Raw genomic sequence first — 72,089 nt, forward strand, 5'->3', positions numbered from 1 at the left:
GAGATTAGCTTTTTTCCAATTCTTTCATTTGTTATATCATACCATATGTAAGTCTGATTCTGGCTCCAGTGTGTGTGCTATGTTGTGCTGGCTCCAGTGTATGTGCTCTGTTCAGAGTGACTCAGTCATGCATACGAGTTTGCCAAACATTAAGGCCCATTCACACCAAGAACGATAACGATAACTATAACTATAACCATAACGATAAAAGCGTTCACACTGAACAACGATAAACAAAGTCTCTCCTTGTGTTAATACATGTGATAGCTAAAATTCGATGGGTTCTGATTAGATATTAGCATTTTATCGTTGTGAAAATCGCTCTGAAAGTGATCCCCAACGATATCGTTCTTAATGTCATTATCGTTATAGTTTATGTGTGAACGTCGTCATTCATATTAACAAGAACGATATTTATTTATAGTTATCGTTATCGTTCTTGGTGTGAATGAGCCTTTAGGCTTAGAGATAATGTTGTCCCCAGGCCCCGGTAAGACACACACTGGGTCATACAGCTATTCATGGAGGAAATTATTTTTGTGATAAATTTTGTGAGGAATTGCAGTAAAAAGTGAAATTCAATTACAAACAAGGTTTGGGTGGAAATAACACAACCAAGGCCACCGAGGCCAATGAGTACGAATTTGAAAAAAATAATAATTAGCACAATTGTTGGTAACACTTTATAATAACTACACACAATTCATCATTTATTAAGCCTTTGTTACTTATTAGTTAATGGTTTGTTAATCATTAGTAATTTCTTGTTCATACATAATTTATCATCAGTAAAGTATTTGTTCACACAATTATAATTTGTTTATAGTAAATAAGCCTATCCAAAAAATATATTTGTAAGTACATGATTTATACTTAATAAGTAATGAAACAACCACTTATAATGAAATCATTTTCTTATTATAAACCAGTTGCATATCTAAAATATGTTTATGAATTATTGTCAATCCTTAATAAATTATGCAATATACACATGCACTAATAATTAATTAGGGTGTGGATACATATTTTATAAACCACTTCCTAATACTATAATTCATGATTAACTCCGGGGTTACAAGTGGTTAGTACAAGTGGTTTGGGGCAGCCGTGGCCCACTGGTTAGCACTCTGGACTTGTAGCCGGAGGGTTGCCGGTTCGAGCCCCGACCAGTGGGCCGCGGTTGAAGTGCCCTTGAACAAGGCACTAAACCCCTCACTGCTCCCCAAACGCCGCCGTTGAAGCAGGCAGCTCACTGCGCCGGGATTAGTGTGTGCTTCACCTCACTGTGTGCTGTTTGTGTTTCACTAATTCACCGATTGGGTTAAATGCAGAGACCAAATTTCCCTCATGGGATCAAAAAAGTGTATTTATACTTAATGATATTTTGTGAGCTTATCTAAAGTGAGGACTTTCTATGCCTTGCAACACATTTTTGAATTACTGATGATAAATTAGAAATTACTAATGATGAACAAACCATTAACTAATAAGTAACAAAGGCTTAATAAATGATGAATTGTGTGTAGTTATTATAAAGTGTTACCCAATTTTTCTTTTAAAGGGACACCTGATGCTTTTTCTCTACGAAACTCCCCCTCGCTCGGTCTGAAGCTCTTTTCCTTTTCTTTGCGTCTTCCGTCAAGGGTTTTCGCTGCTTCTTCGCCGGCTCTGCCATTATACACACGTTCGCAACAATCTCTAGTGTTTCGTTAGCCTGCCTCTGTGTTGTAAACTGATCCTGCTTCGGTCGGCGGGTAGGATACACCGAACTTGCAAGTGGGATATTCTTCCTACAGGCAGTAGGGGCGGACGAGAGAGCCTTCATTCACCCCGTAATGCAGGGGTCTCAAACACCCGGCCCGCGGGCCAAATCCGGCCCGCGTCCGGCCCAATTCCGGCCCGCGACGTATGTCAAAATAATAATGTAATCCGGCCCTTGAGGCTATTTTTAATTGCGACAAACAACGATACTGATTAAAATAGACGATAGTTCCAAGTACGGTGACAAATCTCATTTGTACTCTGCTCCACTATGTGCTAGACATCCAGAGCTTCATTCAAACCCAAAATCGCTGCGCAAAGTTTTCAGGAAATACTTGTATTAGGCTACACGCGAGAAACACAAAGACGTGCATTTGTAATGACGTGGAAGCGATGCAGGCCATAGTGTTGCATAAATTGAAGCAGAAATTAAGCAGAAATAGGCCTACACCAAATGTTGAAAAACGTTTACGTGTGATGAAGTCTAGGTAGGCTATGTTATTCACCTATTCTAAATCTGAAGAAGAATATCCTTTTGGAGATTATGATCCATCGTCTATTGAATGGAGGTGCGTCTGCGTGTAGCCTATACGACGGTGTCCACTAAGCATACCATGCTTATTTCGACCCTCTGCCCAACATAGCTTGGAGGTTGCAGTGGTAATCGTGATGATAGTGTCCGTAATGGACGTGGTACAGACAGCAGGGCTAGTAGAAATAGGGCTCTAAACTACAAAGTCACCCGCAATATGATGCGAACTTCTGGGTACTGAGATTACCCGCGATAGGAACTGATTTGACCAGAATACTTTATTGTAGGCCTTGTGGTTTAGAAACCATATACATCTTAGGTGTTGGTATACATCTTTGATGTTTTCCTGAAAAGGAAAGTAAACCTGCTCAAATATGTTCATCCAGTATTTACTGAAAGGTGCATAATTTGAGGTTGCCATCTCAATGCTTGCCATCCAGTGGCAAATTAGATGGGTAAATTTACCCCCTTCATAAACTTTTGTTTTACTCAAAGATTTTTACATTTACAGTAGGACTTTATCTCTGACCACTTTCAAGCCATGGCCTTTTGAAATTTTGCTATAAAAATCCAATGGTGTTGCTTTCTTATAGTTTGACAGGTTTAAAAATGTTAAAATATTTTTATTTATAAGCTAAGGTTGCTAGCACAGGTGTCTAAAACTAGATAAAAACACTTGCACTTTCTGTTTGCAGTTGTGTGTGGTATTTGAAAAAAAGAACATTGCATTTTCAGAAATAGCCGGCCCTCCAATCAGATGACGTTGGCAGAACTGGCCCCCAGCTCATTTGAGTTTGAGACCCCTGTTTTAAATACATGTTTTATGCATAGTGTTTTCAATGCACATTAGAAATTAATGTGAAAATTCTTGTAAACTTGTATATAAAATTCTGTATATAGACAAATCCTAGATTCACCACTGTCAGGACCGCCTCAAGTTGCTATAGCTATGAAGACACATTAAGAAATGTCCACATTCTCATATCCTATCATGAATATGTTATGTATAAATTGTCCCCAGGGAGCCAACTGGACTCTGTAGGCTGGCTGCATATCAGTTATGACAACCATGCTTCAGTGACGTGTGTTGAAACCATGTCAGTACCCTGGCAAAGAATAAATGTACTCATTACACCCTTTAACCACACGCAATTTTTTCACTCAAGTCATCTTTATCTTGGAATGAATGGTTAAGGTTTTATAAAAAGCATAAAGGAGATTATTGCTGAATCTCCAAAGAGGAGAAGGGAACTTGAGCAGATGGAACCTAGTCTCTCCATTAAGTATCTACTGATCCTCTAAACCACTTGAAATAAATAAATAAAGCCAGTCTAGACTTCCTCTGTAGGCAAGGGCCATTAACTCACCTGAGTCAGGGTAATTAGCGATTGGTTGGAGTCGAATCATTTCTAATAAATGTGCTCATTAGAAAACAAGACCAACGAGACTTTTTCATCTGGGATTGCGTGTGGGACATTCCGTCTGTTCCTGTGATGGATTAAGCGTAGGATTTACCCTCCAGGTGGCTTCGTGGAGCGGTAAAACACCGCACACCTGGGATATGCACAACGCAGCCATTTCACAAGTCCTCCAGGGCCAGCCTCCAGTTTTGTCCAAATGAGCCAACTGCATTGGGCTGCATGTGGACTAAAACTAGGGGAACATGGTGGCTTTGGCTCTGAGATGGCAAAATAAGGCCTTATCAGTGAGCACAACACTGAGTAGACCTTCCGGAGGTTTAGTCACAGTTTGTCATAAAGTGGGCTAAAGCAATGACTGATCCACAGACAGGCTTTCTTATTTTAGGGGTAGGATAAACATATTATGGCCCAATCCCATTTCTACCCCTTGTCCTTTCTCCTTTGTCCTATCCCTCCATTTTGCACGTTGGCCCTCAGGGGTATCCTGATTCTCTTTTGGATGGAGGGGTCACATAGCCTTTCAAACAAAGATGTTTTAGAACCACACTGGGCATACAAGCCACATGACATTGAGAGACTCATAAATGTACAATTTCAGCATTAATAAGGATTTTGACATTAAAACACTCATTGTTTTATGTTACATTCAATCTTGCTGCCATATATGTGCGGCCCAGTTCTTTACAGGAAAGTTTTTGAGAATCATTGAGTTTGCAGATGTTAACATCACATCATTATTGCTGACTTGCACGATAGTCAAGCATGTTTACATACAGTATTTACCAAATTACAGTATATACCAAAGAGATTGTTGTTGACTTCCGGAGAGGTCACACCCAACACCTGCCACTGACCATCGACGGTGCTGTGGTGGAGAGAGCGAGCAGCACCAAATTCCTGGGGGTGCACATCAGTGAAGACCTCTCCTGGACCACCAACACTGCATCACTGGCGAAGAGAGCTCAGCGCCGCCTGTACTTCCTGCGGAAACTCAGGCGAGCAAGTGCTCCACCAGCCATCATGACCACATTCTACCGAGGCACCATTGAGAGCATCCTCTCCAGCTGTATCGCTGTGTGGGGCGGAAGCTGCACTGAATACAACAGGAAAGCCCTGCAGCGCATAGTGAACACAGCTGGAAGGATCATTGGTGCTTCACTCCCCTCCCTGAAGGACATTTACACCACCCACCTCACCCGCAAGGCGACCAAAATTGTGAGTGATTCAAGTCACCCCGCTCACAATCTGTTTGATCTACTGCCCTCTGGGAAGAGGTACAGAAGCCTGCGCTCCCGCACTACCAGACTCACCAACAGCTTCATACACCAAGCTGTAAGGATGCTGAACTCTCTCCCTCCTCTCCCCCCTCCACCCTCAGCTACATAACATCCTGGACATTGGACCCACAATGGCCGCCTGCACTACTCCACTTGCACACTTGCACACTTGCACACTTGTACACTTTACAACTTGGTGTTGTTGTCCTGAAAACACAACACTTCTGCTGCTCTTACATAACTTGCACCACTATGCCACTTTCTTTATTACTTAGGTCAAACAGAACTACCCAAGCCTTTTATTGGCCTGACTTTGCACTAGTATTTTATTGACTGTCCATGCACAATTTCAACCAAATTTTGCTGCTCTTATTTTTTCATATTATATTATATGTGCCCTCTTATTTACTTATTTACTTACTTTTTTGTTTACTTGAATGTTATGTTTGTCTGTGGACTTAAATTGGTAAAATGTCTTGTCTTCACCGTGGGATAGTGAGAAACGTAATTTCGATCTCTTTGTATGTCTGGAACATGTGAAGAAATTGACAATAAAGCTGACTTTGACTTTGATTTCCATGTCTGATATCCCGTGAGTTGACAGTATACCACGTCCAAGATTTATTTGCAGTATAGCAGCAGTGAAATTTGCTGAACTTTTCTTACCACCCCTCTGATATTAATGCATATAGCTGCTGGTGGCATCTTGGAAGTTTCTTGTGATAAACACTTGTCGCATCTATAAGCTAGAGGCGATTTCTGATGACATGTACAGTAACAGTATACGTAGTAGTAGTGTCTAATTTCCGAGGGGAATATTTTCACCCCTACCCCTTTCGTCTCTGTTTCAAGGGGCAAGGTGTAGAGAAGGGGTAAGAATGAGAAATGGGATTGGTCCTGTGTATGACCCCTCATAAGCATACTTTGGAATATCACTCACACCTCATTGTTTCGGTTGATTTCTCAGCCCTTCCTCTCATCAGTGAAGCCGAAGCTCTGATTAGTCCCATGGGAAACATCTGCATGGATGAATGGCACACATCAGGTTGATCCCCTGCAATTAATTATCTCAGACACGCTAATGCCACTTCATATGCTGGCACGGCACAAAGATAATAGAGGAAGATGTCCTGCTGGGTCAGCAGCTAGTCATTAAATATTTGAACTCTCTGTAACTCATGCTTTTGAGAGAGAAGAAGCAACACACGGGTCAAACGACACAAGGGTGATTCTAAATAGCAGTGGAAGTGACAAAATTAAAAAAAAAAAAAAAAAAAAATGATGGAGCAAATACTATAAAGTCTTGTGATTATTATTAGGGCTGTCAATCGATTAAAAATTTTAATCAAATTAATTACATACTCTGTGATTAATTAATCTAAATTAATTGCATATATCATTTTTGCTGTGAAAGTATTTTAAATATTTAAACTGAAATGAATCATTGAATAACCAGCATTAGTGACATTAAAGTTCAAAAACTCTTATTATTATTTTCACTGTTCAAATAATGGCCATAATAATCTATGATATGACCCAATATGCTAAGGAAATAAATTCAAAAGTGCTTCGGGAATATTTTTTTTTTTTACATACAAGGCATTTCAGGCCATGATATAACCTAGGGGACACAATGAAAATAAATTAACACTCCCCTCTATGTCAACACTATTTCTTTGCATTGATGTGCGACTTTAGAGTTGACGAACTCCAGTTACCAAATTTCTTGCTGCAGACATTGCAGAGGACTTTATTTTAATCAACACTTTATTTTTATCAACACCATCAGGCTGTTTTTTAAAAGTAAATGTTCCAATCAATGATCTAGGCAGCGCATTTTCTTCTCTCCTTCATTTTACAGTCTAATGGTTACTGACTAGAACGGCTCGGGGTCAAAGGTCATACGGAATCGATTAATCTGCGTTATTTTTTTTCTCAAATTAATTAATCAAAATTAATCAGTTATTTTCACAGCCCTAATTATTATGTTTTCCCCTATAGCAATTACTTACTTACTCTAAATAAGAAATACAGTCAAAGTCAATGCCACCATTTTGTACATAAATATGGTGCAACACCTTGAAATGGTTTATAATAGTATTTAATGTATTTTAATGTTGATGGGCAATTTTTCCAAGCATGCATTTCAAACCATGACCATTTTGTAAGCCAAACTTTGGCTTCTTTGAATTGATCTTCCTTCACTAGCTATTCCAGACGGAGAGGGGGAAAAAACAAATATTGAACAGACTGAAAATATTGTTCTATGTTGTGTTTACTAAAACAGCAAGGGGGCGAGTATAACTTTTAGTGTTTTTATTTTTGGACAAATTGGTTAAACTCTTCCCTGATCCCTGGGCTCATCCAAAGCTTGGAAGTCACAGCAGAGACATTTCTGTCTCTCTGAATCAAAGCACTGGTAAGTTCTTCAATCTTGCATCAGAGCCCTCAACAGCTGGTCAACCCTGAGAATCTGGCCCACAATCAATATTATAGGCTGCTCAGAGGCATGCTAATAAAAGTGTGTGTGTGTGTGAGAGAGAGAGTGTTTTAGAGAGAGAGCATGCGTGACGTGTGTGTGTGTGTGTGTGTCTACAAGTGTCTGTCTGTCTCTATTTCTCTCTCTCTCTCTCTCTTTCTCTCTGTGGTGGTGAGAGCTAGAAAGGAAGGTACACCATGACCCATTCAAATTCAAGCAAAATGGCAAACTGTATTCATGTCCACTGGGATCACATCAGTGCTTCTCTACTCTTAGCCAACAACGTCAACAGATCAACAACATCACCAGCTCTGCCATGCTGGGTTTCCATAGAAACCTTTCTCTCAGTTTTGCCATGTCTGGGTTTCCCAACAATAACATGTCTTAGTGTTTGACAAACACTAGAAAGGTGTATGTTGTTCATGTTAAGAGGCTCAATCCATGTTTCTAGCAGTTGCGGACCGTGCGTCCAGTGGTTAGGCCTTCAATGATGACTATTTTTAATAAAATAATATAAAAATAAAAAAATAATAATAGGGGGGCGTTACGGGGGAGATTCTTTTTTTACATTTCAGCGTTAAAATGTGTGCAATTTCCCAGCATTCCATGGTGGGGGGAAAAGTTTTCTCTCTCTTACGCGAGTCTGTGTAGCACTAGAATCTTTGTTACACAATTAATGCTCCAATTGCTTATTGGTTAACAGATCATCCTCAGCAGCAAAGTAGGCTGCTAGGCTATTTATTTACCACCCATATTCACAAGTACCTTACAAAACTGCTGCCTACTGCTGTCCAGTGCAAGACGTGCAATTTAGTCCATGTCATATTGAAAGTGAACACCAAGTGTACTCAAGTATGGGTTTTTGCAGACTACTTTGACATATTTAGGCTATCGGTTGCCTAATTTATGTTCATGACTCGCACGCACATATAGCACTGCCACCGGTCTACAATGATGTGTCCAAACCATTTAGTAGTTTAATCTGACATCAGCAAACTTGCTTCATTCTGTGGCTCTCCTATTTAGCTGTAGCTTTAACGTTAACGTTACAGTGCAACTGTTAGGTGCCGCGCTGCTCTGATTACACATGTGGAACTACAGTAGGCTATCCTACAGTGTTTGCCAAGCGTAGGCTATTTCGCGGTAGGCCTACACTATGAGAAAATGTCTCAACAGAAAATTATTTAAAAAAATGTCAGCACACCACCATGCTATTAAACATAAAAGTCATCAGATGTATTGCCTTAATGCTGCTACTGCTTGTTGGCTATTTTAGAATGTCTGATAGCCTGGTCTGATGGTCTGATTTCACCAATAATTTCCACAAAACTCAGAGAGATAAAAAGTCAGACTAAACTAGCAGGGCAGGGAAACAAAGACAAATGACAGTTTTCACATAGATGCCGATCCAGACATCTTCACCAAAGCCACCAACTCAAACACAACTTCAAGCTAGCATACAGTAGAGTAACCAAGCAGACACTGCAGTCTGCAAGCAGCACAAAAAACAAAAAAACAAATAAGATGGATGTTGCTGCTGGCGAACAGTGTGACACGAGTTAAGCTTTTATTATGTTGGCAAACGTTTGAACTAGCCAACTAGCTCCGCTGGTGGGAAACGCATGGGACTCATAGCGCTGCCGCTGTCCTATTGCGTGCAGAGGGAATTTGAAAGACAACTGATTATCCCGCCCCTCGGACTGAGCACTGCGAACGGTGAGTGCCCAGACCCTACATTTTAATGTGGGTCTGGCTCGCCAGGCTAGGTGATACATAACGTAAATGTGTTTTAGGAAGTTTTTGTCAGACTGTAAATGGCTAACTTCAAGCATCTGACTCAAAACAATCTGACCACATGACCTCTTATGTTCAGTGTTAAACACGGCCTTGCTGACCTTGCTGCTCTACTCCAATCCTGCTAGATTGTTCCTATAACCTCTGTCCAAACAGAAAAACAAAACAAATATAATACTTGAAGTGAATACAAAAATCCTCCATAGCTCCACACATCAGTGGAGGGCAGGATGGCGTGACGTGGGCGTGGGGTGGGGAGTAAAATAGTCTGGAGGTGCAGGGCGGTCGGCCAGCCGGACAGCCACCGCGGTCATCTGGCAGCCATCGCCGGGTATCGGCCACAAGAAAGAGCCAGATGGAGCCGTCCTGGCTTTACAAGCTTCATCAGCTCCTTGGCTCTAGCGCCCGCCGTCTGGCAGCCAAGCGCACGCTGTTGTTAGCACTTGCTAAGGGGCCAGCATATGCAGAAGCACCTAATAATAGCCAATGTATTTTGTTAAAAAGGCTCCTGCTGTTGTTTGTGGAGGATAGGGCGTAGGGAGAAGATTAGGGTTTGGATGAGGTGGGGTTGGGTGTGCTGTTTGGTGGGTATGTTTGTTCATCAAATGATGACCGTCAGGGAATAAAGAAGATTATTTGGTGGAATGTTAGACATACTTACATGCTGCAATAGTGACATATGGAGACATACATTCACATGCACACACACACACACACACACAGACATAAGTCTAGACAAACATGCACACCAAACTTTGTAAAGACAAAACAAACTGTGGAACAAACATGGCTGGCATTGTTTATTTTCTCAAGAATTAATTTATTGACATCCCTCTAATCAGCGTGAGTTCATAGTCAACTCAGAGAGAGAGAGAGAGAGAGAGAGAGAGAGATTCTGGAGGCTGCTCCCCTCTATTGACTCATAATTTAAAATGTAATCAGCGTCGGTCTGTTTTGGGGGAACAATGTCTATGATTACGCAGGAGCAAGAGCAGTTACCAAGTTCTAATTATCTCTATGAAACTTTGTTTTTTGTCTATTTAACTCAAAGTTAATTCATCTTTGCATGCTTCAGAAAACACAGCCTAATCCATCAAATTGCATTGTCCTTGGGTTAAGCTGTTCAACCCAGCTAAGCTCAACCATTAGTCATATAAATGCTTCTTGACCGAACAAAGCCCATAGATTACAGTTTCTACTGCATTTCTGGTTTCTTTGAAACTTAAACAAACAACCGACTAACTCACATATCTTATGTCAGTTACAGCTGAAGATTTTACTTTAGATCTTCTTTATTTATGCCTACAAAGCAGTGTAAGGTTCTCATCTTCAGCATTAATCACCGACTTTCATGCTGTGATTCCAGCCTTTCTGAAATGCGGTCTTTTGACTCTTAATTTGTGATTAAGTTGATCTTCCCTGAGCCCCGGTGGAGGAGCAGGAACAGCAGTGGTAGCAGGTGGTCATCAAAGAGGAATGAGGGTCGGCGTGCTGCACCGGAGTGTTTGCTACAAACTGGGTCATTTCCACATGAGCACATCAGGGTCAGGTGTGCATTCACCCCCTTCCAGCCGCTGCGGTCTCCGAGCTTCATAACACACACCTGTGCACCATGAGGAAAGGGTCACAAGCAGCTTCACACTCACTCACACCCACACACACACACACCCACACACACAATCAATGCACTCTAACTCTAACAAAAGTATCCCACACCTGAGAACAATAACAAAGGGTCATTGGCTGCTTGAAGACCTACCACACACACACACACACACACACACACACACACACACACACACACACACACATTCATTGAATGCCTGACTGATCATGTTGAAAAAATAGGTCATAATAGCTCATTTTATGATTATGCTTCTAAAAAATTACATTTGTGCACAGCTAATATTCTATTGAACATAGTTAGATGCTTAGTTTGCTGTTGCTGTAGTTCCATATATTTGTGGGACTTTGTCATTCCTGTGCTCACTTTCAGTAAACAACTATTTATTCCAGACTCAATGCATTTGATATAATGAAATGCATGTTAGATGCTATCTCACCATTAAATCAATACCAACAAATGTGATTCTCAAAACCAAATGAATTCTTTATTTAACTGACCTGCTGGCTATTTGAACAACATCAAACGTTCATGTCCAAAGGGATTCTTATTTCAGGCTATATCGCAGTATTACTTACCAATCAAGATGTCCTTGGCTCTGTAAATAGATTAATTTCATTAGGTCTGTTTAAACACAACCAAAGTCATGTTTATTTGCTTGTTTGTCTCACTTCTCACAGTGGGGCTGTTTTGCTAATGGGGCCTTGATCATATTGGTTCCCTATTAATATGTTAAATACCTCTGTATTGATTCTGGACACAAGGCATTTAGACAAACAGTGGCAGCCTTTAGACACACAATGATATTTACCCAGAGTCGACCTAATCTACTCTATTTTATTTAATATATGGATTCCTACACCCATTAAGGTCTCTTAGAGGGTAGAGAAAGCTTGCTGAAGCACCATATTATCACTGTTTTAACAACAAACATCAACAATATGAAGTCACAAAAGGTGATACATTTGTGGTGCACAGTTTACAGGAATTTGTGAATGGCTTTTACAAGGGCATGCATTTTATATGAGAGCAATGCCACACCCATTGTCAGCTGGTATCACAATGTGTTATGTGATCATGTATTCTATCAATGATGTATAATTTGTTGAATGTGTACCAATATGGACACAATTGTGTCAAGCTGAACAACAATAGTTCACGCTTTACAATAATGTATATGCACTTGAAGGATTCATTAACAGCACAGGGCAGTTCCATGGAAAATTATGTTTTTTGTAACATCCATAACACCAATAAAATGTGATGGCATGGCATGATGTGAATGATTACATGAAACTTGAGCATTTGCTATTTTTGGCTGAAGAATGTACATGAGAAAAAATGCACAAAAAATAAATTTTATCATTCACATCATACAAATGCCAAGGCATTTCACTGGCGTTATGGATGTGACAAAAAGTCAATTTTCCGTGGAATTGCCCCACAGTTTTTTTTATACATTAACAACCAGTTACTAATAGTTTTATAAATGTACACCTGATACTTAAACAAGTCTGTGACAGACATTTCAATAAACAATGTTGGGATACTGTGGTTACAATGACTACAAAGAGGGCATTCATAGGTAGTGTTCCTGAACGGAACTCACCAATGCCAACAGAAAGGGCACACATTTCGTTCCATCATGTTCTGCTTTGGCAAACCAACTTTGCGCCGTTGCCAGTCTCAAGGTCGAACAGGAAAAGAGGTTCTGGCTCTGTTTCAGCTTCGCAACACAACAATACTCGTTTGACGAGTCCTCAGTCGACTCTGGCACCACGGAGACAAGCATTGCCCCTGAAAAACCCCTCGGTGGGACCAAACCTGGCTGTTTGTGTCAGTCCAATCCGGTTAGGAGCCATTCAAGACCAACGCGTTGCCGGCCTATGATACACACCGAACCTTCCGCTCGGTCCCAGACTGGGAGATTAGGCAAGTGTGTGAAGAAACCAGAATAGTTTTGTCACACCTTTGAACCACTACAAATGTGCATGTTGGCATTGCTTTGGTTCACATAAGGTAGACACCCTGAGGATGTCCTTTGTGAAAGTGAGAGAGGAAAAACTGAAGGACACAAACACAGAGAGAGAGAGAGAGAGAGAGAGAGAGAGAGAGTAAATATGGGTAGTAGATCATATTTGCTACAGAGGCTCTGAACAAACGACAGGTCTTTAATGTCCTCTACTGCAATGCAATGAAGACTAGACAGTCTTTCTTTCATCTTCACCAAAGCCATGGCACTGTTTGTTTTCCAAGAATCCTCAACCCTTGTAGAATATTAATGACTACCCACACATACTTTACCATGTTCTGTTGAATAAACTGAAAGATCTTTGCCTTCTGATTTCTATACTCTTTTTTGCATTATACCGCCAGCAACCAAGGAAAATAAACACCGTCTCTTAAAAGTAAAGCAGCTAAATACTGAACCACACAAAGAAGTAAAACCTGCATAACATTGACTTCAGCATTTCCTGAGTTTCCAGGAAAATTCATTAAGTCTTTGTAACAAAAACAATAATCCGTTCTTGAAAGCAACATCAATATAATCCTCTACTGCCTGATCTAAACTTCAGCTATAACAAACTACCTCATAGTCTGTTACAATGAATAATGGAATTCACAAAACTGCTGCCTAATCTAGTGGCATGTCATCAGTTACACAAAAAGTACTGGTGATGGCAAGTGGCTACTGATACTAAAAAGAGTTTGGTTCATGATTTAAAAATGTATATAAGTATTGAAGCAGTACTGCTCTTTAATTTTAAAATACTGGGTCTGCAAAGTATGAATTCATCATTGTTGTCTGTAGGTGCAATATGTGTCTTGGACTTGTGTGCTCTATGTGTTGGGTGACATATTCAGTGTGGGTCATAGTCTGATTTATTGCTTAATTGTATATTTTGACATGATCTTTGTATACAATGTTTAAATCACAATATAATAATTTGATTAATTTCAAATATGTTATTCCAGGCAACACTAGAACCCCAGAAGACTACATTATCTAAAGAAATATAAATAGTAAGATGTGGAAAATATATCGAAAAAAATGTGTACATGGCCTTTTGAGGCTTCTGTTATTAAGTGACATTCGTTTTTTGCCATAACAAGTTAGCGTTAGGGTTAAGATTAGTGTTAAGGTTAGGTGTAGGGGAATGTGAATTTTATATGGCCTTTGGCCATCAGTGCACTGGCCTATTGGTACTACGCACACCCAAAGGTGGTTTATAGCATCTCTGTCCTACTGCTAAAAGGGAATACAAGATCAAAAAAACTAGAGATTATAAGACAAAAATAGGTAATAGCAATGTAATAAGTATATAATAACCATAAAAGTGTAAATGTTTAAAAAACAACATTTCACAAAAAGGTATTTGTGTGATATAGTGTAAAAGTGAATGAGTTAAACTACATGTTTATTAACACAGATAGGTTATATAACATATGGGTTATATATCTAAAAAATGGCTTAACAATAAATAAATAAAAGTGAAAAAAAGTTTAAAAAGGAGCAAGATATAAAGGGGGGACAGGGATGGCTCAAGTTAAGTTAAGCTAAAAGTTAGTCTACAGTTGGGGCCTAGAATAAGTGCTTAAAATAGGGATAAGTGCTAAAAGGTGGAATAAGTGTTGAAACACAACAAAATCAAAACATCAAGTGTGATTAAAAAACACAAATCACGCATAAAAGACAATTCAAACAACAAAGTGAAACAAAGGGGAGGTGGGGGGGGGGGAAAAGACAAGGCTAAATCAACTGGAGGCTAAACGGGGTCATTAAAAGTAGGAAAAATAGATTAATATAGATAAAAGGGAAATTAGGACAAATAAGAGAAGGGTAAAAGAAAATTGAGCTTGTATTCACCATTGTTTGCATTTTATTTAGAAAAGAAGGGACAGAGACAGATAAAAAAAACTTTATTAATAAAATTGTTAAAAATCGTTAAGCCAAGTGGAAAATGAGTTTTGAGTTTATTGATCCAAATCCGTTCAGCTCTCTTTCTTTGTGCTTGTGTCCAGCCAGGATTGCTTTCAAGAGCACAGATATCAAGGTGGGAGATGTCATGCGTCTGAAAATGTGTAACTAAGTGTGTGATAAGCAGTGATGGGCAGTAGCGCCGCTACATGTAGCGAAGCTATTAGTTAAACTACATTTTCCAGTAACTTGACCGTAGCGTCGCTGCTTTATGAATCAAGTAACTTTCCTGGGTAACACTTTATTTTAATGTGTCGCTGTTACAGTGTACCTACCTAATTAGGTACAGTGGTACAACCTGTGTAACAACATGTACTATCAGGTACTATCATTGTACTTGCATTATGTATTTGTGGGTACCTACATATAGTTGTTACATTGTAATACTGAGTGCTTTTACAAAACTTTGCCAATTTGTCTACATTTTCATCAGAGGCAAAGAGCTGACCTGAGACCAGTTATCTAGAAATCTGGTCATGATAGATTTGATATACAAACCATTCTTAGCTCCAACCTGTGCTGCTGCAACCTTGTTACTCTTTGATACAGTGGAATAAACCTATTAAGTGTACCAGTTAATTACTTACATGTACATATGACATGTATGTTGTGTTGTGTCTTCGATGTCTTGGAACAGGTCTACTAATTCACTACATAGTACATATATCAACTGTGTTGGTACACACTTATTGCTCTTTGATACAGTGGCACAAAGCCATTAAAATGAAGTGTACCAATTAAGTACTTACAATTACATATTACATGTATGTTGTGTCATTGGTGTCTTGGAACATGTCTGCCATTACCCTACATACTGTAGTACATGTATCAACTGTGTTGGTACACATTTATTACTATTTTGATACAGTGGAATAAACTAATTAAAATAAAGTGTACCAGTTAAGTACTTACATTACCAGTTAAGTACATACATATTATATACATCCTGTCAATGATGTCATGCATCCTGTAATTGAAGTGTTGAAACATGTCTGCTGTTACACCACACAGAACATGTGAATTAGTAGACCTGTTCCAAGACATCGAAGACATAACATACATGTCATATGTACATGTAAGTAATTAACTGGTACACTTAATAGGTTTATTCCACTGTATCAAAGAGTAACAAGGTTGTAGCAGCACAGCTGTTACATGTACACTGAAGACAATGAGGCCTTGACTGGAGCTAAGAATGATTTGTGTATCAAATCTATCATGACCAGATTTACCCCATCCAGCAGGTCTCAGGTCAGCTCTTTGCCTCTGATGAAAATTTAGACAAATTGGCAAAGTTTTGTAAAAGCACTCAGTATTACAATGTAACAACTATATGTAGGTACCCACAAATACATAATGCAAGTACAATGATAGTACCTGATAGTACATGTTGTTACACAGGTTGTACCACTGTACCTAATTAGGTAGGTACACTGTAACAGCGACACATTAAAATAAAGTGTTACCCTTTCCTGTAGTGACGTTATTTTTTTGATCAAGTAGCGACGTAGCGTCCACAAACTGTTTGCTATTTTGAAACAATCAGAGTGAACAATCAGAGTTGTTGGTTGGACATGTTCATGCACAAGCTTCTACTCTGCCTCTCCTGTCTGTATCTATCGAAACATGCGCATGCGTACGGCAGTGGAACTCGCAGAACGACACACACAGACACAGGATGGAGGATCAGGCTACTTAGCCTACTAAACGAGACCGTAACCGAGGTATAGGCTATGAGTCTATTATCAAAACGGTTGTCTAGGTTCGCGGCAAGTTATTAACCTTGTTTTTAGTGCATGGTAGATGCTTGTGTTCATGGCCATTCATATATCGATGGGGAAGTTCATCACATAGCCTACAAATACACGTCATGTTATCTTTGTAGTTAGAAGGTTAAATGTTAGAGAGGTGAATGTTGCTGGCTTCATACAGTATAGTAGGTTCACGAAGTGACCGCGCGCCAGGCTACTGAAGGAGACCGTAACCGAGGGTATGAGTCTAATCAAACGGGTGTTATCGCAAGTTTGCGTTATCAACTGATCGCAGAAACCTATTTATTTCTCGTGCATCTTAGGTGATTGTGTAGCCTACATAGAGGTTCATAGGCTACATTACCGATGGATATAAAATACAAATACACGTCATGTTATCTTGGTAGTTATGTTAAATGAGATGTTGGTAGGTAGGCTGTCACGAGGACTGTACAGATACCGTAACCGTGCTAATGCATGAGTAATCAAACGGGTGTCTACACTGTAGGTTCTTGGTAAGTTGAGTTATCAACTGATCCCAAAAGCCTTTATGTTTCGTGCATCTTGGAATTGTTCAATGAAATTCATATCCTAAATTACAAAGGGGGGAAATATTATATGACATAGGCTATGTTATCTTGGTAGTTAAGTTAAATGTTAGAAGTGAATAGGCTATTGGTAGGCTCACGAGGAGACCGCGCGCACAGCTGACTACTGAACAAGACCGAATGTAGGCTAACCATGGGCAGTGCTTGAGTCTAGTGTAGGTCAATATGAGTGTGTATGTCAGCTAATTTCAGAGACATGGAGAGCATGACATTTACAGCTTGAGGCTGCATGTCTTGGAGCGATATGGCGGGGAAAGTAACGCGCGATATACCCCCCCCCCCCTCGTCGCGCGAACCAGTGACCGAATCTATTAACTTGGTAGGCCAACCAACGACCGTCCGGTTGAACCGACTTGCGTATAAGAGTCGGTTGTCCCATCACTAGTTTCTCCCGCACCACTCACTTCCTTGTCCTTTGAACTTGAATGTGATTGGCTCATTCACAAAACGTTCAGAAATAAAATAAATTCACAAAACATTTGTGTAACTCTTTCTTCCTATTCTTACAGGCATTTTAAAGCATTTTAACATATTATTAAACAACAAATATTTAACATTTTAAATGCTATTTTCAGTAAACATGAGCATTACCCAATATGCATTTCTCTTATTGAGCAAACTCATAACGGCATTGCTGGTCAATGAATCTTAACTTTTTAACCTTACATTCTATTTAATAAACTATGAAATTATGTATTGAAATCTGTATACATTTTCAACAGGGTTACAAACACATAAATTAGGTCAAACCTGTGGCAGTGCCTTTGTGTCCAGCAGAGAAACTCAGAACAGGTCCATTCTTTTGGGCTACAGATAAACATGTGTAGCCTGGAAACCAGAGTCTGGCCTAGATTCATAGGCATTTGTTTATTTCCGGGTGGGAGGGCACAGTTTGAGGTTTAAAATCATTGGAGTTCCTTAGAACCGCTTTGAACCAATCACTAACAACCGGCGTTTTGTCATACAGAGAAGTTTCTCTGCAGCACGTCCATAACAAGCACGGATGCATCTTATCAGCAAACAATCACACGTTTCATCTGCGTAACTCTCGCCAAAATGCATCATATAGTGTTTTGTGAATGTACCCAAGTCAAACTTTCATATAAATGTATAAGTATGTACAAAGCGCCACTTTTAAGCTTGTATGCGTTGTCGTTTTTGGGTGAAATGACCTTTTGAATGGGATTCCTATAGGGCTACTACTTTTTTGATACAATCGCGCCAAAATCGCTATTTTTCAAATACTATGAAGGCTCGACACACCATGAAACTTTGATCGAAGTATCATCAGTGTCTCTACACATGAACCCGAGCATTGAGAACATTGTTGGTGTACACAGAGTTTACTAAAAGAGAGGTTTTGAACAACTCACTTGTTTTTTCTGCTCGCTGCCATCTTGCCATCTTGCAAGGAGTGAGTTGTCCAAAATCTTTCATTTTAGTAGGGCTGTCAAAATAACTGATTAATTTCGATGAATTAATTTGAGAAAAAATAACTGATTAAAAAAATTAGTGCAGATTAATCGATTCCGTATGACCTTTGACCCCGAGCCGTTCTAATCAGACTGTAAAATGAAGGAGAGAAAAGAAAACGTGCTGCCTGGATCATTGATTGGAACATTTACTTTTAAAAAATGGCCTGATGATGTTGATAAAAAATAAAGTGTTGAAAATAGTCCTCTGCAATGTCTGCAGCAAGGAATTTGCATATCACCGGAGTTCATCAACTTTATAGTTGCACATCAATGCAAAGAAATAAGTGTTGACATTGAGGGGAGTGTGAATTAATTTTCATTGTGTCCCCTAGGTTATATCTGTGGCCTGAAATGCCTTGTATGTGAAAAAAAAACTTTTATTTGAACAGTGAAAATAATAATAAAAGAGTTTTTGAACTTCTGTCACTAATGCTGATTATTCAATGATTCATTTGAATTTAAATATTTAAAATACTTTCACAGCAAAAATTATATATGCGATTAATTTAGATTAATTAATCACAGAGTATGTAATTAATTCGATTAATTTTTTTAATCGATTGATAGCCCTACTTTTTAGTAAACTGTGTACACGAACAATGTTCTTAATGCTCGAGTTCATATGTAGAGACACTGATGATGCTTCGATCAAAGTTTCAAGTTATGTTGAGCCTTCTTAGTGTTAATAGAAAAATAGCGATTTTGACCCGACCATGTAGCCTACTAAACTACAGTTTGACTCGGGTACGTTCGTAGCCTATTTCAAGTGACAAAATCTATGACTAAAGTTTAGCTGACGATATAACATCCTACTCAACTGTGACTTTGTTTATGACACTCCTGTTAATAGGCTAAACTATTATTTACATTTGCTCAAAGATTTCATAAGTATAAGTCCTTTTCGCTCCCTACGTTGATGTATTCCAAGCGATCTGCTTCAGGGGCGGGGACGTAGTAATTGAAACACCATGCCTGGGTAATCGCTCTCAGGGACGCCCTCTGTTCGCTGGTTGGTCGGCTGCCCAACTGCCGAAGTAAACGAGTGTGAATCAACCTATTCCAGACGGAGTACTGTAGGGAGAAGAAATCGACCGGAAGTACGTAGGCAGGCCAAGGCCAGGCTAAAACCATCAGCTGCCATGTGGCCAGAGAACTGTTAAAGCCTATCTGAATGAGGCGATACGTTGAGCTTGTGTGAAAGGTCATCCAGACTTGTGAAGGAAGCAGAAAGTGCTCTTTTGGCCGGCTGCGTTTCCAAAGTGCGGGTGTGACCTTTGCAGGCGTTGCTGTTGAAAGGACAGGTGCCTTGGCTCCGGAAGTACAGATGAAGGTGAACAACTATGGGTGACAAAGGCTCACAGCAATTGTTCAACAATCCAAGCGTGTGTATGTGTGTGTGTGTGTGTGTGTGTGGATCTGTGGATGTGTGTGCATGTGTGTGTGTCTGTGTGTGTGTGTCACACAGGTAGTGAACTCCCAAACCGCTGAAACGCTAGGAACACCTGCTGTCAAGCCAAATGCCAAGGCTGCCTGCCACTGAAGGAGCTTAAAATAAACTCGATCACGCTCTAGCACACCCTCCCACAGCACACTTCCTCATATCTGCAACGGACATAATAGAGTTCTTCTTTCTGGAAACATCTTCTCCGATCATTTAACTGAACTGCAGAGCTTTGCTATAAAGACTAGTTGAGTTTTCATTCATGTTTTTCATTTCATGTATTTTCGTTAAATGAATCTTATCAGTGATTGCTGCTGTCTGTTGTGGCGTGTATGTGCAGAATGTTTTGCTGTTACTGTAAATCTGTTAACCAGTTATATAGTTAACCATATACAGAATTACACCTGGCAAATAATATGCTCTTTTATCCAAAAGGTTATTTTAGACTTATGCTACTGTATAAGTGATCATGATAAAAAAAACAGTGTAGTTATAAACAATTTAATGACTGAAGAACATTATTGTGGCCTAAATAGTTGGCAAAATCTAACATCCTTCTCCCGATTTCCTGGTTTGCTCAACAGCTGCGGACCAAGGAAGGATTTTTTCGATTTACATGTAAATAGAATGAAGTTGGATCATTAACTTGTCTACACCCTATTTGCAAGGGTGACGAAAGGCTCTGACCGACACATACTTCATAAATGGCAGGTCACGTTGGTTGCAAGAATTGCCAGTTATATTAAGGCCAATGCAATGCCTGCCTGTGAGCACTAGCGTTTATTGGCCTAATGATTTTCACAGTTCTATTTAAGCTTGGCATTAACATGCAAAGCTTATGTGGGCTGAGTAAATTAAGTAACATGCAAACAAATTACAGGACCTGTGCATCTCTTATCTAATTATTCAAATGTCAGAGGGGCTATGAATTGCTGTTTGCCAGCTAATGAAACAAGCTGCTAAGAGGCAGAGCTGAACCATACCCATTTGGCTTCATGTTTGAGTAAACCAATCCTTAGGGATTAGAGGGACCATGCTTTTATCTGTTTTTTAACACATTCATTTTTATTGTGATGAAATGTTAAACATAAACAACTAAGGTCTATAATGTACGGTGTACAATGTACTGCACATTGCATCTGACATCAGACATTTTATGTCTGTTTATGTGTGTGTGCGTGTGTGTGTGTGTGTGTGTGTGTGAGAGAGAGAGAGAGACTGCCATTTTGGATTTTGTCTCTGTCTCTTTTGTTCTCTATTTGTTTTGTTGCCCCTGGCTATATATGCTCTCAACAACAGGTTACATGTCTAAAGTGCTATCAGGGTGAGCTATAGGAGCCACACATGATTTGCGGCAGTTCACCTCCACAACCCAATAACCCCACACTCAATTACTTATTTCTCATCACCTGGGGGCTTGCAGTATCAAAGATCTTAGAGGGCGAGGCGGCTAGACATCGCAAAGAACAAACGGAAAAGTTTGACGTAACAAAAACAATTTCTCTCCTCGTAAAAGGACTGGGGTTGCTGTGTCAGATGAGTAGGAGTCTTTGAAGTAAAAAATAAATAAATAAATAACAAACCCACTTTCAAACACAAATGAAGGTCTGATAAAAGCAGGAAACTCGTCTGGGTGGGTTAGGTGAATACCTGCCGCTGCAGCTGAGCCGCGACTTGTTATGTAAGCTGACTGAATGGAGACTTATCAGGAGGATGCGGGGGAGGAAGATATGCAGAAACACAATGTCAACTGTAGTTACCGTGAAAGTGGAGAATAATCTGACTAAGGCCTGTCAATTATGAGGCAGAGAAGACAGTGAATGTAAACCAAAGTGACTGTGCTCTGGTGTGAAGCTGAGGGTATCAGACTTTACTAACCATGCAAACACAAGTGTTTCTGTGTGTAGGACAATAAAGAGCTTTGCCAGATAGAAAGAGGATGATGCAAGTAAAAAAAAATGCTCAACTACAATTCAACTACTATATTGACTCCAATACAATGCCACATTATTCAGTACAGTACAAGACAATATAATACAATGGAGAGACTGACTGAGTAATGTTAGAGTATGTTATTTAAGAAAAAATTATCTCTCCCCCCAAAAAAAAAAACAAAAAACAAAAACAGGATATGAGTGTAGAGATTCCTAAATGTGAGCATACTGTTTTCTCTCTTGTCATGTCAAACCCTTAATGACTTTAAACTTCACTTTAAGTAAGTATATATACTCTTTTGATCCCGTGAGGGAAATTTGGTCTCTGCATTTATCCCAATTCGTGAATTAGTGAAACACACACAGTACACATACAGTGAGGTGAAGCACACACTAATCCCGGCGCAGTGAGTTGCCTGCATCAACAGCGGCGCTCGGGGAGCAGTGAGGGGTTAGGTGCCTTGCTCAAGGGCACTTCAGCCGTGCCTACTGGTCGGGGTTCGAACTGGCAACCCTCTGATTACAGGTCCGAAGTGCTAACCAGTAGGCCACGGTTGCCTCATGAACTGGTGGGAGTGGCTGAAGAGGCTTCGGAGCTAATAACTAAACAAAGTGAACAGCTCCTTCACTATCAAACTAAACATTCAATTATTGCTAAGCGGAAATTTAATTGTTGTTCTGCTCTCACCCCAAAGTCAAATGAAACCTTGTCTAATTCAATCATGTATTTTAATCATAGTCTTGCCGAGCCTTCGCCACCATCTCTGTGTGACTTATTATCTTATGCAAGGAGTCTTGGGGCCCGAAGCAGGGGTCATAGACAGGGCTTATTACTTCAGCTTGAACGTGCCTCCCAGGACCATTACATTACATTACATCACATTTGGCTGACGCATTTTTAACCAAAGCGACTAACAATATGGTAAACAGTTTAAGTTTTAAAGCAATTCTCTCAACAATTTTAGGACAATTTAAAAGTGGTAAAACTGCATCAGTGACCTGGGATAAGATGAGATAAGATGAGATAAGAGATAATATATATATATATATATATATATATATATAGAGAGAGAGAGAGAGAGAGAGAGAGAGAGAGAGATAGATAGATGGATAGAGAGAGAGAGAGAGAGAGAGAGAGAAAGAGAGTTGTCTTTGTAATGCATCCAAGCACATTAAAGACAGGCAGGCAGAAAGGCAGGCAGAAAGTCAAAAATTGGCAAAAAATGATGCCCTCTAAGAAAAAAAGATTACAAGCTAATAGCACTTAACAGTGGTTATGGAGGAAAACTGTATTCAGAAAACTTACAGTGTAGTTAATGTAATTTTTGTCTTAGCCTTTTGTAAATCCCAGAATGTTCAAAGGGATTTAGTAGCAAAACTCCTGGTTTATGTAACGAAACTGGGTTCCCAAATGTTATCATAACCTTCTGTGACATTTGAGAGCAAGTGACTCCTCGGAAGGAGAGTAACTTCTGGCAGAGTTCCGTTCACCTCAGGGAGCCGGGAGATGGTCCACACGGGAGGCTGAAGCTCAGGCATCTCTGGAGATGGGTCTCAGCACACGGTGTCCACTCCCAACGACGGGCAGAGGAATGAGGCAAGAATGAGAAAGCATTTTCAGCACGAGGCCGGCCTTGTTGGCACAGATGAGAGAAGGCGAGAGGGTGTGTTTGTGTTACTGGGGAGATCCACAGGAGTGAAAACAATGGCAATGTAACTGAAGGGTACATGGCTGAGAACCAGAGAGAGAGAGAGAGAGAGGCCCAGAATAGGAAACATTTCTTAATTTATTGTTATCAAATAAAGAGGCATAGCATTAGTGGGTAGTGGTGTGAGCGCTCATTCTTGTGTGTCCACATCTGTGTAAGTTAAACAGTCACCAATGGAGATGGGTAGCACTTGGGTAGCAGCAACAAACAACGTAGCCTTTTTAAAACAACGAACGAAGCGGACTCTTGCTGTCCATGAAAAGATACTGGCTAGATCTTGTTAGGCATGTTTAAGTTAGGCTAATGAACATGTTGTTTTCTATACAACCTGATTATGTCATTCTTTAAGCTACATAGCCTGTCTCCAGTTTTCCTCAATTTGACTAATTAAGAAGCGATAATAGGATATTTGACCGGCATATCATCAAAATGTCCGGAAAACGAAACCTCTGCCGGTCACTTTGACCGGCACCATTTTTGTCTAGCGGAAACTCTGATCTTAGTGCTGCATTTGACACTGTAGACCATGGTACACTACTAGCGCGTCTTGAACAGTGGGTTGGCATTAAGGGTACAGCTCTAAAATGGTTTCACTCCTACCTCCACTAAAGATCTTTTTCAGTATCCATAGGCCAGTACTCTTCATCCCCTGCCCATGTGTCTTATGGTGTCCCCCAGGGATCCATTCTGGGTCCAGTACTTTTCTGACTTTACATGCTCCCCCTAGGTAACATCATCAGAAAATTCAATATTCCATTCCACTTCTATGCTGATGACTCCCAACTGTACATCCCCTTGCCCCCTATGTTAAATCCCATGCACGTAATCTGGGTGTTATTTTAGACTTAAAATATATCTTAACCTGGACAAAGAAATCTCATCTGTTGTAAAGATCAGTTTTTTATCAATTAAGAATAATTTCCAAACTCAAGTCTGTTCTGTCATACAATGATCTGGAAAAAGTCATCCATGCCTTCATAACCTCCCGTCTAGACTATTGTAACTCTCTCTACTTTGGTCTCCCTCTGACACTGGTGGCACGGCTTCAGATGGTCCAAAATGCAGTGGCTAGGCTGCTCACAAACACAAAAAAGTGTTACACAACACAAAACACATTACACTTGTCCTTAACTACTTGCACTGGCTTCCAGTCCGGTCTAGGATAAAATTTAAAATACTGCTGATGTTTTTTAAAGACATCATTTGCTATGACATGCTTGTGGTATGGGGAAAACAGGGTATCGTGCCAACGACTCCAGGCCTGGTGGGTGTTACACGGCCAATGTTCCCGGGTCTGGTGGACCCACCACATTATTATGCTTTTAAATCAATACAGCCATAACAATTTATGTAAAAATACTTAACAGATGTTTACTTTAGTTTAATTACCGATGATATAGACATCAATTATGGTTCATATTTGCCATTTAACCCTGTGAGATCACATTTATGATCGTCGTTTTTTGTGAGAAAACGAGGAAATTCCATTATAAAAAAGGTAAAAAAAAATAGAAACAAGATTTTTGATCATTATTGGTGCTTAAGAACAGGTGAAAGTGCTTGAAATAGGGAATAGCAGGTGCAGAAAGACAACATTGCCACACACAGACACGCACACATACAGACGCACAGACACACAGAGATGCACAGACACACACACAGCAGGCCCAGTTAGGAGGAGGACACAGTTAAGGTACATAGCACTTACAATTATTGCACTTGGGTCCAGTAGACCAGAACACCTCATATGTAAGAGTTAGGTGTGTGTGTGTGTGTGTGTGTGTGTGTGTAGGGGGGGGGTTACCGTGTGCAGTCTTGAAAAAGTATTTTTTTATGTTCTTCACAGAAAATAAGCCAAGGCCAATGAGTTTGAGTTAGAAGAAATAATAAATAGCAGTTTTTATTTTAGCAAACATTGAAAACTGGTCCCACAGACCCCAACACCTTACAAGGGAAGGTGACAGAGCCTTTTCTGTTGCTGGCCCTCAGCTGTGGAACGAACTGCCACCTGACATCAGAAATGCCCCTTCAATTATAGTATTCAAAACCAGGCTGAAAACACACCTATATACATTGGCCTTCCCTGTGCTATAATTGTCTTACCCTGTTATGTCTGTAATTAAGTGTTTGTCTCTTGATGTTGTCTTGGCTTAAATCACTAATCTGTAAGTGTGTTTTATTTTATTTTATTTTTCTTTGGCTAATGTGCTATGTACAGCACTTGGTCAGTGCAAGCTGTGTTTAAATGTGCTATAGAAATAAACTTTACTTACTTACTTACTTACCACTCTGAAGGGGGGAAGATTGATATTGGCCATAATCTTGTAATGACAGGTGTCATATAATGCCACTATATGTCATGTCAGTTCATCCATACTGATACGAGATAATAGTGTGATGTTTGCCACCAATATGAGTAATCTTGACACCTCTCACAATGTTAGACACCTTAACAGCTCATGTCACATCCCAGTAAGTTATCAGCATAGAACATTATAAATGACCATTGATTATGGTCTGAGGGCAGTCAGCAATATGTTATTTGCTATGACATGCTTATGGTATGAGGCAAACAGTCACGCCAACGACTCCAGGCCTGGTGGGTGCATTAGTTCCAATAGCATATCAGTCCTTAAGTCAAGAAAGAACTCGCACACCAATGTTGCCGACCAGCGATAAAAAGTGCAAAGTGCTTCCAAAGTGCAAAACAAAACATTCAGACCATCATCAGCATTTTTTTTATCACTGGTTGGATTAAAATGTGCATTGACAACATTGGTGTGCAAGTTCTTTCTTGATTGAAGCTATGACATGCTTATGACACAGTTACGTCTGTCTGATAGCAGCCTAAAGTAAAATATTAGCAGGAAGTAGGTTCATTAAAAAATAAACCTGTTTCTCTACTGCAGACTAGACCCTAAGGAAGTGCATCAGTAATCTTGCAAGGAAGTTGTTTTATATTGCCTAACCTACTGCTGAAGCTTTGAGTGTTGGTCTAACAAACCAAAGAGGAACTCGATAAGAGGCTCTTAGTGTAAATAATGCAAACAAACACAGAAAGGCTCCTTTGATAATGAGGACACACACATAATACTGTTTTCATGAACAAATCAAGATTCAAGTCAAATCAAGTCAACTTAACAAGACAATGTGCATCCTTTGTGGGATGATTATGGTTTTTGGGTGTGTGTCCTTTTGGTGTTACTGTAAGTAATTTGGTGTCTCCAGCAGCAAAACAATAACTAGAATAGAATAGAGTTCTTTGTTACTTCCAGGGTGTTCATCCTCTCAGGTGAAGCTCTTAAGTAATGCAGTACTTCTCCTCAGAAGTGTTTTCTTCTGACAGAGCATGTGTGCCAGCACTGTCAAATACTGTACTATGCTTTTCCCCCAGCTACATCAAAAGCTAATTTAAAAAGGGGAAAAGGACATTGTACTGTATATGCCTGACCGGTTTTGTGAACCCAACACTGTATAATCTCATCTTTGGAGGCATCAGAGAGTTTTCAAGTAACTTCTGGTTGATTGTTTCATTTTATATGTGAGCACAAAAGCTACAGCTGGTTAACCACAAAAACAGTGTAGGACTTGGGTTGCTTCCAGTAGCAGGAACTGGAATCCATGCATTTCCACTGAATTATTTTTGGAATCTGGTCCTGGTCCTTATCATGGCGGCGAACGGTAAACTTCATGAAGGTACTGTCTGTATAAATCGTCTTGTAAATAAACTACCAGTGCTTTTTCAAAGTTCTCAATGTCTCGTTTTAAATGTCAAGGCCCTTGGAAGTCTACCAATGAAGTAGCTACTTTGAGCCTCGTAAACGGTGTAAAACAGTGATTTATTTGCATGGCTAGGCACCCCCATCGAAAAACTGTTGGTAGCATCGGCTAACTAGCGCCAGATTTCTGAGTGCAGGGGACAAGCCAAGATGAGCTATGAGACATACGTTCACACTCTGTATCATGTTTTAACACACTTTAGGTCAATATCACACCGGAATTCTCCTTTAATGACAAGAGCCAACCCACAATTTTCAGCTCCATCACACTTCCTGCCTCTGTGGTCAACTTCAGTGTTAGCCAACTGATAGGAACACTACTATGAGCATAGCCTGCTTCATTATGAGTGTTATCTAGAGATTTGTGCACCTCCACATCTCACTCTCACATTCTCTATGCAATCTCTAGACATCTGCCATAAAATCAGGTTCCTGTTATGTAGCAGTCCTATAGCAAGGTGCTAATGAGTTGTCATAGGGGACATCCCAGGAGTGCACATACTAATTTAATTTACTGCATGCATATAATGCTGTAGAAACATCTCATTAATAAATGTAATAAAAAGTGTAAATGCACTGGCAGTAGGCTCATTGTTTTGGACTATTACATGTTATACAGTCTGTTTCACTACAAGACTTACGATGTCGAGTTTTGCCACATTTTAATTTAATACTCCCACCCACAACAATGAGTGATTACAGTAGTATCCAGAGCCAAGGACCTCTCCCCCTGAGAATTCGCTGAGTCACTCTGAGCTTGCAGCACTAGAGCAGTTATTTCCTCTTATTTCTTCATCTGGGCTGTTCGCCGGAATTACACACTGCAATCTTTCAAATGATCCATTGTTCAATCACATCTACTAATATCCATGCACTTTAGACCCCTGCTGATCAGTGGGGGATATTGGCATATTGCCATTGGTGTTGCGTCAACAAGCAAAGCTCTCTGTCCCTCTCTCTCCTGGTCTCCTTTTTCTCTCTATCTTTCTGTCTCACTCACTCCATTTGTCTCCCTCATTCTCTTTAATTTTCAACCTGTCTCTGTCTCTCTGTGTCTCGTTGGCAGGATGACATCATGCATCGACCACTTACTATATCTGCCTGAAAGAGCTCTGGGCATGACACAGTTCCAAGGGTCCAGGGTCCATATTACAAGATTACACCACTCACAATAGACAGCCATGGCTGGGAAGTTTGATCGAAACCTTGGATATGCCAGTGTTTTTCAACCTTTTTTGTGCTACGGCACATTCTTCACACTAAAAAAAATCCCATGGCACACCATGAACCCAAATGTTACAAAACGTACCATACCGTGGGCCGTAGCCTAAAATTTCAAGTAATATACAAGTTTAGTGTGCCGCAGCACAGTGGCTGAAAAACAAGACGAAATGGCATCAACATCTCTATAAGATTTTATAAATTAAAGGCATCTAGTCAAGGTCAAATTCAGTGTTGTGTGTTTAATTTTAATACTTCAAAACGTGAAAACTATAATGTTTTAAAAACATATAGCAGCACATTTCCAAAAAAATAAGTTTACAGAGATTTATTGACAAATAACTGCTAGGAAACTAAGAAAGATGTGAGGCTCTGCCGCAGGCAAGGACATCTGTGTCCTCTGCATCCTTTCAATTAGAGACACCAAGGAGAAATAAAGACGAAGGATCGTCATCACACCGTGATTACAGTCAGGGCTCATCACAGACCTCTGAGGCATCACGGTGCGGTTAAACAGGCAATCACCACTCTACCTGCTGGCAATCATGACTATCTTTAGAGCAGAATGTTATTGATCATGAAGAAAAAGAGTGACTGAGAGCCCCATTGCTAGATACATCTCAGAGATGAAAGGCCACTGAGGTATTAGTTAACGGACACCAGCAGCCGAATATAAAGGGCCACTGCGAATATAAAGGGCCACTGCCTCCAGAGACGACCGTTGTGTCAATGGAGAGGGCCTATAGAGAAGACAAACGTTAACCTCTGGCAGATAAAATCATGCCTACCGGTACTCTTGTAGATATGACAGTTATGGTCTGCAGGTAAAAAAAGGTAAAAAACTTCCGTTTGTCTGCAGAGATCCCATCCATAGTAGCATAAATGTGTAATGATTTTTTGGCTGAAAAGAGTGATTTGCTTTGACGTAGTGGAGCAGCCCCAAAGGCAATGTTATATGCTATTTAGTTGTAAATTCATATTCTGGTCTTACTCAAAACTGCACCTACTGTATTAGCATCATTTTGGTCCCCAACAAAAGTTTACTCTCATTATCATCCAAAAATAGACCCTTGGTTGTTCTTAGATCAGAGTGTCCTTTAATACAGGCCTGTTATACTTACTGCTCATATAATTTGGCATATAATACATGTTAATTATGGAATTACATTGTGCAAAGTTACCATTATGTAATTATTTGATGAAAAAGGATACCATTATTATGACCGCATGGAATAGCATGGAACCATCGTTTTTCGTTTTGATCTGTAGCCCCCCCCCCCCCCCCCCCCCCGGACTGGACACCCCGAAAGGAGGGTAGGGCAGACACAGTTTTCTGTGAATATCCCGAGAACCGTAGGGTTTAGGAAGACCACCTTTTTTTTGTATGTTGATCTCAAGGGGCCATGTCAACCCATTCCATAACCACTCATTTCATGTATAGCGCCACCTAGTTAAAAAACAAAAAAGTAAAAATGAGGTGTTGTAATCACGAAATTGGAAGTGTAGTTTCATTATGACACCCTCTGAATGCACGCCAAGTTTCGTGGAATTTCGTACACATGTGCATAAACAGATACACACGCACACACATACACAGTAATCATACATATGACACATACTCTCACACAGTAGACATATGTACGCATGCATGCACATGCACACACACACAGGCACACACACAAGCACGCGCACACACACACACATAAACATAAACATGTACACGCACACAATTCAAGAATTTCTCAAAATTATGAACAGGCAAGATGGGGGTGGGGTTGTATAAAATGTATTTTACATGTGAAATCTATGAACTAATCATGTTTTGGTACTTGTTGTCTAGCAGATACCAGTGAGAACTGAGTGTGCATAATGCAATTCAGTGAGACAGTTAGAATCATATATGCCTTTCAGCGTGACTTATTTTTGTGGAAAACATGTGCTGGACTGGGCGGCGGTCATATTTTGTAACGCTCTGCGGTACATCTAGTTCATGTTACAATCTGTTTCTCAACATTTGTGTGTGTGTATGGTGTGTGTGTAGTGTGTGTGTGTGTGTGTCTGTAACCATCTGTCTTTTTCCATTTTCTTGTCTTCATTTCTCCTCTCTTTTCTTCTCTGACCCTGGATGAGATAATGTGAGAAAAAAACTCCTGTGGAATGGGGTTAGTTCTGGACTTTAACTTCAAAGCCCTGCTCGTCCCCGGACACGGCCGCCCCTGCTACCACTGCTGCTGTAGCCGTCGAGTGGCTCCGCACCCCAGCGTTAAATATTCACAAAGCCCGGGCTATTTTCAGGGACCCCCTGAGTGTCCTGAACACGGGCGGCATTTGCATAACGAAAAAGGGTGAAGGCGTGAAGACATCCCAGTAAATAACACCAGTTGCCAGAGACTCTTTCTCAATTTTTCTTTTCTTTTCATTTTTTTTATCCATCCCTCTCTCGCCCTTGGCCCTTTGTTTCTGCCTTTCTCTCATTCTCCCTCTCTCTCTCTCTCTCTCTCTCTCGCCCGCTTCCCAGTGGTGCATACGAAGATGAGAAGCTGCTGGTCGCACAGATTCATTTCAATCTGAGATTCTTTAAATAGACGGAGAGCACAGCGAGAGGCGCCGGAGTGCTTTTGTAAACATGTCCCCCCTATCTCACGATTGTCTTCATAAATTTCCCGTTGTGTGTTTGCGCCACTTGCTTTGAAAGAGAATTGGAGGAAATGTGGTATATTTCGTCACAGCAGGGTGCAAGGAAGTGAATTTTTTCGTTTTTTTGGGCTTCAGACGGTTGAAATAGATTACAGTGCATTATTCACCAAGTCTGCGATGGGCTTTTCTCTCTGTAGTCTATTTGAAACTTACTGCGGGAATGCTTATTGTATGTTACAGTTTATTCTCTCTCTCTCTCTCACTGATACAAACACACACCTTAGTACATAGTTTGCACATTACTCACAACACGTTTTTTAGTGCCTACTTAAATGTCATGAGAAAGTATCGGTGTGCTTTTAAAAACTGATCATTTTATATTATTCTCTATGTGATGATGTGATTTAAATGTGGTAAGGAATTATAACAAATTCAATTACCAAATGAGTTCAAGTTTCATAGATAGATAGATACTTTATAGATCCCCAAGGGGAAATTCAAGTGTCATAATGTGTTACTGATAAGGTCTGATCTGTAGAGGAATCGATGACATCCCACTCTGCTCATCTGAATAAAAGAAAAATGTGTGATAACCATCATCTAAATTCTAAAACATTCACATTTCTTTAATTCTGTGGTTGTGTGCTGCTGGTGGCTGTAACCTGTAGGATAACCAGAGAATCCTGGAACTCCATGAGATGCCAGCAGGATGGTGAGAAGGCAAGCTTGGCCATGTTCACTGCCAAAACTGAACCCATCTGTCAACCGAGTCTCAGCTGAACTGCCCCTGCCACAGGTGCTTGTGGTCAATCATCACTGGCCCGCTCTGTACTACACATAAAAGGAGATCAAGATGGGAACATCCTATGTCACGTCACATAATCTCAGAAATCCTCACAAGAGCTTATACATGCCTTTTGTAGGACCCATCATGAATTAACCTAGTTTTATCTTGCCGGTGATACAGTGTCCCAGAGCAACAGGGCAAGCCACGTTTTTGACAAGACATGGGTCACCAGTACAATGCCTCAATCCAAATTGCAGTAACTCCAGAACTAGCAAGGTACAGTAGCTTGACTCTCACATTAGGCTTGTTATTACCCATGTCAAGGACATTGCTACCTCGGTGGTCTGATGAAGGTGCTCTGGAAGGTCCACCTTGAGGATTGGTGGCATAAATCTGTCGGAGACAGAGTGTCTTCCCTGCCTGTTTTGTTGTTTGGGGAACAAATGGAAGACAGACTGTACCACACAGGAGGCAGTGGATAATTAGCATTTGGGGCCTTGTCAGGTAATTTGTTCCCTGTCTGCAGAGACTCCACCTCTTACATCAATTTGCGGTGCAGTGTACTGTATGTGCATGACTCCCCAAAAATACCCAACTCCCCAAAAATACACCATCAATTTACAACTCACTAAATGCCATCAACCAAAATAAACACTGACTAAACAAAAAAGTTAGATGTTTATAAAAAATGTTGGTCTACATCAAACTTTCTGCTCTTGAGGCACACTATTTGCTAAGAGAACATTTCATGGCCCATCACCATGACATTTAACATTATTCTATTATTTAATTAGTTTGGTCATGTTAGCTAATGACAATCGGGTGAACAGGAATGTACGTTTTTTTCCCCATTTACCAGATATGTCTTTCATATTCATATGAGATACATAAAAACCGATTGTACACTATTAGGAAACGTTCTACTGAAATCTGCTGGCGTCCCTCAGACGCCTTTTCTCTCCCATCACTCTACCCTGTCTCGAGACTGCCACTGATGTCATGCAGAGTAACATGGAGTGCCTGTCCTAAAAATGCTACCTTCCTATCACCTGTCATCTCCATGGTGACCTTGACTAGGACTGAAAATTAACAAAACATGTTAACATTTTTATTTTTCTAATTGTGATGTTGTTGTTGTCTTTTTCACATCTCTCCTGTAATTATATCTGTCAAATCTAATTTTAGTTTAAAAGGTTAAATGTAAGCTAATGTGCTTTGTCATGTCACTGAATGCTGAAGTATTCACATTCTTTTAAGGCATCTGGGAACAACTGTTAGTTATTTTAGCTTTACCTGCGCTGGAAACTTCTATGTCCTTTCTGCCCTCTACAGCAAACTGCTGGCATTAAATTACTCATGTTTTCTCTTAATGATTAAGTATATGTGTGCATTTACCATCAGAAGATTTGATAACGTTGTCCAGGGTCGGACTGGGAACAAAATTCGGCCCTGGCAATTTTCTCCGGCCGGCCCACTACTGGACTACCCCCCCCCCCCCCCCCCCTGATTCCCCCCATAAATAACAAACACATAGTATTATGCTGTAGCAACACTTCATAAGCTGAACCCAAACATTTAGATTTGGACCTATAGCCTAGGTCGGGTGTCCGGGGGTGTCTCTCTCTGGGATTTTTTTTTTAAATTCTGGTTGCTAATCACACCATTTTTTAAAGTGATTTGAGAGGGACAGGATTCAGGGATAGGCTACTAAAGACAGGCTCATCTTCTGTCTGTCTCACGTCATGTTACTGCATGCATTAAACCACATGACACTGCTTGACTAAATGAAAAATATAGGCTACTGTATGGACCTCGTCATAGTTGACAGAAATTACGTTTTGTAGAAACACAACCACAGCCTTTATTTGGTGCTCCTTTACTTTGGTTATAGGCCTAGTCCGCGATTCACATTAACTGTAGGCTATCACCACAAGTGTATAGGCCTACTAAACGTTTTTGCCCAAGTTTGTGTGTTGTCATCACATTTTGCAAAATTAGGCTACCTTCGTTACTAACCTACAGGGGCGTGCAGAGACCTTTGAAGGGGCAGGGGCTCAAATTTAAAAAAAAGGGCACATGGAACAAAATTTTCAGAAAACGTGTTAACTTTATTTAAAACTTAATTTTGATTACAACCCAATAGAGAAAACATAGGCTACATGACAGAGCTGTAACACTTTTTTCTCATTTCTCTCCTTGGTTCTGAAAATTCAGTAGGAGTGCATATACTGTAGGCCTACTGTAGCCAGGGCACAGATAGATAGGTCTTTTCAGTTTTCATTATGCTATTGTCTACACAGAGATCATAGGCTATAAGGCTACATCTTATTGATTAAATTCAAAGCTAATTTTAATAGCCTAGAAATCTAGACGCACCCTAGCGGCAGCAAATATGTTATTGCCTAGTCTGGCTTGTCAGGCTATAATTCTAATGTTTATCACAGCGGACTACCACCATTAGCAAGCTGGTGTCTTGCAGATTCACATGCTGTGCGTGTGGCCACTGAGTGAAATTACGCGTAATGTAGCCTACTGTAAACAGAGAACGACGTGTGGAGTTAGGTTAGTTAAACAACTACAGTAGCCTATGTCGTCGGCTTATGACGATTTAGAAAAGGTTTGCCTACTCTGTTTTATGAACTAGGTCTACTAACCTAAGCTACTATAACATAGTAACCTAAACAGAATATGTTATGAACGTTCAGCCTTAGATTTTCAAAGCTGCCAGGTTACTGAAATGGATGGACCATGACATGGTTAAAACGGGTTTGATAGCCTACTTCATTAAACATGAAACAACTTTAAACATTTTATTCTCTATCTCTAAGCTGAATACTATTGCATGTTCAGATAGGCTAACTGCCAAGTGACCTTACCGTGCTCCCAAACGTCTCCTGCATAAAGGTGTTTGAGTCGTGACTCACTCGGATCTTTCACCCGTGTCTTTAAATTAACCCATGAGTCGCGAGTCTCTAGTATCATTAACTCGGATCAGTTGAGTCCTACTACAATTCAATCTAAAACGACAGCGCCACACACAAACCTCTTGCAACATTAGCTAGCCTCCTAGCCCTAGCCATCGTAGCTGCCAAAAATGTAACAATTTCGTAGGCAACCACAACTCCACAAATCAACTCAAGCGACTGAGTGAGCAGGCAGTCCGAGATAACTGGTTAACTTCCCGCAGAGCCGGAAACATTGCAGACTCGCAGACCATGGGACTCAGATTGGAGCGGCTGAGTAGCAATCTGGGTTAGTCGGATCAGCCGGCCGGTTAGGCTACGTTGAGTACGAGTCAGTTGAATCAGCCGGCTACGTTGAGTGGATCTGCGAGAGCGAGTAGCTCCTCCTCGAGGTGAAAAGCAATTCCACCACAAAAGCCATTCTTTCACTTCTGAAATAACATTCAATGTTCTGCATGTAGCCTAGACATAATTAGATTTGGTGTATAGATGTAGCATATTAAAATGCAATTAGGTCGTGCAGACAGTCCGAACTGCACGCTCATGGAGCTGCTTGAGTATCTACCCGGGTCAGTCGAATCAGCCAGACGGGCCGGTTACGTTGTTATGAGTGCGAGTCAGCCGAATCAGCCGGCTACGTTGTCATGAGTGGATCTTTAGAGCAGCGAGTAATTCCTCGTCAAGGTGAAAAACAAATCCACAACAAAAGCCATGCTTTCACTTCTGAAATAACATATGTTCTGCACGCATAGCCTACTATAAAATGCAATTAGGTCGCAAAGAAAGTCCGAAACATTGCAAGCTCTGTATGGAGTTGCTTGAGTAGGCTAGCCTACCTGAGTCAGTTGGATCAGCCGGGCGGGCCGGTTACGTTGTGTTGTTATGAGTGCGAGTCAGCCGAATCAGCCGGCTACGTTGTCATGAGTGGATCTTTAGAGGAGCGAGTAACTCCTCGTCAAGGTGAAAAGCAAATCCACAACAAAAGCATGCTTTCACTTCTGAAATAACATATGTTCTGCACGCATAGCCTACTTTAAAATGCAATTAGGTCACGAAGACAGTCCGAAACATTGCAAGCTCTGTATGAAGAGTAGGCTAGCCTACCTGGGTCAGTCGGATCAGCCAGGCGGGCCGGTTACGTTGTTGTTATGAGTGCAAGTCAGCCGAATCAGCCGGCTACGTTGTCATGAGTGGATCTTTAGAGGAGCGAGTAACTCCTCGTCAAGGTTAAAAGAAAATCCACAACAAAAGCCATGCTTTCACTTCTGAAATAACATATATTCTGCATGTATAGCATACTTTAAAATGCAATTCGGTGGTGCTCTGCGAGGAACCAAAAAACGAGCCGGCCTCCGGAGTGACGTCAGCCAACCCCTTTTATAGGGCTGGTCCAGCAATTAAGCCTCCTGCTGGAGTGTCTGAAAAATACAGAGAGACAGCAGGAACACAAAACAGCTAGGGACGTAACACCCCCACAACTAAAAATCAACATATGATGTTGATCAAACAACCCAGTATGTAAAACGAACAAAACACAGAAATTTCAAACACACAAAATTCTCTTACTGATAAGAGCGAGATAATGTCTGCTAAAATAGTATTACGCCCCCTTGTACCGTATCTCCAGGTTGAAGTTTCCAGGTATAGCGACCATTGATGTTGTGACAAAGGACATAAGTCCACAAGGTATCATCTGAGAAAAACCCAGACAGGATTCTAGCAACCTCTGGACATCCTTTGCACACGAACCTGGCAAATGACAGACAACAAGGCAAATCTTCCAAACTCCCTGAATTCGGAAGGCGGAGACACAAAACAGGCACATCACAAAAACTCAGTCCATCCTCCTGTAGAGAGTAGGAGGAAACTACAGGAGCAACAGGCACTGGACTCACACGCATTATCATTATTAACAGGCAAAGGTAGAGCAGATTTGAAATTTCAGCACCACTGTACGTGGACAGCGACCGGGATGGTTTACGAATTTCAGCACCATTGGCCGTGGACAGCGGCCGACGCGCTGAACTGGAAGAAAACACAATGGGATCCTCAAGTGCCATAAACAAATCACACAAGTCAAAACGTGACTTGCATGCTTGAGTTCGAGCAACTACACACCCTGGACAAACGTCAGATAAACCGGAGTCTACTTCGGTGTGTTCAGAAGGTTTTCGAAATTACCTGAGGAACTTTCTCATGTGCGAGGTCATTTCCAACAAGAAACTGAATACTGTTCATTGGCAGCTGAGAACAAACGGCCACGTTAACAAACCCAGAAATCAAATCACTCTTAACATGAACAGTGTGCAACGGAACTTTTAATATTCCCATTTCAATTCCTTGTACTAAAATGTCAGAGCCACAGTAACTTTTCTCAGAGAAGGGTAAAGTAGATGCAACAATAAAACTCTGAGCTGAACCGGTATCTCTCAAAATCTTGATCGGAACACTGTCCCTCTCCCGCCCCGAGAGAGACACCATTCCTTCAAAGACGAACGGATCAAAAGTGGACTCTAATTCCCAGTATGAATGTTCTGAATTTACAGTGCGCACAAGGCCAGCACTTTTCGCATTCTTCCGCTTTGGAGAAGAATTTTTCTTTCCAGGACCGGACATACCGCAATGAGGTGACCAACCTCATGGCAGTAGTAGCATTCACGAGACTCACTTTCCGGAGGTGACTTAGGCCTAGGCCTACTGAACTCCGAATTTCTCCAGCTTTGCCTCGGACTGGAAGGCTGAGCTGAATATCGACGAGGAGGAGGAGGAGAAGAAAAGAGAAAAGAATTTTTGTGCGTTAACACAAATTCATCAGAACAGACAGCAGCATGCTCCAGTGTTGTCACTTTTTGGTCATTTAAATACATCGCTACTGCGTCTGGAATACAATTCTTAAACTCTTCTAACAAAATCATTTCTCTAAGATCTTCTTTGGTGTGTGCATTGATCGCATTACACCACCGATCAAATATTCTTCCCTTCTCTCTAGCAAACTCTACAAACGTAAGTTCATCAGTTTTTTTAAGAGTCCTAAACTTTTGTCTGTAGGATTCTGGTACCAACTCGTATGCATGTAAAATTGCTGTTTTTACTGCATCATAATCAGAACTTTGCTGAAAACTAAGGGCCGAATATACAGCTTGTGCTTTGCCACTAAGCACAGTCTGCAAAAGCAAAGTCCAGACTTCAACTGGCCACTGTAAGGTTACCGCAACTCTTTCAAAATGCGTGAAATACACCTCAACTTCACGTTCATTGAATGGTGGTACCATGCGAATGTTACGGCTAACATCGAAAGGTTGGGCTGGAGGTCGAACAGGCGAAACAGGAGCAAGAGGATCACCACTGATGTCAGGCGATGGTACAGACGGAGCATTTGTAACAGAATCTCCAATTATAACATCAAGCGGAGGCGCATCAGGATCGCCACCCGAAGTAGCAGCAGCTGAATAAGAGACACCGACATAAGAACTCGAAGGAGCCGAAGAGACATGAACAGGAGAAGTAGAAGGCCGCAAGCTATGCAATGGATAGGCGGAACGCACTGGTGGAGGGACGGTAAGTCTTTCCTCCGCCAGCTCTAGCTCAAGCTTGCGTAAAGCAAAATTGCGCTCGTCGCACTGGTGTTGGTATTCACGCTGTGCCTGCTTTTCCTGCGCATCTAGTTCTAACTTCTTCAACTCCAACTGAACTTGTAACTTCTTAAGTTCAATTTCTTTGGCAATCTCTTTTTCCTGGACTACTCTACTCTCTCGGTCTGCACGTAACTTCGCTGCCTCAAACTGCAGTTTACGCTCCTCCAAGGCGTACTCCCGCAGCTTAAGTTCTTGCTCGGCACCAGCTGTAATAGCTGACGAATCCGAAGCAAGCGGTGAGGTAGGATTTTCCTCTCGAGCAGGAAAAATCTCCTTGGCCATCAGGCCGTCAACTACTGCCTTCAAAAGTGTTTCCTTAAGTTTCTTGTGTTCCGATGTAAGGCTAATAGAATACCGGTCTGCAATCTCAACTAACTGGTCTTTCGTACAATTCTGCAACAAGACCTCTGAAGGACTCTGAATAAACTGCTCTACCACAGACATTTTAACTTAGACACAGTGCAACAAAATCAAAGGATATATAGTTTTTTTAACGAATAATCAACTTCTGTGATAGACAGATTAACAAGATGCAGTAGGCCGGACTCACGTGTGATCACAAGATATTAATCAAATGGGCCTTTACTAAATTTCTTTTCCCCCCTCCACCACCAAAACGAAGGCTCACGAACAAAGGAAAGAGGGGAATTCAGAAATAACCCGAAAGATGGGTTTGACGAATCAAGCACAGCACGCCACGAAAACAACGTCCTTTGTCTAGCCCGACAAAGACGCTTACAAAAAAATACTGACAGTATACTAAGACGTTATCCAATAAATCTGCCGATTTACCGATGCTCAGTCAAAAAAAAACTATAGGCCAAGCGAAAAAAACGTGCAAATATCCAAAAATAAAAAAAAGACTGAAAAACACAGCGCTGTAACCTTAATCCCGACTGGGCGAAACCCTGGACCCTACTTACCTACCCCAAAAAAATAAACTAAGCCTCAAATATCTTCGAAAGCTTACCAATTGAAAACTCACAAGGAGTCTCTCCCCGGATTTTGCTTTCAAAAAACCCACTACCAAATCAAAGAAACAATCAAAAAGCTAATTTACCAGCGTTTCTCAGTTACAGAGCGCCTGCAAAACAGAGTTAGAGTCACAGAAAAAAAGCGTACGGATGCACGTTTAAAACTTTTTTTTACGGGGTTTTACGGGTTAGAGTAATGTTGTCAAATAAGACATTACTTCAATTCATCGTGTTTTCTTACTCTCTGACAACATAAGGTGATCATTTTTGGATCATTTTTGGTTACAGTTTATTTTCCATTATATCCTACATACTGGACCTTTAAACTGCGATGATGTGAACATCAGCCAGCGGAGGGCACTTATACAGCCCCACAAACCTAGCGGCTGCTTGGACAAATCCACTTGAGGGGTGGGGCAGGGGGGCGCGATCGTAACACACACTGAACCTGTCATGAAGAGGGCAAAATGATTGACCTGTCACCCCCCCAAGCCAAATGGATACAACTGCATTTATAGGCTAGGCCTAGGCCTACATGACGGGCCGCAAATAGGCTAAAAAAAAAAAATCCCGGAGGTCACCGGCCCACATGTGGACCGGCCCACCGGGCATTTGCCCAGTTGTACAGATTACCAGTCCGAGCCTGACGTCGTCGGTGGGCCTGTTTGGGAGGGGCAATGTTTTTCTCTCCTCCCACTTTCACAACCCATCAGACATTTATGCCTATACAGATATTCAGTGAGTCATATTAGCTGCAGCAATATGACGCAAGCAAACCTGAGATATCAGAGAGCAGTGAGGGCTTTTGCCATCACAAATGCATCATATCCAGCCCTTGGACAAGTTTCTTCTTTAAACATGAAGAGAAAGAGGACACTCACAACTGGCGGTGCAGAAATGGAGCAGCAGAGAAGGAAAAGGCTTCACTAGCTGACACTGCAGAGTGTGCAACGAACGACACCTGACACATCTGGTGTATGGTATGAGAAGAGTAGCAAAGATAGATAAAGGAGTTAAACTTAAATATCTCGAGACTGCTCCAACTTGGAAAGCAAGAGCAGTGAGGCAACTGTAGACCACTGCATCATATTGCAATGCAATGTTTAAACAGTGAAAAAGGGATCTGAGTACTTTATGCATGCACTGTATTGTATGCCTTGCTTGGCACATATCACCTGGACACAACATTTGAACAAACTATCCACCTTGATAATATCAGAAAACATTGGGATGCATGCATGTACTTAGGCGACCTGAAAATATTTCGATAAGATAGCTTGTGGATCCCAACATTTCTACATAAATGTTTTTCTAAATCAGGGAAGGGATCCAAGGAAAAATATTGATGAATACTGTTAAGGTTTCATTTCTATCCGCCATGTCTATGTGCAATATGTTGTTGTCATCCATCCATTAAAGAACAATCCAGATATATCTTCTTAGTGTTATTTATTAACTGGTTTACATCTCAACGCACTGGCATAACATCAGGACCTGAGGGAGCAGCAAGACTCCCTCCTTCTGACTACTAAGTTTCACATCCAATTACAGTAACTTGAGTCAAAGTAAAAGTCCCGTTTGTTCACAAATGCGCACAATGAACTCTTGGACATTTTAGTGTACTTCAGTTAGTAGCATAATCCCAAATACTCTATGGGTACTGTGCAAAGCACTGTTCAATGACCAAAACCAAGTTTCTCAGGCTCATTTGTCTTTTTTTGGTCAGCCAGCTTTGAAAGATGTGTTTGGAAAATGGATGAAAGTGGTTGAATTGGAAATTGATTGATTGTTCCTTAGATCACAGAAAAATGAACTTTGTATACAAGTTTATTAGAAACACTATTTCCCTTAAGTGTTTTATGTTTGTGCAGGTGCTTCGGGGTATGTGTACAAGAATGTGTGTGTGTGTGTTGTGTGTGGTGTATGTGTGTGTGTGTGCGTGTGTGTTAGCGCAGGTGAATAAAGAATCTGGCTCGTATAGTCGGACTGTCTGTCACACTTACCATCCTCACGTATGCATCAAAGTGTGAAAAGACAACAGATGGGCCTCTAACTAGAGTAATTGTGTAAGTTTGTGAAGTTTTTAAATGAAGTCCTTGGGATGCGGGCCACTGAGTGAATGCTTAAACACACTGTTTAATTTACCATGGCTGATGAACTCTACTGGGAGAGGAAACTCTGCACACAGCCACACAAAGTTTGATGCAGAGCCCATGGTGTTGCTACTGACAACCTGACAAACATGGATGCTCTACAGTGAAAGGCATCTTTGTTAAGTGTTGTCGCAAACAGATGGAAATGCTATTCAACCGGAAAGTTTTCAGACCCTTTCAAGTTTTCAACATTTTGTTATGTTTCAGATTCATCTTAAAATGGATTCAATTATTTTTTTCCTCATCAATCTACACACAATACTCCAACATTCCACAAAACACTGTTTGGAGTGTTTTGTAAATGTATTTTTTTTTTAAATAATAAAAGACTGTTATTCCATTTACATAAGTATTCAGACCCTTTGTTATGATGCTTGCATTGAGCTCTGGTGAATCCTACTTGAGATCTTTCTACAACTAGATTGGAGTCCACCTGTGCCTAAATTAATTCACTAGTCATTATTACGAGAGGCACACATCTCTTTATATAAGGTCCCACAGTTGATGGTGTATGTCAGAGTGAAAACCAAGCCACAAGGTCAAGAGAATTGTCCATAGACTTGAGAGACAGGTTGTGTGAAGACACAGATCTGGGGAAGGATACAGGAACATTTCTGCAGCATTGAAAGTGCCCAAGAGCACGGTAGCCTCCATCATTCTGAGATGAAACAGTTTGGAACAACCAGATCTTCCTAGATCTGGTCGCTTAGCCAAATTGAGTAATCTGGGACGAAGGGCCTTGGTCAGACAGGTAACCAAGGACCAAATGGTCCCTATGAACGAGATCCAAAGTTCCTTTGAGAAGATGAGAGCAGCGTAAAGAAGGACAACCATCAGTTGCTCTGTATGTGCATGGTGTCTCGCATTCAGTAATGAAAAGCTGAATGATCAGATGATGTTAGACCGTAACTAGACAAATGAACTGGTTCCTCATTATCATTTGCTTTTATAAACCATTTTCTGTCAGCACTAATGAACTGTGCTAGTTTATCATTATTTAATTTGTTTTAGTTTGTTGTGTTCATTTGTATTACTTTGTATTTGTGAAGCCTTAGGTTATTTTGCATGTAGGTATTTAGGTCAGGATTAAGAGCTTTGATGTTCTATCTTCCGATCACACATTCTCACATTCTGATGATAGTGCTCATAAATTTCCAGTTTCTGTATTCAGTGGGATTGGGAATATCATGGTCTGTATTAGTGGGATTGGGAATACCATGGTCTGGGGGTCCAAAGGATAAGCCCATACAAGTTGATTATCGATTATCGAACTATCATCCTTTTTGTGTCCATTAGTATTAGTGGTTTTAAAGATTGATGGAATAAGCTGCCTCCAAAGGTTATTCTATATTCTATTCACTTTTAAATACATATTCCTGTTTTACTCAAAACTGCACCGAAAACTGCTTTTAAGAAGACCTCTGTGTAACAGAAATCATCTACACTCTTAAAACGAATATGTTGAAAATAACACAACTTGTGTTGTTTTTAACACATTGCTTTTTTATACTGTGTACACTCTTAGGGTACGTTCAGACTTAGCGTCTTTTTCTGACAAAAAAAGTTATGCAGACCACTTTTTCAGTTTGAAAAAAAAATCTGCCAGCGTTCTTGTTCCAAAAAACAGCTGAAGCGTTTATTTTGCGATAGGCAAAGTGACTAACATTACATGTGGATACAAAATATCAGAGAAGAAAAAAAATGGGGTTGGCTATTGCTTTTGGTATGTTATGGTAAAGTTGTGAAGTCATGTCAAACAATTCCCTGTGCTCAGACACTAAAATGAGTCTCTCGACCAGTGTTCTGTCACCTTCTCATTTTTTACTTGTTCTCATGGGAAACCACAGGTCTCGGTAATACGCTTATGATTGGTCAGCTGTTAAAAAGAATGCATGACGTATGCTGTTTTTTCTGCTAGAAGTTGAATATTTCTCAACTTCTGAGCTGCAGAAAAAGATGGTTGCGGTCGCGTTTTAAAAGAAGCCGACGACTTTTTTTGGTCTAGGCTACTCCATAGGATTATAATCAGGGGCGTCGCCAGCCGATTTTACCGGGGCTTCAGCCCGGGGTAAATTGAGCTCAGCCCTGTTAGCCAAAATTGTTATTTAACTTTTTTATTTCATTGTGCGTTCTATCCCTCGTAGCCTGTTAGAACAAGGAGAAGCAGAACGGGCCGAGCGGGGCTGGGCTGGGGGGTGGGTGGAGAGCGGCAGAGGGTCGCTTCGCGGTCTGGTCTGATCAGTGGATCTGAGCTCTTAACTAACGTTACTGCTGTCAACTCACTGGGTGGTTCAGCGTCATAGGTTGCAGTACGTTGAGAAAGCAGACGTGACATGGCCAGCAAAAAAACTATGGCTTTTTCAAACGAAAGGCAAAGGGTAAGAATTCACGTTTGCAAACTGAAATATAAGCCTGTCCGACCGACTCCATAAAGGCCAGCTATTAGTTGTTTACCTATCCTATCGCTAGCTGGCTAGCAAGCTATCATACACTAAGCAGGAGTAAAAATGAACTTTTTGAAATGTGAATATCTACCAGTCACTGACAAATGAAGTGGCAAAATTCACCCACCATTCAATAGGCAATCCGTATTTTCTGTCTGAAATCTACTAGCCAACTTCAATATTTACTCAGCTCTAAATAACTAAATTTAGCCAGAAGGGCTAATGCTTTCCCCGTTGTTGAACATTTGTACTGATGTTCTGAGGAGCAGACGAGGATGTTACACTCTCTAACACAATAGCAAAAAATTGCAGTTTTGATACACAGTAGGCCTGCAATGTAGGATTTTTTCGTAAGGGAGATGTTTTAACAGTGGCAAACTATAAACCATTAAATATCTAGAGGGGGCTGAGACAGCTTTCATTCACCCTGTAATGAGCCATTTAACCATCAAAGTGATTACAAAGCTGATGACATAAACATAAAACAGCATTAAAAAAAAACAAGTTTCATAGGGATGAACATGTTCCATGGGAATGTGTTTAAATGTCTACTGAAATGTATGCAAATGCCCTATGCATAAGCAAAGCATTTGTAATTAGAGCTGAAAATTGCAATCTCAAAAGTTCTTTGCATCCTGCAATGTAGTATGTTTTTGTTGGTTTGCCACACACTGATCTGATTCCATGATTTTGTAGAGGGTAGCAGCAAAGATGGGCTACAGTACAAACAGAGGAGGAGGAGCCAGCAGCAGGAGCAGATAGGCCTAGCCTAAGTCAGGATCAGGCATGGAAATTGGTAACCATTATTCAGAAAAGGAGAAGAGAGAAGTGTAAGTGATGAAGGACAGCAGCAAGTGATGAGGAGAAGAGAGAGGTGTAAGTGATGAGAAGCAAAAATAGCAAATGATGAGAAGGACAGCAGTAAGTGATGAAAGAAGAGAGTAAGTGATAAGAACAGACAGAGAAACAGACAGAGACAGAACTTCAACCTCAAACATTTTGCTGTCTTTTTGGTAGATCTCTGGCATACATCAAACAACAAAAGAGCAGTCAGGTGATGGAGAGAAGGGAGATCAACAGAAGGAGGTGCAGAACATTTGCTTAATGATACATTACATGCAACCTCACACTTAAATGTGTATGTGTCTAGTAATTCAATAATAAATAATTTGGCAGTCTAATGTAGTCTGTTGTCTACTATAATAACACCTTTTATGTACTGTATATATATAAAAAAAAAATTCCTCAGCTAATCTTTACAGTTACATCCGGTCCAGCCGGGCTAAGCCCAGGTTGTCCTTAAAGTCTAGAAACGCCCCTGATTATAATGCAAAACGGCAGCTGCGAAAAAGTCAGTCATATGAGGGTGTTGGACCAGACTGATGCCGTCATTCTAATTGCAAAAAACCTCTCTGCAATAGTGTTATAATAGTGGGCTGATTTCTTTTCAAAGGGGAATATTTCACTCAAGTTTTGTGGCAAGAGAAGAAAGGGAGGTAAACTCATTTTGACTGGCTCACTATGCGAAAAAGATGTCATGCCAAGAAATGATGAACAAAACAAATGAAATGTCATTTTTAAGCCCCAGAAGGAAACGAAACAACTGAGTATAACATTTGTCATATGCCATTTAATCTGAAGTATACATTCTGTGTATACATTCTGTGTATACATTCTGTGTTAAAGAAAAAGTAATTGTGCAGCAGTGACTCACTCTAAATTAGTGTTTTATTTTTATTCAGAACGTGTAGGTGGGAGCTATAGTTTATTATTTCCCTTTCTCCCATTGCTCTGTTTTTTTTCTTTCCTTTTTTGCATATTTTTTTTTTTCATTTTCTTCGAAACATGAAAGAAATCAGTATGCAAGAGCAGAAATGCAACAACAGAGGTAAATTGAAATGTCATTTTGCATTCATATGAGGAGCATCTGGGTGTTAGAAGCCACAGTTTGTGGAATACTGCAGCTCAAATGAATTCTGACAGTAAATGCCATCCCTGGTAGCCAAGCCTGATACAGGAGAATCCTTACACAAGCAGAACAACACACAAACATCGACAAAATACACTCACTGATGCACACGGCTGTCAGATTATCCTCTACAGGTAAATAATGTTGCTCGGTCACAGTTGGATGTCATACATGGATGTCGCATACTTGCAGGAGGCCAAAGCAGCTCAGCTAATTGTGTTTCTTATGGTTGTTGAGGTTATGACACCTCAACAATCATAACAGCTAATTGTGTTTGTTATGATTGTTGAGGTTATAAGGCCTCAAAGAAGGCAGAGAAAGTGTCTGCACTCTGATCAGTCAGTCTGAGCATGTTAGCATGGGAGCATGTACTGTAGGAAATGGCAGACTCTTGCTCAGTGAAGACTATATACACGAATAGAAGTGAAGATCAATGAGGCAAAATATGAAAAAAAAGACAATGGGACATTAAAGGTGCTGTAAGTGATGTCATACACTTTTTAGGCTAAAACATGTTTTTTTCACTTACAGCAAACATCATCTCACCATCCGCTAGCTGCCTGTGTCCTGAATACAATGTAAAAAAAATGCGATCTCTGGATAACCCAGGCTCCAAAAACAGCCACAAAACAACTTGGGCAAACCTTGCCCAACAGAAGTGATGTTACCCGCTTAGAGCGCCTTTAAAGGAGCTTCAAAGCAAAAATTGATGAAAAGAGAAGGTGCATTAAAAACTAAACATGTAAAGCATTGTATGTTACCTTGTCCATCATCAGTATGTGTTTGTGACCTGGATGTCAGAGGGTGATGCTACCATCTAGGAAACACCGGCATGCTTTCACCCTTCAGAAGAATGACAGGGTGATACACACAGTCAGTGTGGAAACAGAGAGGAGACAGACAGCTGTGTTGTTGTTGTTGTTGTTGTTGTGACTCTGTGATTGCATAAACGGTTGTCTTTTGTGGTCAGTTATCAGCTAGCAAGCTGCAAGCGAATATACTGTATCTGACAGGGATTAGAAACGGTTCAAAGAACGAAAACGAAAACCGGTAAAGAACAAAATTTTGTGATGAACATAATCGAAAACGGGAACGAAAACAATTTCAGCTCTTCCGGAGTGAAAACAATATTTTCAATTTTAAATAACCGGTTAATAACATTATTTTTCGTTCCAAATAACCTTTCTTGAAATATTGTGGAAATAAAAAATAAATCTTGAAATAAAGTTTTATTGCGGAAGTGATAGGCTTGGCTACCTGCCCACTCAATGTTCCCCAGACCACCTGACTGAAGTGAAACAACTGTTGACACTAGCGAGTAGCCTATAGATCCATATCTTCCTGGTCCTATGCAACTTCACAGTGGTAAGATGCTACATCCAATGTTACATGCCCTTACATTTTCCTAATGATAAATACTGAAAGTGTGTGAAACTTAGGCCTAGTGCTACCAGCCACACTTAAAAATGTGTCGTGCAATTGGCAGCAATTTCGGCAGAAAATGGGTTAGCTGCTAGCCTCATTCTATGACCTAGCTTGAGCCTATAGGGGCTTCATGTTGCTTTTCAAAGTTCCTCACACCACTTGCCATACATAGTCTAAATGAACAGTAGACAAGGGTTTGCGATGTGCTGGTTAGCAATCTGACATTGAAAAAACAGTGGTGTAATTAGCCTGCGGATTTGGGGCTAACGGGTCGCTTTCTTCCGACCTAACAGATGGGACGTCACCAGGAAAATCCAGCCCGAAAGTTTTACATCTACAATCCTGTAGATAATACATCGCACTGCAAAGTAGATGGATGCTCTGACTCCATTAAGGGCAACCATGGAGGAAATCTTTTGCGGCACATCCAGAGGAGGCCTCCCACAGTGTATGCAGAACTAGAGAGCGCGTCAACTGAGACACGATCGACTGGATCAAAGAGGACAGCTGATAGCCAAACAACACTAGACTCCTTAGTGATTAAAAAACCTCGCAGTATATCTGTTCAGTTAGCACCGGACACTTTGAAAGAAGCCTGTCTAGAGCTCGTTACTGCAAATGGTCGACCTTTTTCTCTTATGGAAGATTCTGGTTTCCAGAAAATAATCTCTTCAATTGTAGAGGCGATGGGGAATTCTGTTGCAATCAACCAGTCAAATATCAGGGAGATGGTTATAGATACCGCCAGAATTGAACGTGAAAAACTCTCAGAACAGCTCAGTGACAAGCTGCTGATGTTAAAAATAGATGCAGCAACATGCAGGGAACGCTCTGTTCTTGGAATTAATGTACAGTTTACAGATGGTAAGCAAATAGTGCTGAGAACTTTAGCAGTAAGAGAACTTACAGAGAAGCACACTGGAAGCTACATCTCATCGATCGTTCACGGAGTTCTTGAGGAATATAATTTAACACTTAATCAGATCTATTCAGTCACAACTGATAATGGGGCTAATATGATCAAAGCTGTGTCATTGATGACTTGAGATGCAGGGAGAGGAGATCCAGGGGATGGATGATGAAGATAGTGAGGAGGGGGAGAGTGACTTGGATGACGGGTTTGAGGTAGAGTTTGACACTAGTGAGCTGCATGGGCGTCCAATGCTTCGAAGTGTAAGATGTGCTGCCCACACCTTTCAGTTAGCAGTACTGGATGCCTTAAAAGATAGACAAGTGTCTAACCTCATAGCAAAAGCCAGGCACGCAAACTGTAGGTGCCGTGCTAAAGAGAATGGGTCACAAAAGAGCCATCATCGATTGTATAACACGATGGCATTCAACCCACGATATGCTAGAGCGACTTTGTGAACTCAGAGCTTTCTGTGAGAATAACTCGAAACAGATAAGGTGGAGTCTAGATACGCTAAAACCTTGTCAAGCTGTCTCCAGCGCCGCAAAATGATGCTGTTCGACAATGTAGCATTTATCTCTGCCGTTTTTTTCTCGACCCGCGTTACAAAGTCCTCCTAAGTGACCACCAGACTGACGTGGCTAAAGTCCACCTCACTAGAACGTGGGACATAATACAGGCCCTGGCATCCACCAAACCTTCTCCTCAAACCCCGTCATCCTCATTTGAGGAAGAAGAAGACAAAGTAGATTGTTTACTTCAACAAAGGGAGACAGGTCGCACGACAGTCCCAAGCGTTTTACTGTCCAATTTCTTAGACGTCTATGCTAGAGAGGCTAGACATAAAAGAAGCGAAAGCATCTTTTCTTATTGGGCTGGCATGTCTAGCGCAAACCCTGAGCTATACAAACTTGCAATGAGTGTGCTGCCTGTGCCCGTTACCCAGGTCAGTGTAGAGCGTGCCTTTTCGTCTCTCAAATATATCCCGTCTCCTTTGTGCAGAAATCTGAAGGAGAATGTTTTGGAGGACATACTTTTCCTTAAACTGAATAAGCAATTTGGTATGTAAGCTATCTGTTGTCCATTTAAAATAGCTCTCGAGTTAATAGAAGAGAGTAGGCCTAGGCCTCTAGCTATGGACATGAGTTGTGTTTATTTTGCGCGTAATGGAGAAAGTTTTGTTGGAGATGCTTTCCGAATTAGTTTGAATGTAGGCCTAAATGTGACCGGCTGAGTTTGTTGTGATTTTTTTCTGAATAGCCATGGGTCTAGGCTGCTGCATTTTCTTGCTTTCCTTTTTTTGAACGGACTTCAGTTCGAAAGACATGGCCATGTTTGTGTTTAAATGGTAGCCTACTGCAGCCTATTTTCATGTTGCCGACTGTCGGAAAGGAGGAACCTTTTGTATGGAAACAAATACAATTTAACTGCAAGGTAATATCATTTTGTTTTGAATAGCCATCGGTCTAGGCTGCTGCATTTTCTTGCTTTCCTTTTTTTGAACGGACTTCAATGCGAAAGACATGGCCATGTTTGTGTTTAAATGGTAGCCTGCAGCCTATTTTCATGTTGCCGACTGTCGGAAAGGAGGAACCTTTTGTATGGAAACAAATACAATTTAACTGCAAGGTAATATCATTTTGTTTTGAATAGCCATCGGTCTAGGCTGCTGCATTTTCTTGCTTTCCTTTTTTTGAATGGACTTCAGTTCGAAAGACATGGCCATGTTTGTGTTTAAATGGTAGCCTACTGCAGCCTAATTTCATGTTGCCGACTGTCGGAAAGGAGGAACTTTTGGTACGGAAACCAATACAATTTAACTGCAAGGTGATATAATGTTGTTTCATTATTTATTATTCTTATTATAAGTTGTAGGCAAACTTTTTAAAAATAACGTTATTAACTGTTCTTTTATAAGGTTAATAATTAGAACAGAAGCCTAGGAACACTGGAACGGAACAGAAAAATAACGTTTCTGGTCAGAAAGAAACAAAATGAAAAATATTTTGTTTTTAATCCCTGGTATCTGAAGCTAAAAAGTTGAAACGGACACTTCATACACGCGTGATATTCTCCTCACTCTCACCTGACATTTCACGTTCCACACGGCTGAAGTGGACTAGCCACTCATGTTCAAAATGCCAAAGACATCCACAGTTTCAATAATGAGGAATCAAAATATTAAGATAATATATATAATTCATTTTGGCACAATGAGGCAAGGCGGGGGAAATTTAACAGCATAATTGGGAAGCTGAGGGGATTCAGGCCTGTGTCATTTCTGTCTGTGTCATATGAGGTCATATCAGAATATTCCAGAAATGAAATGATTGACTCTGGTGCATTTCTGGCATTGCTAATGTGGTCGCCTTGCCGATATCACATGCAGTAGCAGGACTGCGCTCGACAGATTGCTTTTGGGGTCATAGTTCCACGGATCAGGCATTGAAAAGTTATCGATTACTACCAATCATGAGACTGCACCAATTCTAGTTACTAAACCCAAAAAGTTATCTCTCTCTATCTCTATCCCTCTCTCTCTCTCTCTCTCTCTCTCTCTCTCTCTCTCTCTCTCTCTCTCTTCCTATGTATCTTCCATCTTCAGTCCTCCCCTTCACTTGATGGTAATAAAGTTTATAACCTATTTCTTAGCTTTTTCAACCTCTTTGAAACACCTTTGTTTGGTGAAGCTCCTCTCCTCTCAATATGTCACTCTAATCAGCTGGCGCACCCTGTCGGTCTATATTGCCTCGCTCTGTGAAGCCCCATCACTTCAACAATTGTGAACTGCTCCTTGTCAAGTACCTGAAGTGGATGTGAAGAAAGGGGGGGGGGGGGGGGGGGGGGGGGGTTCAGCATTGGGAAGTCTAACATTCTAGACAAACAAAACTCCTCTCTTCCTCACCTCACTGTTTATGGCTAGAGGAGTGAAATATTCGTTGTATGACGACCACCTGTGCCCCTTCAGGCCTTCTTCTGTCAGTGCACGGGCAGGACTGGATAGGCTACTGGACCTGGTTACATTTTCTTCCTTCTTGCAGGCACCCACTTTGATTCTCTCACACATACACTTTGCTCTCTCCCCTCACTTGTATCTGTATCTCTCTCTGTCTAATTGCTAAATCCAATATATTAAACAGCACTGATATTTTGCACATTCATCTACTTTACAGTTTCTGTTCAAGTATTTTTACTGTGTGCAAGTTCCTCTGCTTAGTTATAATGACTTTTATGCTTGTGGCACTTAATGTCCCTGCTTTCAGGACTCTGGACATTTTTCAGAGTACAAAATATGATCAAAAAATAATGTAGCTTTAGCTTCTACTAAATACCTTTAAAATAATACAATTGTGGCATTATTAGAGGCATTCATCTGGCCAATTAGTTGCTCACATGACAGCATCAGACATTTCTGTTGCAGTCTCTGGAATCCGACTTGATTATCTCCTTCAGTCAGTGTTCCCATGGCGATCCCTGATGGGAAACTCACTTATCCAATCAACGGCACACGGCTTGAAAGTGCTGCCTCACAAAGGTGTAAAAACCGCAGAGTTAAAATGGATCCCCGCACATGCACAGCACAGGCCCAGCAACAGCAACCAGCCCGCACTGACTGCTCAAATGTCTCTCGAAATACACTTTCTTAACAGTAATCGGCAGGTGTGTGGAAGGGACTTGAAATAGCCAGATAAGAGGACATACTCTTGAGAGTTAGAGAGAGAGAGAGAGAGAGAGAGAGACTGAGCACTTCTGAGAAGTCATCGGGCCCAGCGGGGTGTAATCCAGACTCTCTGTACTGAGGCGCGGGCAGGGAAAAAAGCGTCACAGGGGGGAGGCGAGGTGAGGGGGGAGCGCAATTTTACGGAACTTTACTTTTATAGATCAGTCGAGCTGGACAGCCACAGTCCAATATATCCAATCACTCCGACACAAAGATAGAATGCTGTTATTGAGTCGCAAGGACCTAGAACGTTATCTTCTCTTCGATTTAGAGAGATTAATGTTAAGAATGGGCAGCCTGTTTGTGATTTCCTTGCGATCCAATGTAGTGGGTCAACAGCACACCGAGCAGCCCTGTTTATACCAGTCATGCCACTGTCCTTGGCCTCCTAGTCAACCGTTTGCATTCTCCTCTGAATAACACAGACTCCAGATTAGGGAAAAAAGAGAGATACATCTTAAGGCTGTTGCATTCCTAATGGCTGCAGAGCCCTGACCTTCCCTTCAGTTCAGGAGATAACAGTCCCTGAACTTGTCTCTGAGGCTCTCTTCAGATCACCGCTCCCATCTAATGATATGTATTTAAAGCGGTGTGGGGCCCGCGGCTAAGATTCTGGCAGCTAATAGCAGGCCAGCCTGCATGAGAGCGGCCATCGGCCCTTATCAAGCCCCCAGCTTGTTTCATTTGTGCCACAGCCAGTCGACCGGCCATGGGCTGCGATTGTCATCGCTCTACAGCCATCTGATAAACGCACACACACACACGCATACACTCACACACACACACACACACACACACACAAACAAATACGCACACACACACACACATGCACACAAACCCGCATACAAACACACACACATTTGCGCGCGCACACACACACACACAAACACACACACACACACACACGGAAGATTAAGTGTGCCTCTGATGTAAACCATGTTGAGGCAAAGACAGTCTGGCCCAGATTGGGGATGAATGAGGCCCGGATGTGTCCATGCCTTGTCTGCTATCTTGAACAGAGGGCAGGCCTAGATAAAGCTTGATTAATTAACAGTACCCAGCTCAAGGGGATTCATGGCCTATGTGAGCTGGAGCTGCATACTTCTGACTACTTGCCTTAAAGCAACACCAAAGAGTTTTTTGTACCTTAAAATAATGTTTCCAAAATCGTTTCAGTGTTTTATCAACTCGTAACAGGGTGAAAGGCAATTCTGCATTCGCTTCGCGGCCCTCTATCGGCTATAACCGCACTATGTAAGTTTGCCAGATCGGGTAGCGGATCTGTAGTTGGATGGAATGAGACATAAGAAACTACAAATTTGACTTGGCATCTGATGTCGCAATACATCGTACTTTTATAAGTCATGCAAAATATTCTACCTTGTCTGTGGACATCATTATTTGTAAAGCCGGTGCTGGATAAACAAATAGTGTGCGTGTGACAGAGGGAAAGTTCTTATGGTGTTTAAGAAGGAAGTTTGAGCTCTTGTGTTTGTTGTGTGTTGTGTTATTCTGTGAGTGTGGACAGTGTAGTGGAGTTGGCATGGTGAAAAGGGTTTTGTTTCCTGCTCCCTCCCTGGCCCCCAGCGTAATCTGAGGATAGGAGACTGTAGATGTCTTTGTGGCTCATTAGGATCTATGTATTTATGGAAGAAAATGCTAAAAGGAAACCAATGGATTTGTCAGTGAGAAGAGATAGAAAATCATTTCCCTCAGTGAAATGGACTCTATTCTTAGCCTCGGAAGCCTTCGTAAAGCACTAAAAGTGTCAACTAGTTGTGAATAAGTGAGACTGACAATAATTAGTCTGACTCAAACAGCCACAGCAATTTGGCTTCCACTGTGAGAAGTAATATTCGTCTACCAAATGAGACTATCCACATCAGTTGACGGACAAAATGGGAAAGCAATACAATAACTATAGTATTGATGACTCAGAGAGAGAAGTCTATTGTGGTTTGTCAAATGCCTAAAAGCTTAATGATCTTGCTCTCTCTTTATATCTGTCTCAGAAAACAGACATAGAAATAGGCAAAACTGTTTTTAAACTCTGTCATGTCATCTTTTAATCTGAATACTGTACATATTTGTCATACATACAAGAGTGATGACAATAGTGGTGAAATGCTATAACTTAAGATATCCAGAGGAGATTGTTGGGGATGATCTGTGAAGAAAACAGGTGATGGTAAACAATGAAAGAAAAAGGGAAATCCTGCACTCATTCACAATTTAGAGTGTAACATATGCAAATGATCTTTTGTCAACATGCTCATGGATCAAGCCAATCTGGAGAACAAAATGACTGAAATAATACACACAGTAATGTACATATTGTATACATCAGAAGTTAGATAGCCTACTAATCGCATCGCAGTGAAGAAAGATGTCAAAATAAGACTTCACCTTAACACATGAATGTGTTAATAGTGACACATTGTTCACTATTACTCTCTTCAGAATGAGTCACAGGCAACTTAAATGTGATTTGTTTAATCAACAGCATGTATTGACCTTGCTGTGTTTTTATGTTGTAAACCAGCGGCTGAATCACATGTCATTAATCTTCCGGCAAAATATATCGGTAGGGAACTGAGAGCTACCTCTGGTGGCCCTCTACCTGTTTTCCCTACATTACTGCTAAATGAGCTCACAGGTGCGCGGAGACCACACTGCTTGTCAAATAGATTTTTCCTCCCATAATACCTCAAAGTAGATTGTCATTTCAGATATGCCTGTTCATGCATACCAGAGCGAGTTTAGCTCACAGGGATGCCCCATTAGGTCCAAAGAGGAACAGTTGTTTTTTTTTTTTGTATTAGTATTTGTGTTTCTTGTGGCTCATCAGGCCGCATTTCTGATGTATCTATATTTCTGCTGTTGTGCTGTTGCACCCACAGGACGAAGGGATGTGATCTCGGATCAGGCCCATTGATATTCAGCTCACATGCTCAGCGGTGAACGATGTGGGGATTGTTCAACCTGCAGCCCTTAGTCAGAGAATGCTCCAAATAAGGCACTCAATAGGAAAAGAGATGGACTCTGCTTTGCCTAGTATTCCTCACAAGAGTGTAAAGTGGATAGATATGGACCCTTTCAAGAGAGTCCCATTATCAGCATCATAGTTGGCCCCACAAGACTTCCTTTTTAACATTCCATATGTTATCTTAATGCAGAGGAAGTAGATTGGGAACCAAATAGAACGTTCAAGCATTGTTTTTGTTTTTATTGTTGAAAGGGTCTATATGTGTGTCTGGAGGAGGTGGGGTTATGGGAGGGAGGGCATAAGTGTCTGTTTTCATGTTTTGCACAATCAAATTCCCTATTTAAGGTCTTGGGATGTATTGATTTATTTCTGATATTCACCATTTTTATCTTACTCATCTACTATCACATGGAGGAAGTATACTATGTGTCCAAAATGTGTAAAGTTACTATGTAGTGGTTGTGTCTCACAAAGAGTCTTGTGATTTGTGAGGGAGGCTGCCACACATTTGAATGCCTAGGTTACCAGAGAAATACTGGATGCCTTGAGCAACAGGAGTGATTGGTGTTACACAGCCCGCAGTTACTACAACATGGACTGAGGGACAAGGTACAGTAGTTGATAGCCTGCCCTGGAGGATCAGAGAGGAGAGGAGAGATTATACTTTAGAAATCCTTCACTAAATGAAAAGCAATATGCTCCCTATAGTCAGAGGATGTAGGCCACCCACTTTCATGAACAAAGCAGCACGCATCCCCCAAAATACCTGATGAAACAGAGGGAGGAGGAACCAAACCCACTGCTTCCTGTACTGCATGTGCAAGAAAAACTCCAGTTGGGTTTATGTGGAACAACGGGACATTTTTGTCTGATATTTGCCAGGCTCATTTAGCTGGGTGCATGTTCTCCAGCGGTGTTCAAATCATGAGAGAACAGCAGGCTGGTATTCTCTGATGTTTTTTTACTGCTCTATTGCTGTAATTCTTTTTTTTTCATTTTCGCTCAATGACTCCAAATTTGAACAGCATGTCTTGGTGTGACTTAGAGAGGTTGAAAGAAAGAATGTCCATTACTGTCCATTAACAGTCTGCACCATTTTGATTTGCTTCTTTTCTTAGTGGAAGAAAAACATATCAAGCATATCTGATGCTTGGAACTGATATTAATATATTTTGCTTATTAGCATGTAATTATATAGTCATACACATATACAAATCTGTCCATGTCTCATATAACTTTATTTTAAAAGGCCCTATCTGTGGACCAATATCATGGATTTTTAAGTAAGAAAAAAACTCTAAGGCACCCCGGGCATTTCCTGTCAGTGGCTGCCAGAGGTTTTGGTTAATTTCCTGACTCAAACTGTCTGATTAGGCAGGGAAAGGACTGGGGAAAGAAGGAGCTCTGATCGCAGAGCTGTCTGCTCAAGCATGTGTTTGAGACTGACATATCTCTGGCACTGTTCCCCAAAGGTCCTGTTGGGATTTCAGAAGTCTCAGCACAGACCCCTTGCCAGAAAAACCCAACCGATATGGAAAAATGTATCGCATATACTGCATGCAAAGGACTGAAGTTTGGGGAGTGTGTGAGCAAAGTAATGCAGGGAGAGAATGCTATGCCTATGGCAGAGGTTTTATTTAACGGTTTACTCTAAAAGTCAAACATTGTTTTAGCAAAGCACAGATCACATTGTGAATGCAATCACCAAGGCACAGAGCACTGTCTTTGTTATCTGTTACAAACCCTCTTTGACGTTAACCCCAAAACAACCGTGCAGTTGTTTATTGTTCTCAAAGCAAACAGTCGGTGCGAAGTGCACAGACATGTTATTATAACAACCTGGCACCACACATTTCAAAAACAGGTGTAAATGATCTAGAAAGAGATGAGAATGTTTGTAACTCACACCAAATCCCAACTACACGTGATGCGAGCAAGCGTTAGCTATAAAATCAGTTTAATTACATTGTTTTCAATTGGAATGTCATAACTGTACACGACACGAAGCTCGAAGGTCTGTCTGTCTCTCTATCTATCTGTGTGTGTGTGTGTGTGTGTGTGTGTGTGTGTGTGTGTGTGTGTGTGTGTGTGTTCACTCACATAACTTATAATTGGTCTAATTTACTAATAGGGTAAAGGGTTACCATATATCTGTTTACATGAGCATGCGCATTCACATCAAAATGCAGAAACTAACCAAATTTAAGGCTTAAGGGCCTGTGGCCGGTTGCACAAAGCACTTTAACATAAGTTTTTCCCTTAAAATCTGATTTAAGGGTCCCTTAAAATAAAAACGGTTGCACAAACACCCTTAAGTTTTCTCCTTACGGTTTCCTTAACATTTTCCCTTAGTATTTAAGGGTTTGTCCTTATCTTGTAAGAAATCCCTTAAATTGTTGCACAAACGACCTTAGTAGTCTAACTAAGGGGAAAAACCTAAGGGACATCTGACTACCTTAACCATATTATTAACTGAATTGATGCTGATAAATGAAGTTTATTAACTACTTTTGACAATTCAAAATAAAACCTCTCTGTTAATATGCTTCCTCTTCCTAGGCCTATCAGAAACATGCCGTATTGTGTGGTTTATGTAGGCTAACGTTAACAATTCATGTGGATGTCTTGTTAGCCTATGAGCTTCGGTTCGGTTCGCTAGGCAAAACGTTGGTGCACTGATGACAGTCAGGACCGTCTCTAACTTGCCAACTAGTATTGTTCAGTTCATGTATATAACATGCTTTACTTGCTACCTGGATAATTTCCGCGAATATTAGGTAAGATGAATGATAAGATCATTAAGCTTTACTGTGTTCGGTGGGTTAACTAACATCGCGGCAAAGGCAGTTAGCTGTAGTAGGCTACAGCTGTTGAACAATCTCCTTGGAAACTATAGAATCTTCGTGCCGGAAAATCCCTTTCAGTGCAGTAAATCCCTTATCGTTTCTCCTTAACTAAGGAAACATTTTAAGGTATTCTGTGCAACACCCTTAAAGGAACCGTATGTAAGAAATGTAATTCAATTAATCATAAAATGGCCCTGATTTGTCACTAGACATTAGGAAATCATGCTAATTTCAAATACTTATATCACTGACAACAGTAGTGCCACTGCAGTCCTTACCCCCCCCCCCCCTCTATCTCCACACCCTCCATCAGCCTCCTGTGACCTCTGAGGAGTGTCTACTGTCGCCACATCCAGCTGTCCAACCAAGCGAAAGCCTGCACACACATGCACACACACCCCTCTCGCCCCCGCCATGTGCCTTGGAAAGCCAGCCCTGGCACAGCTTGTGTCACTTCCTCACCCTATGCCACCCCACCGATCCGCCTCGTGCCCTGCGATTACTGACCCAGCCTCTGGCCGGGAGGGTAGCCTGCCACCCTTCATTGTTCTGCGTACGGATCCGGTTAAGCCACACACTGCAGCTTTTTAATTGCATCCAGCTAAGTGACCAAGGGAGGAGGCCTTGGTGGCCGAGAGCCTGCTAAGCAAACTGGACTGGCTCCATCATGGAGAAAGACGGAGCCGCCCATGTGTCTGTATTTGTAATGTGTGTTTGTGTTTGTGTGTGTGTGTGTGTGTGTGTGTGTGTGTGTGCGTGTGAGAGAGAGAGAGAGTGAAGCAATATTTAGTGCCAACAGGTTGAATAGCCAGTTGCGGTGTATGGCTCTGGGAGAGTGAGAAGGAAACGTAAGCCCTGGCCACAGCCCAGCACTGGCTTTCATCCATACGCCCAAACAAAGAGGAAACTATGTTTTTCTCTGCATTTGCTATGTTGCTACATGCCATGGAATTTACCATATTCATGATTCACACAGGTCCAATTAAAGCATCCACAGCAATCTCTCAGTCGAATAACTCTTGATGCATAGGTAAATTTACATTTAATTGTAGTAGGTTTTCACATTAGCAACCATACATTATAAGACATATAAACACACACACACACACACACACACTAAACTAAACTAAAACTCTAGCTTTCAACGTATTTAGAAAATAACAGGAAATAGAGAGGATAATTTCCTAATTAAACCGAATTTACATCCAGCTGGTGTCTCGAGATCAAAGTAGTTAAGAAGTAGATATGGCAGGGGGATCATCACACTGCTGTTGGAAGAACAGAGAGTGCAGACGGTTGCACATAAAACTGTCAAGCAGAACGGATCACAACAATCCAATTACGCCAAGGCAGTTCCACCTCCTCCAAAATCCGTCTTAAACTGCTATTTATTAGCACAGATAAACACCACCAAAGCGTGTGGGTTTGTCATTCTTCACTTTCTTTCATGTGGGGTTTTTGTTTATTTATTTATTATTTATCGTTATTTTATTTTTATTTGGGAGGTGGCGGGATTAACTTTGTTCCTTTTGTTTTGGGCCACTGTTGTTGTGTTCCGGCACATGTTCCGTGGGAGTTTGTGCGAGTAAACAGTCGCTTGTCAACTACAACCCTCCCCCTCCTCCTTCTCAGTCAGATTTGTGGACTTTCCCAAAGCCATCCTGCCGCTCACTTTGCATGCACAATCATCCGAAACAAACAAGCAAAAAGAAAATGGGGCATGGTGGACAGAACTGCTGTGTGTGTGTGTGTGTGTGTGTGTGTGTGTGTGTGTGTGTGTGTGTGTGTGTGTGTGTGTGTGTGTGTGTGTTTGTGTGCGTGTGTGTGTGTGTTTGTTTGTGTGTGTGAGAGAGAGAGAGAGAGAGAGAGAAAGTGACCATCAGTCGGTTAATGTGACACACTGTAAGCTACAGTCACTCTTCCTGCTGAGTTAATGGCCTTTCCAACAGCCCATGCACAGCTCAACATGAAAAAGAAAAACACATTTTTATTAGTGTTTGGATGTTTTGTCAGTTTGTCAGTTGATGAAGGATCTTGTAACTACCTGTTTATGCTAAAGCAGGACGAGTTCAGATGTAAGTATGCTTTATGAGCATTTGAATTGTCTTTAGCGAGGAGTTTGTACTGAATCTGGAAGACATAACATTTCATCCCTATCACCATTGTGCATTAAAGATGCAAATATTCATACAATATGCAGGCAATATTCCTCAAAAGTCAAGCTTCCTTGAGTACAGGAAAACAGAAAAAAAAAGATATCAGACACAACATCCGACAGCCCCTTTACCGCTGTTCTCACTGTTCTATTGTGGCAAAGTTCTTTGTAACCAATCACAGAACTTCACTGGCCATTTGAAAGGAGCTCCCTGGGAGTGTCCCCACATGGCCTTAAAGCCCATTCAGGATTCTATTACTGTGATTCATCACTCACATTCATCACTACCGTTTGTCCCCTTCAGTGGTTCCTGCTCCCAGTGGAGGCAAACGATGCCCTGATGACCATGCTGAGATGAACATAAGGCCGCCATTTACATGCTGAGGGTTTGACTAGTGTCTTTGGTCACCAAGAGTTATCATTCATGACCACAGGGCTCTATCCAAAGATGCTCCGATATGACATCAACTCTATTATCATGCACATACTCTACATTTAGAAAGGAAAGCAGCTAAAAGCACTTTTACTGTTGAATTGTTTGATTGACACATCTTTATAGTCTTTAGTGGCTTGCTTGACATTTCACGTAACACTTTGTCCAATAGGGTGCGATGCGAGCGAACATTAGCGATAAAATCCGTTTCATTACATTGTTTTCAATTGGAGTGTCCTGACTGCATCAACGCAAGCAGTGCAATGCAACGTGACGTTTTGAGAGAACTTTTGTCGGATGCCCTTTTTCTATTTTCTTTCTGTCGCTCGAGGTGCTCTGCTATTTTGAATGAGAATTATGACACAATAGAAGGGCATATTAATGGATTCAGTGTAGACAGACATACGAGACAGTCACTCACCCGGATCCTATTAGGACATGGTGTAATGTTTCTCATGAAAGTACCTTTCGCTATTAAACTTAATTAAATTCAGTAATTGAGGCATCATCAGCTACAGAAATGAAAATGTTTGTTAGTGCTAAGGTTAATGGTATGCTCTTATTCCCTTTTTCAATGAATGCTGTAGATTTTGAGGTCCTCTGTATAAAGTTATAAAGTTGAGCATTTAACGTTACATATGTTTTGTTCAAAGCAAATTTCATGGTTAGCTTATTTTATTTATTCATAACTCATTTCAATTGGAGCCTTATTATGAAGTATTTCATTTGGCATTCTGAAACAACAAGCCCTTCTAGTATCACTTCATGTATCACAGATCATTAGGCAATGGCAATTAAACCCATAAACCACAATGAACATTGCCCAAACATGTATAATGAATTATGATTTAAAAAAGTTATATAACTGTCCTTAGAATATAAAGTGAACATTCATGTCAACAACATGTCATCCTAAATAATATTACAGCTCGTCAGGATAGATTTCACATTTCACAGAATGCATGTTCTTCTCTGAAGGCATCATGGCTAAGCTCTCAGTAATGGTTACATTTTTATATCGTGTTTTTGGCCTTGCACTGAGACAGTTATACCAGAGGCATCAGACATCATTACAACTAATTCCTTCATTATCAGTCCTCCGAAAGGCACTTGAGATCAGACATCCTGCCTTTGCCGTTGTCCATACACACACACGCACACACACATACACACACACACACAGAGACACACACACACAGACACACACACACACACACACAGACACACACACTCAGGGCCAGGTTGTCTGTCTCTGGACTCGACTCGGCTCATGACGATGGGCTCCTCGGGCTTTCAGTCCGGCTGAAAGGCATGGTGGGGAAAGCAAAGCCGGCATCTATGAGGCACAAATGAACTAGAGCAGGCTGGGCAGAGACAGATAGGCACATACACAAGCACATGGACTCGCATACACACACAGAAACACACACACACAGACACACACACACAGAGACACACACACACACACACACACACACACACACACACACACACACACACAGAGACAGACAGAGACACACACACGTGCACACAGAAACAGACTCACAGAAAAGAGACGCACACACTCATACGCATTGCCCATAGGAAAGGCCAGTAGACAGACTGGAATTAAATGCTCCATTAATTTCTATAATACTGGAATATTTATCCAGTGTGTAAGAGCTGTGTATGTGAGAGCTTTGTCTGTGTGTGTGTGTGTGTGTGTGTGTGTGTGCGTGCGTGTGTCCATTACCACATACACAGTGGTTACCTCCGTGGTATGCCGTATGCATAGCCGAACAACAAATATGTATGCAGTGAGGACCAACAAATCTGGCCATACTTTACAAAATAATCTACAAATAAATACATATATGCACAAACACAGCAGTTCTGACATCACATCTCATTAATAACCTACAACACCAAGGGTGAAATAAAATGTGTCACACAAAACACAATTTTGAGAAAAGTTTGACAACTGGGACACCTTATTTATTTAGTTATCAACAGCAAAAATGCCCCACACACACACATACACCCCCCCCCTCTCTCTCTCTCTCTCTCTCTGTGTCACACAGCTCTTTTCTGTTCCTCTGTGTCACCGGTCACACCTCACTCTCCCCTCTGCAGGTCCCTGAGCACAGACAGAGTTGACAGCTGACTGCATCTTTTACATGCTGCGAGTGCACACACACACACACACACACACACAGACACAGACACACTGCCGCCGACACACTTGTATGTGCGTGGCGTCGGGGGCACTGGCCGGCCGGGTGACAGGCTGAGTAACGGCGGGGGTTGACGCCGCTGAGGACAGCGAGACGAAAACACTGATGACAGCGGAGACGCCGAGTCAGCACCAGGGCCCGGCTGGCCGACCTTCCACAGGGGGACCTCGCAACGAGGAGGCCGCTGGACAAGGACCACGGGTCTAAGATCAGCTGCCTCATCCCCTCCCAAACGTAAATAAATATAATTTGTGCGAAAAGCACAGCCGTATGACAGTCCACTAACCCCAGCTTCAGGCACTGCTGCTAACAAACATCCCCGGCTGGAGAAGCCCAACCAAGGACATAATTAGAAGAGATCGAAACACAGTCACTTATTTCTGAGCTGTGGCCGGACATCAAAATATCAGCATGTATTGCAGTGGCACACTTGTAAACAATAAACCCCCATGGCACTACATTATACACTGCAGGATCTAACACAACATATTTTTAATGGTATTCCCTAGCATTCCCTAGGTATTCCGTAGTATGTAATATACATGGCATGATATACAACACATACATGAAGTACAAGCAATACAGAACACATAATTAAAAAAAGTACATTAAAATGATAATGGAAGCAGTTTGACAACATATCAGATACGCTCCCTTATGACACTTTCCTGGATGTTCTATACAGCAGAGCTTCATTGTATTTGTAGGTCCCATGTACGGTGGCCTGGAAGGGCAAACAAAATGACAATGGTAAATTACTTATTTACAAGATCAAAAACAAATGTACACGTTTTTGAACAGATTTACACGTTTTTAAACAAATTTACAATGAGTGAACACATTTACAAGTGTTTTTAACAAATTTACAATGAGCGAACAAAGTTACAAGTTTTGAAACAAATTTACGTTTTTTACGGAAAGGGTAGGCTAGGTAGGCAGCATAAACAGTAAAAGAAAGTGCGAGTCTGCGCAGTAGGCCTACTGGGGGGACCAAAAGACGTTCAGTGCGTCAGTGCGATGGGAACTGACTCATTCCTCTCACACTTCCTACGCCTTCATCAGAAGTCATCAAAGTTAAAAATGTATTTATGTATTATTATACCCAGAGCCCTATCTACAAGGCTCTGTAGCCTACCTACCCATTCCGTCAAAAACGTAAATTTGTTTTAAAACTTGTAAATTTGGTCACTCATTGTAAATTTGTTTAAACACTTGTAAATATTGTCGCTCTGATATCACTGCGATGGCAACTCCGCCCAGCTCGAAGAGAGAGGGGGAGGGAGACACACACACCACACACGTCCAAAATTCAGCCAGGTGGTCGCTGAATAAAACTCCCACAAATATCACGGAACAACGTCGGCATTACTTAATCATATGATTAACCAGTGCTCGTAACAGCTACAGCTACCGCATGCATACGGATAGCCTACAACTTAGCTATTTGCAGCTCCCTAAATACAATGGCAAGCAGTTTTATAGACGAGGCATTCAGGGAAGGAGACACACACACACACACACACCACACGCGTCCAACACTCAGCCAGGTGGTCGCTGAATAAAACTCTCAGAAATACCACAGAACAACGTTGGCATTACTTAATCATATGACCAGTGTTTACCGCTACCGCATACATATGGATAGCCTACAACTTAGCTATTTGCAGCTCCCTAAATACAATGGCAAGCAGTTTTATAAACGAGGCATTAAGCATTAAAAAAGTAGGCCTACCTATCTATCTATCATTCGCGTTTTCCATTTGGACCCACAAACTTGCTTCCATCTTCAAAGTGTATGGCAATATTTCAGCTAAGTCAAACAGTTAAAAGATGCTTTGAAAGTTTAAAGTTTACTGTTGTCTAGAGCAGGCTTTCAGCACTCTGCTAGTGGGGGAGGGGCAGTCTGCACGTGAATTGCAGCGTCTCCAGCAACACAGAGCTGCCTGTGGACGCCTGTATGTAAATAACACATGAAAAAAACTATCGGCAAACGCAGCCGCTTATCGGCTGATGCCGATACACGTAAAAAACGCAAATATATCGATCAATATATCGGTCGATCCCTAATCTAAATGGAGTACCATAGTCCATTAGCCTAGAAATCTAGATGCGCCCTGCTGCCAGGGCTAGTCTAGCAACTCTCCGTTGGCTTGTGAGCTCCAGAAATCGAAACTTAATCAGGCCATTGAAATCGTGTATAGAGTCGTTTGGTGGGCTTAACATAATGATTGATGGCAGAGTTGCAACGGTTTGGCTTGAATTCCCTGCTACTTGAAAACAAATATCCTATTGTGTCCTATTGCGTGCAGAGGGAATTTGAAAGACAACTGATTATCCTGCCCCTCGGACTGAGCACTGCAAACGATGAGTGCCCAGACCCTACATTTTAATGTGGGTCTGGCTCGCCAGGCTAATAGTCCATAGTAGCAGCAAGATTTGCATGGTAGCATATGCCTCACAAGAAGAAATGTACCTGGAGTCTTAATTAATTAGTTCTGTGAGAGATTAAATTGTGTAAGGAATGGTCATGTGTCATTACACATTTTATGCAGGGTTCAATGTGAGAACAGTGTCATGCAAATAATAATCTAACATCAGAAACAGACGGTCACTGTCAACGCTTGTGCTGCTGACACAGTGACTATGTGATGAGTGGTTCTATTGGTTTTGATCATCCAGAGCATTTCAGAACGCAGACTGTGTAACCAAGCATCAATGTCTTATTTCAGCAGAAAGAACCTTTAGAAAGAAAACAAAAAAGTAGTCAGTGCAGCATATGGTTATATTTTAGAACCCTCAAAATCTGATAACTGAGAATGCAACTGAGCTGTTGGTAGCCTATAGGATGAAAGACAACTCCACGCAGAGGAAAACGAACAGGTTGTCCAAAGCAATCTACATTTGAATCAGAACCAAACTAAGCACACCAGAGTCACTCACCCCTCCCTTCAGTGCTCCTGGGGAGACTCCACACAGTGTTTTGTTATCGTTTGGCGTCAGGCCGCCCCCACTTTGTTTTCAATTCACAGAGCCAGGTCTTTGTAAGACAACAGGGCTTTTTTTTTTTTACAGTGTACTGTATTCAGGGAATGGAGATTGTTTGTTGAATGTTCCAAAAAGTGTTTCATAGTGTTTTATCAAGTGTTCCACCTAGAATCGCTTATCCTGCTTTTCATTTATTCAAATTGCTCTTTACCAAACTACCTGTGATTTGCAGAAGGGAAAGCACTCTTTTTATCAAGCAGCCGGCAATGGAGAAATAGCCCCTTTAGGTTGTAGGCTATTGAGCTATCTAGTGTATGTTTTAACAGCTGCAAGAAATAGAGGCTTCACAGTCAACCGTATGGCCCTTGTTCTGATTCATAAATTGTTTTCATAAAAAGAGATTGCTGGAGAGTGGTTAGAAAAAAGGATGTGAACAGCAATCCAAACTTCTTACTGGAGTAAGTTTTATTAAAGGCAAACTTATTTCAGGGTTTCAGCAGCCAAGCAACAATGGCTCAATCAAGTGTCTTTGTCATGGAATGGAAGTGTGAGGTCAAAACAGTGATGATTCCAAAATGTTTCAAAAGCATCCCCTCCTCTAATTCTTCAACAAATTGCACCCTGATTGTACATTATAATGCAGTGGATCTTTACTATCACATTATGCACAACATGGTACTTTTATAAGCACATGCAAATCAGACAAAAAGCTCAAATAGTGACCTTCATCACAGGTAAGAAATGTCTATGACCTCCTCTGAATGAGAAACTAATGAGAGAAAAATGTGTTCCTGCACTGGTATTTGACCTTTCCTGCCACGTTAAATTCGGCTCAGCCTTTTGTGAATATGTGGCACATGCCACATGTCGTAAAAATAACCGTCGGGTCCCTGTGTCAACCTATACTTTGTTTGTGTCAAGTGAGGCGACATAAACGCTGGCCTTTCTGCTCAGTCACCGTGAGCTGTTACATTTGCTCTGTAAGGCCACATGTCCCCTCTGACAAGAGTCTGTGCCGATGTGAAAGGGCAAGTGACGTTCAAGCCATTCAACCTCCCAAAAAACGATTCTGTCTCTCTTCCAACATGAAAGAGAGAACAATTACCAATTGCAACACCACAGACATGGCAAAAAGTACACATCTTATGTCCCATGTGATACGGCGTCAAATGGGAAATTGTCTGCCTTTCAGGACGGCTGGACAACAAAGATCAAAAGCTAGCTCAAAATTGCTACTGTCAATCTCCTATGACTGTGTTAGTAGGAATTATACTGATTTAGTCGGCACATAGCACAAGTACACACATTCAAAACTTGAGAGTGGGAAATGATCTGCTTCACTGACAAAGCAGAAGTTTTTTTTCACATTAGCTACAAGCTATTCTCCATTCATGTTATCTGCCTTCAACACAAAGAATAAGGGTGCAGAATCACTGAGAGTCAGGGTATGTTTTGGCCTTCATATGCTTTCAGAGTTCTCATTAACCTCAAAGTCTAGAACACATTAGTTTCCTCAAGCTTTTCCGTGTTTAATTATTGCCAGCACTTGAACCACTTTAGGGAAATGCTGCTATGTATATAGCATTTTTTTATAATTATTATAAGCCAGAAATAACTAACCAGTAAGAAAACTGTTTTTTTTTTTTGCAAAACTTTGAGAACTCAAGATGTCAAAAGAATGGCTTAAAATGTTTTCTTTAAAAAATAAAATAAAAAAAACTCTTGTGTAATGATGTTATTGCTTAAAGGCACACCAATGACCAGATCAAATATGATAACATCGTTAGACAAAGTTCTAAGTGAAATGTCTTGATTAACATTATGCTGAGTGTGCCCTCCCTACATAATCAGAACGAGCTGGCCATCTTCCTGACCTGCCTCAAAGGAAGCATCCTTCCCTGGCCTCATCACACAAATAGTTTTGAACAAACAGAACAAACAGGACTTAATAATAAAAGCTGGTCATTACAGCTTGTCAGACAGCATGGCATGATAATCGTTCACACATGGAAGAGCCCAACAGGAGCTCTGCTGTTCCTGATAAGGTTGTAAGTCCCTATTAACCCACCTCTGCTGGACGTGGAGAGTTTGGTCAGAGGCAAAGAGTAAATGGTGGTAGCATTGGTCTTCACCACGGTCAGCATGTCGTTAAAGGACCACTTGTCTACCCTCCTCCACCACCACCTTACATCCCATAAAACACCCTTACAAAGCTTACTGTATACACTGAATGTGTAAAAGTGGGAAATGGAGATTAGCAGTGGTAAGCGAGTGGTTTTGAATAATAAAACATAGAACAGAAGAAAGCTAATTACATTAAGATTCTCAACTTGAGCTGGCTTTGTATCGTGGCTGAATGAGTTAATCCTGCATGTTTTTTACCTGCGAACGGCTGCTTGATCCTGTGTGAAGGTCACCTCCAGTCGATGTCCCAGAAGTTTTTAAAATGCTTCAGGCTTTTTCATCTGTATGAAAGCTCAAAATTGCTCTTTTGAAAAGCACTCTCACCATGAGAGACCTAAAGCAGAGAGAGCGCTGTCAAAAACGTACCGCACATACAGCAACCATTGAATTAAGGTGACTCACGAAATTCCAGTGGTACTGATGGTTGCTAGCATCTATACCTCTAGGCAGGGATGGATTACTGCACGGGCCTACCGGGCCCAGGCCCAGGGGCCCAAGGGGTCAGGGGGCCCTGAAGCCCAAGCCTTTGCATGGAATCATTGGCTCAATATCAACAAATCAGGATGTAGGCTATGAATCTGATTGAATTTAGTATTGGCAATCCCCAAAATGCACCAGAATACAGGAAATCACATCAAACAAATTAAAAAATGTCTGGGGGAGGACCCCCAAACCCCCCCTCCCACATATATGACAATTAGTGGGGGGCTCTTAATACATCTGGGCCCAGGGGCTCAAAAGTTCATAATCCGCCCATGCCTCTAGGCAATCACACACCCCTACTGAAATCTATCTATTGTAACATTTGATTACAGACATTTACCATAGCAATCTTTCACTATGAGGTTTTTATCTGAAACTAGTTAGCTAACTACCTACAGTACTATAAATGGCATGTCAAATTGTTTGAGAGTCCTTTTCTTTGCAAACACCGCGCTCTCCCGTTTGTTCTCAAACACCGCGCTCTCCCGTTTGTTCTCTTGTTTCTTTACTTGTGGATGCGTGATCCAGGGAACTCACAGAAAATCACAGAATGGTCAAAAATCTTCTCTTTCTTGATTTTAATCCATTTAATCCTCCTACATGGTTTCACACCATTGGTATTTCCCGTTTCCTGCTACAAAACTGCTCTGACGCCAGTAGCCCCAGAGGTGATGTGATGGGGGGATCAGGTGACCCAGACATCCCCACTGGCAGAGGGAGGCAGGAGGCACAGTGAGGTCAGGGGCTGATTGTGCTTGGTTGGGCTGCACAGGTGTAGCGACAGGGGCATAATTGCCACGGTAACACTGGCCTCCAGAAGGGTCACTGACAAATTTCCACTTCACATAGTTTCTTTTTTTATTATTATTATTTTTGTTTGCTATCCGTCTGTCTCTCAAAGCCCTTGAAATTCTCATTAAATCCTATATAGTGAAGAAGAAAAACCATAGGTATTGCCCGGGGGGATTTGTTCTCTTTGTGTGCAAAGTAGAAAAGGCTGTGTTGATTGCTTGTTACATGTCTGTAATGGATGCTGAATCCCCCTATGCAGTGTGTAGTGAACAGAACAAGAACAGCCCGATCTGTTCAAAACTCACCCCAAGGAACCATTATGTTCACCTCACCTCCACCACTGTCTCTCATTTTCTCAACAGGCAATTAGTTTGGCCTTACTTTCTTAAACACCTAGGAGGAGCCCAGCAGCAAATCCTTGGCAACTACAGTAAAGAGTTTAGAAAACTTGTTCCCAGCTTCACGTCTGTTATCACAAGTTCTGCTGGTCCCTTGCAAGACTACAAAATGAGCCAACCACTAACCCCTTCAAATCACTCAATCATTCTAAAACCTCTTATAGAACTAGTAATTTTGTGTTCATCTCAGTCACTTCAAGAAATCATTACAATACAGTATATCTCCTTACAGTAATACAATTCAACACTGCTACTCGGGACAGAGGCATAGAGATAAATATAGACAGACAGACAGACTGATAGATAAATAAATAAATAGATAGATACAGTAGATAGATACAGAAATAGATACAGTAGATAGATAGATACAGTAGATAGATAGATAGATAGATAGAATGAGGCAGAACAGCAGGCACAGGGAGAGAGAAATGACAGAAAAAGAAGCAGAGAGATCAACCCTAAGTAAGGCTGTTTTTATGCACCATTAGGTGCATTGATATCTTGATTGCTGGGGTCAGACGGCTGCGGTAGACTGTGCCACTGCGCCACACTCCCCTGCTTTCTCTCAGGGACCTTCACAGAAGGCTGAGCACCCCGCAATTGTTTCACCAATCGATATCAGTAAGTGCAATCCACACAGAAATAAGAGACAACATATGCAAATAAAAAATAAATAAATAAGCAAACGTAGATAACGGAGACACCAAGTGGCGAGGTGGACGTTTATCGCATAGAGCTCCCTCTCATCTAACCTTGTCATCCCCACATAAATTAGGAGGGGAGAGATCAATAGTCTTTATTTTGGTCATTTGAAAGGGTGCTTTGCTCCATAAAGCACAATGGTACTCCCATGCTCATTTGGAAGTCATTGCCCTCTCATTACAGACAAGACCGTTAGCCAAAGCAAACAGCACTAAAGTTAATAAAGCACATGCAGGGCAAACCCATTGAACGTAGATTCTTTTTCCTTTTTTTACTTTAATTCTTTGATTGTAAAAATAGCTAAACACAAGGACTTGAGACAAATGTCTCATTTTGTCTCTACTTATATATGATATAGATACCGTATATCTATATCAGAGCAGGCTATTCTGTAGAGAGAGAGAGAGAGAGAGAGAGAGAGAGACTATGAACATTTTGTAAATCATGTCAGGGACTGCAGACAGGTGGCAAGCTGTAGCCATAGCAACAGGGTGTTGCAAAATAGTGTCAGCTGCATAGAGGTTTCCCCTTGGTATGTGTGTGTGTGTGTGCTGTGTATATTAGTGTGTGTGTGTGTGTGTGTGTGTGTGTGTGTGTGTGTGTGTAGGGTACTTTATTCCACAACAGAAAGAGAAAACTGGGAAAAGGAGAGGTCTCTGCAGTGTCCTTGTGGACCACTTGTGGGTGAGCCAAAATAACTGGAACAGACTTAATGCGACTGATCCTGTCCAAAACACTTTGTCACTTTGAAAATATACATTCAACATTATACAAAAATTGTTAAGGCCTAGGTCCTTATTCTTAGTGCACTGTTAACTCCAGGGGCAAGATTTATTGTTGCAATATTCGAGCTGGTTGGAACCACCTCTTTCTTTTCTCTATCATCCTCTCTCTCTTTTCTCTCTCTCCTAATGTTTTTCTCTCTCTCTGCATCTACTTCACACACACACACACACACACACACACACACACACACACACACACACACACACACACAATGCTCAAAATATACAAGACATTTCAGCATGTTTGTTGGTCAAGCTGAACATATAAATGCCAATCACACAGTGATTAAACATCATGTAAAAGATGTGTTTGCCATTTGTTCTTTTTCACTTTGTTCTGCCATGATGCCAGTCTTGACATTCCAGCTTTGCATACACACCCTCACCTCCTTCAATGCAGTTACCTTGGAAACATGAGAAAAAAACAGGGGATTCCAAGGCACTCTCAATTGTCGAAGGTTAAAAAGCCTTTATTTTGTTGGCTTGGTTACATTTAAACCTTTAAAAAAAACTCCGACGCGTTTCGGCAAACAAGCCTTCATCAGGGAGTCAAACAGTTAGTACCTTGGAAACATATTTGAGTGCACTGACAGCACAGTCATAAAGATTTCCTATTCTATGGACCCTTTCAAGAGAGTTCCATTATCAGCATCATAGTTGGCCCCACAAGACTTCCTTTTTAACATTCCATATGTTATCTTAATGCAGAGGAAGTAGATTGGGT

Source organism: Alosa sapidissima, chromosome 19, assembly GCF_018492685.1.
Source record: "Alosa sapidissima isolate fAloSap1 chromosome 19, fAloSap1.pri, whole genome shotgun sequence".
In the NCBI taxonomy this organism is placed as follows: Eukaryota; Metazoa; Chordata; class Actinopteri; order Clupeiformes; family Clupeidae; genus Alosa; species Alosa sapidissima.